This window comes from Macaca fascicularis, chromosome 8 (assembly GCF_037993035.2).
Source record: "Macaca fascicularis isolate 582-1 chromosome 8, T2T-MFA8v1.1".
Classification (NCBI taxonomy): domain Eukaryota; kingdom Metazoa; phylum Chordata; class Mammalia; order Primates; family Cercopithecidae; genus Macaca; species Macaca fascicularis.
In genome coordinates, this window is record NC_088382.1 from 123,723,240 (window position 1) to 123,795,328 (window position 72,089).

Genomic DNA, 72,089 nt, shown 5'->3' on the forward strand with positions numbered 1-72,089 from the left:
TGTTTCCTCTTATAATTACGGCTTAAATAAATAAAAGAGTTGGGGTGGGCACAGAGTCATTCATCATGTGGCAGTTTACACTGGTGTCTACTCTAAGCTACCATCATAATATGATAACCTATGCAGATAATGATAATAATATGTAGTGTTTTAATGCAGATAAAAGAAAATAAAACAAGAATAGTGTGTTCATAAAGTGGTTAAAGAACATTTTAATTACAACCCCTACCATCAGCTCCTAGTTGTGTTTGTGAATAACTTTATAGTCTCAGACACTTTCGATTAAAATCACTTTATTCCAGGATGCAAATAGAAAAGTCAAGGTGGATTTCTACTAAAATTATTCCAAAAAATGTAAAAGGAGGGACTCTTCCCTAGCTCATTTCATTAGGCCAGCATCATGCTGATACCAAAACCTGGCAGAAATAAAACAACAACAAAAACACAAGCTTCAGGCCAATGAACATCAATGCAAAAATTCTCAATGAAATACTGCCCAACCGAATCCAGCAGCATATCAAAATCTTATCCACAATGATCAAGTCGGTTTCATTTCTGGGATGTAAGTTGGTTCAATATATGCAAATCAATAAATGTAATTCATCACATAAACAGAACTAAAGACAAAAACCACATGATTATCTCAATAGACAAAGAAACAGCTTTCAATAAAATCCAACATCTCTTAATGTTAAAAAGTCTCAATGAACTAAGTATTGAAGGAACATACCTTAAAATAATAAGAGCCATATATGACAAACACAGTCAATATCATAATGAATGGACTACATTTGAAAGCATTCCCCTTGAAAATCAGCACAAGACAAGTATGCCTTCTCTCACCACTCCTATTCAACATAGTATTGGAAGTTTTGGCCAAGGCAATCAGGCAAGAGAAAGAAATAAAGGATATTCAGATAGGAAGAAAGGAAGTAAAATTATCTTTGTTTGAAGATGATATGATCCTATATCTAGAAAACCCCATTGTCTCAGCCCCAAAGCTTCTTACACTGATGAGCAACTTCAGCAAAGTCTCAGGATACAAAATCAATGTGCAAGAATCACTAGCATTCCTATACACCAATAACAGTCATGCAGAGAGCCAAATCATGAATGAACTCCCATTCATAATTGCTACAAGGAGAATAAAATGCCTAGGAATACAGCTAACAAGGGAAGTGAAAAACCTCTTCAAGGATAACTATAAATCACTGCTCAAGGAAATCAGAGAGGACACAAAGAAATAGAAAACATTCCATGCTCATGGATAGGAAGAATCAATAGCATGAAAATGGCCACTCTGCCCAAAGTAATTTATAGATTCAATGCTATTCCCATTAAACTACCATTGACTTTCTTCATAAAATTAAAAGAAAACAGCTATTTTAAAATCCATATGGAACCAAAAAAGAGCTTATATAGCCAAGACAATCCTAAGCAAAAAGAACAAAGCTGGAGTTGTTATGCTACCTGACTTCAAAATATACTAGAAGTCTACAGTAACCAAAACAGCATGGTACTGGTACAAAAACAGCTAATGGGTGCTAGGCTTAATACTTAGGTGATGGGTTGATCTGTGCAGCAAATTATCATGGCACATGTTTACCTCTGTAACGAACCTGCACATCCTACATATGTACCCTGGAACTTAATCTAAATTTGATGGAAAAAAAAATAAAATCAAGTTGGAAGAAAATTTGCTGATATTTTTCAAAAGGATGCTTTAAAATATAAGCTCCTTTGGCGATATCTCTCTAACGTGCTTTACTTCCAGACCTTCAAGCTTTTAGAGGTTGCTGTTAACACAGGTAAATCAACCTATATTAGACTCTTTTACAGATGAAACATTTGTACAACATATTTAATAATGTAGATACTTTTAACTTTTTCATAATAATGTTGATGACTAAAACTATATTGATGAAAAATTAATGGCAAAACATAATTCAGTTTCTGGCTGATAAAATGAAACTGCCCAAACCTCAAAAATGGCTACTTGAAAAGTGAAGTTTTCAGTAATATATACTTACTCTTGATATAATCAAAGTTGCTTCCGTAATTCAGTTATTTTAAAATATCTTGAAACTTAATTCATTCAAACTTAATGTATTTCTTTCTCACCTAAGGGATTTTACTCCTCAGAGGAAATAAAAATTAATAAAAGAAATACCTAAATCAAGTTTTCTCTAATTGATAACGCTGAAATTGGAAAATAATAAAAGTAGTGCTCTAGTTTTTATTATTGGCCTTCCTATAAATTTTAGAAATCACAATGGCTTATCTTAAAATATGAGTAAAAAACATAACAAAAAGATGAGTGAAGATAATTCCCTTTTATACTGAAGTGAAGCCTAGAAAGGACTTTAATTGCTTTGTAAATGAGTACAACGTGATTGCATCAGAAACAAAATTTTCTATCAAACGTTTATACAGAAAATGTTTTATTTTCAATAAATCAAAATTCAATGCCCATTTGGTCTAAGACATTTTAAAGCATTATTCTGTGTCTTCCTTCAACTCTATGATTTATATAAAAATATCTCACAAACTGGGACTAAATTCTAAGGGACTCAAAAAAATGGAGAACATTACCAAATAATTATGCTTATCTATTAATTTTCATTATTACTTCTTTGCTTTTTTTTTAACCTGGAATCATTTAGCATTAGGCCTATAAATATTCTGTTCTAATATATTTTTGAGAGAGTTTACCCAAATTTGAATGTAATTCAAAAGCTGATTATCAACATTTCTTATTTTCAGTTTTTTAAGACATAGAAAACCTAAAATGAAACATTATTACCAGTTTTATTTGTCTATGAGCTAAAGTACTTTCAGTTCAAGATAAATAAATGAGACACTTTCTTTTAATGCATATTATTAGAGATAAGACAGTATATATTTCTGATTCAGGTAAATCTCATAGGATATGAATTATCCCAAATTTATTTTTAGATAAAATCTGATATTCTCAAGTTTCCTGCTTTCCAAGTAGCTCCAGATTAGCAGAACAAAAATGCTTTTATATTGGTCCACTTCAAATGTTCAAACCTTCAAAATTGTTCTATGACAATAGCCCCAGAAATCTGCATATTTTTTGTCATCTTGTACACTTATCTCTTGACCATATCACTTTTCCCTCCCACATTTGACAACAAATTATTTTTGTGTTGCTCTAAGTTACTCCAAAACGTGTTCTTTTGAATATTTTATTTTTTGTGTTTGTATGAAATATTCTTCCATTTCAGATAGTCACGTGTATGTCTTGCAATGCAGTTTTCAGAAAATACTCCCTGGGGAATTTGAGAAGTGCTTACTCCCACTCACTGTGTGGTCCTATGCTGCAGGCCAAACATAATTAAAATTATTGTAGTCATCTGAATACTAGACTCTATTCTAACAAATTAGCATTAAAATGCCAGAAAAAAAAATGAGCCAAGCTGACACCAGTAGACAAAAACCATTAGTAAGCTTTATTTCTGCCTTAGCAAGACCATTTCAATTCAGAACTCCCAACAGTTCATCAGAGTCTGTGGAGAATCAAAGACAGATTAGATGGAAGTAAAATATTTGAATTTTTTTCGTTTAATTCTTCTAGCTAATTTATGCACTTGTACCACTGGATAAGCTCAGTATCCTGTGTCCTCAGTATCTTTATGGCACATGTAATTTTTTGCTTTGCAATATCATACTTCTTCTACTTTCACAGATTAATTCCATCACATGGCATTTTACTTCTGTAGTACTTTGACTTACCTAATCTTTCGGCATATTTTAAGTTCAGACTACATGTGAGTTGTAGTACAAAATGCTAAGAATATAAAACCATAAAAACATAACCCTGCATGGCAAGAAGCTCACAATCTAATAGGACAGAAGACGAAGAAGTAAATAGATAAGAGTACAATTCTATACTCAAATAACTAATTAAAAATCATGCAATATAATTGCTCTTCTCTTTATCTTTCCTCTCTTTAATGCTTAACATAATTTTGACTTCTTAAACCTTTTCTCATGATTATGGACATCTTCTAGCTTAAAGAAAAAAAAAATGAAGTAAAAATCACACAGGAACATCGACATATGGATTTTCATGGAATAATGAGATCCAAGTGAGATCTCCATCAACCCACGATTTCGAAAATCTAAAATAACATCAGCCCGTATTGTTTACTTATGTCCTCAACAGTGCTTTATGAATAGAGCTTCTGACTAAGGGCAGATGTTGTCAATGTATAGTTCAATTCTGTTCATTCACCACTGGGCCATATTCTAACCTTCACTTCTTCCTCCACGTATAATCCTACTGAAAATAATAAGCTTCATTGAAAAGAATGTCAGCATTGGAACCAAATGAGCCTGCGTTTTAGTCTTTCCTTAAGAACTTGATTGAGGAAAATTATTAAAACTCCTTGAGAGCTTGTGTGATCATTTAGTTTATAATGGTAGTTCTCAACCAGGGGCAATGTAACATCTCAGGGATATTTGGTAATATCTACAGATATTTTTGATTATCACAACTGATTGGTTGCTACCAGTAGAGGATACGTATGCTGTTAAACATTCTATAATAAACATAGTAGCCTCCCATAAAGAATTTTCTGACTCCAGATGTCAATAGGGCCTCTGTTGAGAAAAATATGTGTATTAGTTTTCCAAAGCTGCTACAACAAAATACCATAGACTAGGTGGATTAAATAACAGAAATTTATATTTGCATAGTTCTGGAGGCTGAAAGTTGTATAATATATATTAATAAAATATAAAATTAGGTGTATGTTATTAAACCTTTAACATTAATACTTAAATTATTAAGTATAATTATATATTCAATATGTTAGTATATACTAAAAAGTCTCTCTCATCTCACAAACATTTTTTTCTGCTCAATTTTGATGATATATTCAGAATCTGACCGTAGATTTTCACTTCCATTGTCGTGATACTCATCTTTGCCACTATATTGTTTAGCTATTGTTAGTAAACCACCTGCCACAAAACCTCAGCAACATATGACAACAAACATGTATTCTTGTAAATATGCTGTTTAGTTGTTGTGATTCTGCTGACTTGGCATAGGTGTTCAGGTAGGGCTCAGCTCAGTGGTTCTACGTCATGTGTCCCTCATCCTTCTCCTGGGATCTTTGTGCTAACAGATGCATGCTATATTAATGGAGATTGTGGAAGCATAAAAGAACAAAGAGGATACTGTAAGGCTTAGAATGAGAACTCACTGAGTCCCACTTCAAGAAGTGATAACACATACCTGGAGGGGAAGGAAGATTTTTGGCCAAACATTTAATCTATCCAAGCAGTGGGAGTAGAGTCATGACCTTGAAATTATTAACCTTGGGCTGGAGTACAGTGGCTCAATCTCGGCTCACTGCAACCTCCATTTCCTGGGTTCAAGCAATTCTCATGTCTGAGCCTCCCAAGTTGCTGAGATTGGAATTACAGGTGTGTGCAACCACATCCGGCTAATTATTGTATTTTTAGTAGAGATGGGATTTTGCCATGTTGGCCAGGCTGGTCTCAAACTCCTTACCTCAGATGATCCACCTACCTTGGCCTCTCAAAGTGCGGGAATTATGGGTGTGAGCCACCGCACCTGGCCTGTATAGAAGAGTTCTTATCCAAGTTTGAAATAATTAATATGACTGGCAGGATTGGGTAAATCTATTTGGACCTCCTTTGGCCACAGACTCAATGCAATGTTTAGGAAAGGGTAGGGTCAGCCACAAAGTCCCAAATTAAAATATGCTGCCTAGGGAAAGGAACATTTCTTGTACTACAAAGTAAAAAGACCCTTGGTCTTCCTTAGTAACCTTCTGAGTATATGAAAATGAGATGAGCATAATTCAAATGTAGAAATATACTGATAAAAATGTTAACAGTTCCCTATTTTAAAATTCATTTGGAAACAAGAAAGAGCTCAAATAGCCAAGACAATCCTAAGCAAAAAATAACAAAGCTGGAGTCATCGTACTACCTGAGTTCAAAATATACTACTGGGCCACAGTAACAAAACAGCATGGTACTGGTACAGAAACAGACATGTAGGCCATGGAACAGAAGAGAGAGCCCAGAAATAAGACCATACACCTACAACTATCTGATCTTCAGCAAAACTGACAAATACAAGCATGCGGAAAAGATTCCTTATTCAATAAATGGTGCTGTGTTAACTTGCTAGCCATATGCAGGAGATTAAAACTGAACTCTCTCCTTACACCATGTACAAAAATTAACTCAAGATGGATTAAAGACTTCAATGCAAAACCTAAAGTAAAAAAAAAAAAAAAAAAAACCTGGGTTTCATGATGAAGATACCAAAAACCATTGCAACAAAAACAAAATTGACAAATGGGATCCAATCAAACTAAGGAGCTTCTGTGCAGCAAAAGAAATTATCAATAGAGTAAACAGCCTACACAGTGGAAGAAAATATGTGCAAACTATAAATCCTAAAAGGTCTAATATCCAGCATCTATAAGGAATTTAAACAAATTTACAATTAAAAAAAAACATACAAAACTGGGCAAAGAACAAGAACAGATGCTTTTCTAAAGAGGACTTGAATGTGGCCAACAAGCATATGAAAACACGCTCAGCATCACTGATTATTTGAGAAGTGCAAATTAAAGCCACGATGAGATATCATCTCACACCTGTCAGAATGGCTATTAGTAAAAATCAAAAAACAAATGCTGGCCAGGTTGTGGAGAAAAAGGAGCAATTATATACTGTTGGTTGGAGGGTAAATCAGTTCAACAATTGTAGAAGACAGTGAGACCATCCCTCAAAGACCTAAAGACAGAAATACTATTCAACCCAGCAATCCCATTACTGGGTATATACTGAAAGGAATATAAATTGTTCTATTATAAAGACACATGCCCACATACATTCATTACAACACTATTCACAATAACAAAGACATGGAAACAACCTAAATGCCTATCAATAATAGACTGGATAAATGAAATATGGTACATATACACTATAGAACACTATGAAACCCAAAACAGAACAAGATCGTGTCCTTTGTAGAGACATGGATGAAGCTGGAGGCCATTGTCTTTAGCAAACTAACACAGGAACAGAAAACCAAAAAACACATGTTCTCACTTATAAGTGGGAACTAAATGATGAAAACATGTATACACATGTATACATAGAGGGAACAACACACAATGGGGCCTATCAGAGGGCAGAGGGTGGGAGGAAGGAGAGAATCAGGAAAAATAATGAATGGGTCCTCAGCTTAATACCTCAGTGATGAAATAATCTGTACAATAAACACCTATGACACAAGTTTACCTTGTGTAACAAACCTGCACATGTACCCTTGAACTTATAATAAAAGTGAAAATAAATCATAACATAATAATATTAAAGAAAATGTTAACAATTCCTTTGTTGTGTTCTCCTAACAATTCTATAAAAAAGAAGCTTATAATACACACACATATAGATGCATATTTATAATAATATAGTTTCAATCATACATATATTAATGTATGATTTCTTTCATTTAATTTCTATATTAGAAAATAATACAATCAAGTATAAATACAAATTTTGGTTTAACATATTTTTAAAAATATATTCTTATTTTCTTCTGTATTAAAATAGTGCCTAGCATATTTACCTTTAAATTATTGTCACTTATTTTAAGTACTTATTAAACCTCAACTGAAAAATAAAATAATATGCTTCTAGTGGTTGAAACTAGTTCTAGGAATATTTTCTAGAGATTTAAATAGCAACCTTCTGAAAGAAGAAAAGGATTGTTATATTATTGTTTCATATTCAAATGGCTTGTATGCCATTTTAGAGAGCACACTGCTGACAGTCTTAATTTTCAACTCATTATCAGTTTTACACAGCCCAGCGTGTCAGAGTCTGGTGACTATTTTATAAAGATGTGACTCTATTCTTAAGAAGAAATTATAATTATAAATTCTTACAAAGTGAAGGGCCCCATAATAACTTTATCCCCCATGTAACATTAATAGAGTTGGTTTAATAAATCAGGTTGATTGCCCATAATAAATCTACAATCCTGGGTTGCATTACAGTTGCAGTCATATCTGCATGATGCAGTTTTAACCCTTGATGGCTGCCAGTTGCAAAGACATAAATAAAGATTAGGTAATGATGAAGACTGAAGCGCATGCCAGTGCTTTACAATGGTAATTTTATTGCCTTTAAATCAGCACATTTTGGCATGGAAATTTTGTGGCAAGGAAAACTCAACTGTTTCCAAAATATAAAACTTATATTTATGATTATAGTTGCTTTTAGAGAGATAGTTTGCATTAAAAAGATACAATATTACTCAGTTATAGTCATTATGAGAATTATTAGAAAACAAGCATTTTACTGAGTGTGGCATGGCTCCAGAAGCCTCTGAAGTACATGTTTTCTCTTCGCCAGCAGTGAGGTATCCCAAAGAGGATTTCAGTAAAGATGGTCTGAATCCATCTTAAGTCAGATTTGGGTTAGAATAGCTTATTAGCATTTATCTGTTATGTTCGCTCTGGAGAAAATACCACCTTCCGTTGCAACTCTTCCTTCTCCCTTGGGCCTAGAAATGCTTAGCATTGTCAGGATGTATAGTTACCAATGGCCTTTCAAAATTCAAAAACATTTTTTCCCTGTCTTTACTGAAATAGATGAGAGGCTGGAAAATGCAGAGACATCCTACTTTGTCTTCTCTAAATTAAATAAAATGACAAACACACACACACGTGCACACATACAGCAAGGCAGAAAAAGATCCTTCTTTTATGTCTACTACATTTCCACGAAAATGATGTTAACCAAGAAACATTTGACATGGATGATGTTACAAATACACTATGCTTCATACCCTCAGCCTCATTATTCTGTAACTCATATAGTATTTATCTAGCACCAATTCAGTAACAGCCACGTCAATCTGATTGAGCCCCTGTCACTCTCAGTTGGTTCCTTTTAGATACTTGTTAGAGAAACAGGAGGGGATGCTGACATTTACAGTTCCTGTCTCACGACATTGCAATGCACAGACAGCACTGACTGTGAAATCAAAAAAGTTAGTATTAATAGTGCTTGAGGAATTATCAGTCCATCCACAGTGTAATACTAAAGAGCATATCAAAATATACTCTGTAAAGTCATTCTTCTTCAAGCCTGATTTTGATATTGAAATATTAGCATTCATTTATACTTGCTTTCTGGCTTTAACTCTGCTTTCTGATACCTAAAACAATCTTAGTTCACTTAGTTATGGTAGCCTGTCTAGGGAACCTCCCCGTTAGACGAGTTATACAATGGAAGAGATTTAATGAGAGGAAAAGAGGAGGGAGAATAATGGAAGAATAACAGAGATCCTTCAGCACTATCTGTGTGCCAGGCACTTTGTTAACTTACTTTAAAAGCATCATCTCGGGCTGGGTGTGGTGACTCACACCTGTAATCCCAGCACTTTGGGAGGCCGAGGCGATGGATCACCTGAAGTCAGGAGTTCGAAACCAGCCCTGACCAACACAGTGAAATGCTGTCCCTACTAAAAATACAAAAAATTAGCCAGGCGTGGTGGCACATGCCTATAATCCTAGCTACTAGGGGAACTGAGGCAGGAGAATGGTGGAAGCTTGGAAGTGGAAGTTACAGTGAGCCGAGATCACGCCATTGCACTCCAGACTGGGCAACAAGAGTGAAACTCTGTCTCAAAACAAAACAAAACAGGATCATCTCATTTCATAATCATTTCAAACCTATAACAAAAATGTATCCTATTTTATTCATAAAGAAACCAAGAGAGTTCAATTAACTTATTTCGAGTCATACATGTTGTAAAAGTTAAATCTAAGTCAAATAAATTAGGTCAGATTCTAAAAACAGGTCTCTTAGGAAAAGGTAAGTACGAATTTTAATTGCCTTGAGAGTCATGGGAAACTTCCCTGATGTGGTTTGGCTGTGTCCCCACCCACAATCTCTGCTTGAATTGTAATCTCCATAATCCCCACGGGTCAAGGGAGAGACTAAGGGAAGGAAGTTAACTCATGGGGGCAGTTTCACCCATGCTGTTCTCGTGACAGTGAGTGACTCTCATGAGGTCTGATGGTTTTATAAGGGGCTTTCCCACTTCGCTCTGCTACTCTTCCCCCTACCGCCTTGTGAAGAAGGTACCTTGCTTCCTTCTGCCATGATTTTAAGTTACCTGAGGCCTCCCCCACCATTGACTGTGAGTCAATTAAACCTCCTTCCTTTATAAATTACCCTGTCCCTGGGAGTTCCTTACAGCAGCATGATAATGGACTAATGCATTCCCCCAAAGATATTTGCCCCATCCCCCACACAAAAAGAGAGAGAGTTCTGCTTTCTGGTCTTAGCCTGAAGTTCCACAGGCAGAACCTTTATAACGGATAAAAGCCAGAAGGAGTAAGAGACATGAGAACTAATATTTGATTTTAAGGCAGATCTGTAGAATTAATGCATTTTGAGTTTTAAAAATACTCATTGCATTTAATAGATTAACAAGTAAATTATATGATATATTATAGACGTAGCTTGAAACTATTGTGGGTATGTTCCACTCCCTAAGGAGCTAACAGTCTAGTTTGCTCTAAATAATATAAAACACTCTATCTTTAACAATACAGACCAGATATCCAACCATATGACATTTTTATTACTTTTCTATTGTTGCTGTAACAAACTATTATGAATGTAGTAAATTAAAGTAACACAAATTTATGATGTTACTGTCTGTATGCTGGAAGTCCAAAATCTCTCACTCACCTTCCACCATGATTTTAAGTTTCCTGAGGTCTTAAAATCCCAGGAAGAAATAAAAAGCATTTTGACGGCCTGGCACGGTGGTTCAAGCCTGTAATCCCAGCACTTTGGGAGGCCAAGGCAGGCGGATCACCTAAAGTCAGGAGTTCAAGACCAGACTGGGCAAGATGATGAAACCTCGTCTCTACTAAAATTACAAAAATTAGCTGGGCATGGTGGCGGGTGCCTGTAATCCCAGGTAGTCTTGATGTCCAAAGTCATTTTTTCCCATCTTTAGGAAACTACATGGGAACAAACAGATTGAGCAGGTCTGAAGCTACTGTGTGTGTGAATGAACACTCTTTTGCTTTATTCCAGAATGCTGTAGATCTATTTTGGATTGTATATTGTGTTTGTGTATTTATGCTTTGATTCATAGTAACTTCTTATGTTATGGAATTGATTTGCATTGAACACAAACTGTAAATAAAAAGAAAGAAATGGGAAAAAAAAAAAATCCAGGAAGAAAGGGCCCTTGGTAGGGCTTGTGCTTTATGGAGGTTCCAGATATGTTTTTTTGACTTATTAAGGATCTAGAAGATGTTGCATTGCCTGGCTCATGTTCTGTCCTTCCAGTTTCAAAGAATATCACTTCAGCTTCTGTTTCCTTTGACCTATGTCCTCTCTCTCTAGTTTTGACCCCTTTTGCCTTTCTCTTATAAGAACATTTGTGATAATATTGAGTCCATCTGGATAATGCAGGGTAGTTTCACCACATCAAGATATTGAGCTTTATCACATCCCCAAGCCCCTTTTGTCATGTAAGGAAACATATTTATAGAATCTGAAGATTAGGACAAGAACATCTTTGGGGCCCATTATTTTGTCTATCATGATTTCCAATGCTAAATAAATTAGGAGAGAAAAATCAGAAAATTCAAATAATGTGCACTCCTATAACTTCACATAATCCTACAATTTTCAAGTTATGTCTTATTCCTCCATGCATAAAAGCCTTTTACATATACTGTCTGCAGCTTTCTGCATTTTGACCAAATTTGTTTCAGTTCTTCAAATACACTTAAAGATCAAAAAATGATCTTTCCTGTCTCAAAGGTTTTGAAATAGCAATTCTTAGAGCTTGAAATATTCTTAGTCTTATCTGGTACTTCCTTTGTGTAACACACATCAAAAATTTAATTATAATTTTATTTGTGTAATTAGTTCAACATTAAGCTATACAATTGAAGCATAAACTCTGTGAGTGCAGAGATCATGTATACGCTGTATTAGAAAGTGAGCAAGAGCGTATTTGTTCAATAAATGAAGAACTCAATAAAATAAACAATCAATAAAAATAAAACTCTTCTTCATTTAGTTATAAGAATGACAGGAATGCACTCAACTTTTTAAGAGATTATTTAAAATGTATTTCTCTTTTGCTACTATTAAAAGATAGTCTCTTCTTTTTTTAAAAAAAAAAAAAAGGAGACAGTGTAGAGGTTATAATAAGAAAATGCTGTGGCACACTCAGCAAACATGAATGATCTGCATGTCCCTAAGCAAAGACCTTCAGATTATCTCCGAAAAACCTCAGAAGGTGGTATTCATTACCTTGGTGGATTTGCCAGGCCCTGGATCTTGCCCTGTGTTTTAGAAAATTGATTTTGTCAGCACGAGAGAAAAAATTCATCTCTTAGGAGTGGAATTACATTAAATAAGCATACAAGCCTGATGCCAATATATTAATTTACAATGAGATATATAAGTGTTGCAGATATTGGAATATTTAATTACACATAAACAGTTCATTTACTCCCTCAAAATGATCCAATATGGAAGGAAGATAATCCAAATTTTGCTCGGTTAGCACAGATTTAAGGTAAGAACAATTATTTAGTATTAATGAAATTGTTATGAATGAAAAATAGATATATACAACATTTCAAAGATTCTTTAGAAAAAGTATTGAACCCAACGTGATTGCAGATCTACTACATCAGAATATACTCTTGTTGGAGCTTGGATAGGCACTGCTAAGATTTGTTTTACAATTTTGCTTTCTTATACGTATCTGACCAAGTGATATTTCTCTATGTCCATTCTTATATATGTTGAAAAATTCCTCCACTAATATTTAATTCTTCTTTTTTAGACAGAATCTCGCTCTGTCGCCCAGGCTGGAGTGCAGTGGTGCCATCTAGGCTCACTGCAAAGCTCTGCCTCCAGGTTCATACCATTCTCCTGCCTCAGCCTCCTGAGTAGCTGGGACTACAGGCGCCTCCCACCACGCCTACCTAATTGTTTGTATTTTTAGTAGAGACGGGGTTTCACCATGTTAGCCAGGATGGTCTCGATCTTCTGAGCTTGTGATCTGCCAGCCTTGGCCTCCCAAAGTCCTGGGATTACAGGCATGAGCCACCGTGCCTAGCCATTTAATTCCTTTTAAGTTTACTGATTATTTTGTTTTTTTAAGGTTATTTGCATAACCTTACTTTAAATAATGATGGGTTTTTTGGTGCGTGTTTGTGTTGTTTTTTTTTTTTCTCTCTAAAGTTTATCTTCTTTATGTCATCTCTAAATGCTTTAGGAGAGACTCCCTGAAAATTGCACATACTATCCTTACGACTACTCAATACTTGTGAATACACTAAAAATAATGTCTAGAGTACTATAGGGATCCTCATTCTGAGGTGATAATTTATCAAGAGAATCAGACAAATTATGTTTTAATTTTTTAAAAAATTCTGGAAAATAGACCAATTTGATAGGTATTTTATGACAACTACTATCATTTTCTAATAACCTGTGGACTTCATATGCAAATCTGCTCTAGATGTCATTTACACAGTGGAGAACAAGATAAACTCTTTTTTTTTTTTTTTTTTTTTTTTTAATGAAGCTTGCATTCCACTGGAAAAAGGCAGAAAATAAAACTATTATATATGCTCACTTTATTATATATGCTCACTTAGCAAAGGATTCTCTAAAGAAGTGATGCTTCAGACAAAACAGAAATGATGAGAAGTTAGCATCCATGAAGCCTCAGGGCTCAGATAAGAGAACAACAAAAGCCCCAAATATAACAAATCTGGGAATTTTAAGTTGTTGGGAAGATTACTGAGCAAGAGAAATGAGTTTAAGATACGAGATCTAAAAGGTAGGCAGGAAACATATCCCATCTGGCATTGCAGTTCACGGTCTTGATTTTGATGTTTAACCTTGCTGTCCTGGAAAATCACCGGAAGCCATCAAACTAAAGACTGAAATTATCTAATATATATTTTAAAAGATAGCTTTGCCTGTTATCTGGAGAGTAGGTTGTGTGGAGGTAAGAGCTATACTAATAAGTTCTGTTTGGAGGTTACTGTCACAGTGCAGATGACACAAGATGATGGCTAGGTTTATGCATGTTGTAGTAGAAGTGGTGAGAAGTGGTAAGGTTGGAAATATATTTTGGAGCTAGAATAGATAGGACCATTGGTGAGCTTGCTGTAGAGCCTGAGAGCAAGAGAGGAAACAGTAATAGTTTGGCAATAGTATCATTACAGCATTGTCTTCTTTATGCCCCCAAGTTGTGAGTACAGAGACAGGCTGACATCTGAAATACTGAACAATCTAATTTTCTAAAAATTGAACACTATGTGTGTTCACAGGCTTAATGTTTCATCAATTTGAGATAATCATTGTTTCCAAAAAAAGCTTTGCACTTTGGCATTTCCAGTTCTTTGTAATGCACTTCACTCTGCCTGGAATGATGTAGATGGTTCACCTCTGCCTCTCAAAACTTTATTCATTTTTTAAGAATTAAAACAAATGCTAACTCTTAACAAAACTTTTCTGAATCCTGTAAAAGGATCCTTTTCTCTTTAGTAGATGTTTAGAAAAAGTAGAATAATTTAAGAAGTCCACAATTAGTTCAAAAGTAGACCTACCAATTATCATTTAAATTTGCTTTATAGTGCATTTTAATTCATTATTTTAAATTATAAGATGAAATACAAAAATTTTATTTTGTCATACTTTTGCTTTGTTTTTGTTTTTTAAGTTAGTTATAATTGAGTAGCCATCAGAAGAATTTGATAATCAGAGGCAGCCCACATCCAATTAATGAGTAGGAACAGGGTAGGGCACAGTAGGATAAGAATTCCTGGCCCACTGAATTTGAGACAACTTCGAAAGACTATCCCAGCTCCAGAACTTTCTGTGGGGTTGGCTGAGTCTTTTTGCAACTGTACCAGTGTTCAATTTCTCTGTCTGCCTCACTCTGTTTCCCATACTATTTTCCAGATTTTGTTATCAAGCATTTTCCAGTAAACCTCATGTACATGAATCTATGTTTCAGAATCTTCTCTAGGGCACATGATTTCAGAATCAAATCTGATACAAATAATAGCAAAATTATTTAGGCAATACATTTATCACAAAATTAAAGCATGCAGTTTCATGAACTTCACATAAAGTTTAATGAACGTTAAGGAAAAAAAACCTTTTTAAATATTCATTCAGTGAAAATGGCTTTAGATGAGTGTTCTGATCAACTTTTTGTGCTTTTAAAAATATGTAACAGTTTACAAAAGTTATATATACATATTTTGTCTTATTGTCTTTCATACTGAGTTAGAAAAGTCTAGCATTTATGTGGCATTATAAATGGTAGCAAGGAAACATATAATAATACTGTTATTCAGATAAAATAGAGATATTATTAAGTTTGTGTTTAAGTAAACAAACAAACCTTAAAAATTATACACTTAATCTTAGTGAAAAAATATCACTAATTCAATTTTGGTTATTTAAAGCCATGAAGTGAAATGGTAAAGATATTTAAGATACTGAACATTTTCAGTTTACTATCTCAAGTGCTAAATTCACTTGAGCAAGACTACAGAAATAGTCTTGAGTCTCCTTTGAATCACAAATAAATTAATTTTTAAAACTCCATTTCTATTTTCAGAATTTTGTATGAGTATATTCTCACTTTGCAGAGGACAAATAATATCAGTACATCAGATTCTCCAGTTCTGTACCCATGAATTTTTTTTTCTCATGAACCAAAGAGGATTTGCCATTAGTCTTAATGCTTTAATCATATTCACAGTTTTCACTATATACTTCAAAAATTTGACCGCCTTCTCTTCTCTCTAAATAAAGTGGCCTTTGGATTCATTTTCAAGAAAATTCCATTTCATCTCTAGTAAGACCTTTGTAATGGAGTACCTATAGTAGTACTGTAAACTCCTTAGTGAGTTAGTCAGCTGAAAGCAACACCACAGTCTTCGTCTGCAGTGTTTAAGACTATGCTAATCATTATATAGAGTGATTTCTCTAAAAATAATATTAAATGTAATATGTTCAACATATAAATGAAAAATATATTCCATTGTTTTCTTCTGCTGAAAATTTCAAAATACTTGCAGACTACTTTCCATACTCCAAGGAAACCAGTGATGTATGATGTATAGCACACATTTTAAAATGATGTAGATTTAGTGATATTAAAATAAGTTTCAGTAGGATTATTTTAATTAAATAAAGTGATATTAATATTCTGTGAGAAATTTGATAATTAGGAGTATTATTATAAAATGTAAAATCCTCTGTGGTATACACACTATGTAGTATAGTATACACTATAAGTTGACAATTATACTTTACATCTATAATCATTAAAATGTTAGTAGTGCAAGAAATGACAGATAAATGGAACAGAAATAAAGAAGTTATAACACCCAAAAGAGGCAGAAAGTAGTGACTAGGTTATTAATAGCAGAATAAATGTAAATACTAATAACTATGAAAAATTATTATCAGCATTAGTAATAAATTATATTCAAATAAATATCATATCTCTCTTGTAAAATTGACAAAGCTGCTCCTAATACTTCATGCCTGTGAGAATCATACAAGCAAAATGATATATTATTTTTAAAAATTCAAAGCTTAGTCTTTTTAGAAACGTTAACTTAGAAGTATTTTAAAACGTTAAAAGTATTTATTATGGTTCACTAAGAATTTTATCTAGTAATTCAATCAAAGACACTATCAGACATGGAAAGATTCATGATCAAGTACTGATTTAATAATAACATGGATTGAATCAAGTACAATGTGACAATGTGATAAAATATTCAACCATTATAAATTGTATAGGAATAAGTTATAACGACATGAAAGAAAGTTGCAAAACACAGTTAAGAAGAAAACTAAGATACAATATTATGCATACTTATATGCAATATGATTGAAATTGATAGATGCATATTTGTGGGTTTTGTGTGTATGCATCTGGGTGTATATATAGTTGCTATATTTTCTCCTTACATTATTACATAATATTTCACAATGAATATGTTTTACATTTATTATATATAAAGGTAACACTGCAAGCTCTGCTTTTTTAAGAGAAAGACTTGCTGGCTCCAGAACATATTGCAGATTAGAAGAAAATAAATGAAGCTGAAGAGTATATGTTTTAGGAATAAACTAGGAATAGAAGAAGAAAACATTCCAAGAAACAGATAAACTTAAAGCAATGATAGTTACAGAAATAAACTAACAAAAAAGGTTATAATTTTTTGCTTGCTCTTCATTTTTTCTAAAGGCCTATATATAACAAAGAAATTCAAAAATATTGTAATTTAGGGGTTGTTTCTTGTAAACAGAAATTCAAGTTACCTAAGTGATTTCAAAGTTAGATAAATAATCATTTGAAGAATAAAACTGAAGTTTAAATAAACAATGGACAAAAGTTTGAGAGTAAATTATTATTGTTGATACATCAAATAGAATGCAATGAAGGCTTATTTTACTCACCAAGGGAGGAAGGAAAAATAATGTGGTCATAGGTACTATTTGGGGGTAGAAGGGTATGAAGGAGCCATTCTTTGGAACAAGATTAGAGTCAGGTCATCAATTTTCAGACAGGCATTCAGTATAAAAATCGAATGTGCTTGATTTTCTATTTCTTCAGACTTTGACAAAATACAGACAAAACCCAACAGCACTCAGAGACTATCAATCAAGGTTCAATCAGGTATGTATTTGTAAAATCATAATATACATGGTGGAGATACAGGTATATATACACATATATGGAGATATATATATGGATATATATGGAGATATATATATATGTATCTCCACCCTGTGTGTGTATATATATATCTCCACATATATAAATATATCCCCACATATATATATATATATATATATATATATATCTCCCCCCTACATACATAATTATATAAGGTATTGGCTTAAGCAACTGTGGGGGCTAGTTCTGTAAATATGATATCCATAAGGCAGACTGTCAGGAAGGGAAAGCTGGAAATTTTCAGGCAGGAGAAGTTTCAGTCCATAGGCAAGATGTATTCTTAATTAAGAAAATAGCTCAGTTCTTAAGGCCTTTCAGTTCTTTAGATCAAGCATGCCCACCTAAATAATTGAGAACTTCAAGTCCATTGATTGTAGATGTTTAGTCATGTGTTCAAAATACCATCACGGGAACACCTAGATTAGTGTTTGATTGAAAAACTGAGAACTATCATCTAGCCAAGTTGACACACCAAATTGACCATCCATGAGCCCTGTGCAACATGAAATAGTGCACCATGAACAACAAGATGAGGAGTAGAAAATGTTACCTACTGATCCCCTGGCTAGATATAAATATATATACTAAATCATTTTGAGTCCATCCAAACATGGTAGAAAATTTACATTTTCTATATGGTATTTTATGATTACAAACTAGTATATCTAATAAATTGGTGAATCTTTGTCCAAAGCCATAACTTCAAAATATCACTTCTTATATTATAATTATTTAGTTTGTTTCTAGGTAGCTAGGTAATTATATGTGACACAAAAGTCAACAGCAACAAAAATTTTAGTCAATTGAAAAGTATAATAATTAAAGTCATGAATTAAATAGCCGTTAGGTGTGGTAAATCTATATATTTACTTATTTCTGAATTTTGAGAAAACTCATGAAGTGTTTTATGTTATTAACCCAAATACAGATTCCTGGAAGACCAACTGACTTGTTCATTTTCCCAAATCACAGTATGTAACAGTGGATTTCTGGTGCACTTTAATATAGCTTTAATTGTATTCTGTTCTAAGTAATTAGTAATTTGAACTCAACTGGCACTAATTTGGGAGTACATAAGCCTCTTGTGGTTTTGTTTTGATTTTCATAGTGGAATATTTTAAAGCATATATCATATACACAAAATCACTGCAATTAACATAACTAATACATCTTTTTAAATTTCATAAGAAAAAATTACTAAAAATTGATGTTTTTACAAGGTTACTGTTGCTAGCAATGCACTCCACTGGGATCTGTATACTCCACACATATGTCTGTCTCATTTTGTTAAAACTCGTGGAGGTAACATCATGGTGTAACATTGGCATGAATATAATTCACTGATTTTTAACTATTTCAGGAGCAGCATCTTGAAATATTTATATATGTATATATATAGTTAAATGTATATACATGCTTTATATATATATAGAATAGGTTTTTTGTGGATTTGAGTGGCCTATGTGTTACAAATTCGAAATAGGATGCCAGATATATTCAGAAATAAACATTCATTAATGTCTCAGGACTCCAAAAGTAAACTCTAAGATCATTGACCTGTAATTTCTGAAGTGTACTAATAAGGCTGTGGGGGCAGGCACATACAAAGACACATACAGATGTCTGTCATATTTACATAACATTTTACTCTTTGGGTGATACTGAAGATAAACTTTTGCATTAATCAAACTGATTAAGTTTTAAAATGTAATCTATTTTGTAATTTTATTTTATCTTAGGCTATAGAAGACACCAGGTCAGATAAATATGGCAAAAAAAAAGCGCATAGTGTCTGTTAGCTGAAATTCTGCAAAGGAGATTGCAGCTATAAAGTGTAGTATACATGTAGCAGAGTAACTAATTAGGCAGCCATCTGGCTCCATGTAGATCAGGGCAAGAAGGCCTCCACCTCTTAATAGTCCTTTAAGGCACTGCTGTCTTACTGCAGTGTGCTAATTGATAGTCTCATGAAGGCCTCAAGTTAGAGGAGAAAAGTCAAAGGATACTCTGCACAGTCTGATTAAGATGATTAGCGAAATACATCATAGGAAGATGTCAAACACAATGGTAAATGTTAGAAAAACATTCAATAATTATAAAAGCAAGAATACAAGAAAATGTTTTCATTTCAAGTAGTTTATTTGTCTGACATGCCGATTAGATGAATAGAGAAATTTTGTGCAAAAATGCTCTTTAAAACATATTTCAGCAAAAATATTATCACCCATAGAACCCTCCTCCATTCCATGTCTTTATTTGTCTTGAAAAGTTCAAGAACTTAAGAAATGTCATGCCATATCACTCTGTATTATAGAAGGGAAATGTGGAAGACACATTATTTTTCCTTTTGAATGCCTAGAGTTGTGGATGCGTCATCAAGGTAAAAGAAAAGTGATAATGTGACTGACAGTGCTCTTCATATCTTGAACTAACTTTACAATTTTGTCACTACCTGCCAAAAATTATGTATTATCCTTATTCTGTGAGACCTACCTTTTTTCTGGAACACGTGATTGACCAGAAATCCCAGGTATTTAATGGATTTTTCTATTTTCTGCTCCATTCATCTGTCAGTCATTGTTTCATTACTGATTTTTCCAGCTTCTCTGCCTTTTGCTGAAGTTGATTCCATAAGCAGGAGAGACATGGTACTTTAAAAATTTTTTATTTTAAGGAGTCACTAGAAGCCATTAAAATGGGAGGAATATTCAGGAAGTAAAAAATGATTTTTATAACACAAAAAATTATTAAGAAAATTATTTATCTAACTAAATAAATGGAAAACTTTAAAATATCTAAACTATCATTAGTCATGGCAAGGAAAAATGTACTTATCTCTGTGAGATACAGACTGACTTTCCTTTTCCTCACAGTCCTTCAGGAACTATTTATCTATGGCACTTGTCTGGCAGGCAGTTCTTTAGCTAGGCTATGTGACTAACTTCCACCTTCTCCCCTGAGGATTACACAGACACGACATTCCTATCAGATTGGCTTTCAATGGATTTAGTTGCTTTAAAAATGACTTGTGACCAGAAAAGTGTGGAGGTGGTCACTCCACAGGCTCTAAATCTTTGGAAGATTATTTTTAAAGCAAATCCTTTAAAACTACTTTAGAATGAGCTTTTTTTATTTAGAATGATGTGGGAGATTACTGAGAAAACCAGAAGGATCACCTTTCCAACAAATTAATGGAATATGGTTTATTCTTGAGCTGTAGATAATGCATCAATTTTGTTAAGGATAGAATTTTAATCTAAGAAATAAAATACTAAATGTATTCATCCTATCCAACTGAAAACCACAACAAGAATTCAATGACTACCACATGCATTATTTAGATATAATGTACCAAGTACTACACAATGTGCAAAGTACTATGTCTGCATTACACCTCTTAACCCATTTATGCCTAGTATTCTATTATTGGAACGCTAACCATGTGGGAGTTATTTATATCCTACTGCTCAAGGTCAGCGCCAAAGTCTGATTGCAAAAATTCAAACAATTGCAACCTCAGATATAAATGGGTTAATTCTTAAGCTATATCTTGAACATCATATATACCTTGTACATGTTCTTTACAGTACAGAAAAATGACTATAATTAGTACAATTCGCTCTTCATTCTTATGTCAAAATCTAATTTATTTCTTACAATTATAAAAATAGACTATTTCAGCTCAAGTATTTTCATTTAAGAAAAGGTGATGTACTTTTTCTAACCAGTTATATAGGAGATATTGCTTATATCTTCTTCAATTCTGCAGATAACAGACTATAAGAAAACCGTAAAAATCCTCTCTCCATTTGCAAATTAGACAATTTTAATTTTGTGTTGCTTTCCCATTTCCATTTTTTTGTCTAATAAAAATGTTATTACATGCTTAATGGCACATAGAGTTAGAGTTTTTAACCCAAGCTGCATCAACTCATTTTAAGGTATATATGCCTTTTAAAAAGTATAGAATATTTATTGTGTGTGTCTTTTATTTCTGGGATGGCCTGTAGTTTGAATAAAATTATTCATGTCTTAAAACGCATACAGACCTTGTCCTGTATAGTCACTCATTATATATTCACCAGCCTTCAGTTATATGTATGATCTCCTTATGTAGCAGAAACTAATTACCGGTAGAATTATCTATCCTAAGAATTCTAGAACAAAAAGACAAGACAGTTTGAAATATTTTAGTATTTTTGTTGACATCTCTTTATCTCCATTAACATTGCTGATAAATAACAAGTAGAAGAAACTTTTTTATACAGCCTGTGTTACGAGCTGAATTCGGACTCTCCCAAATGTATATGTTAAAGTCCTCATCCCTAGTACCTCAGAATGTGACAGATTTTAAAGGTAATTAAGTTAAAATGCAGCCCTTAGGATAGACTCTTTTTTTTTTTTTTTTTTTTTTTTTTTTTTTTGAGACAGCATTTTGCACTGTTGCCCAAGCTGACGTGCAGTGGCAGGATCTCGGCTCACTGCAGCTTTGACTTGGTGGGCTCAAGTGATCCTCCCACCTGAGTCTCCTGAGTAGCTGGTACTACAGGTGCAAGTGAGTGCCACCACACCCGGCTAACATTTTTGTATTTTTAGTAAAGTCGGGGTTTCTCCATTTTGCCCCAGCTGGTCCTGAGCTCAAGTGATCCACTTGCCTCAGCCTCCCAAAGTGCTGGGATTACAGATGTGAGCCACCAAGCCCAGTCAACTCTATTCTAATCAGATTAGCATCCTTTTAAGGACAGAAGGTTAGAACACAGACACACACAGGCTGGGGGTATGTGAAGACATGAAAGGAAGACAGTTATTGTATTAATCCATTTTCATGCTGCTAATAAAGACATACATGAGACTGAGAAGAAAAATCACTTTAATGGACTCAATGGTTCTACGTGGCTGGGGAAGCCTCACAATCATGATGGAAGGTGAAAGGCACTTCTTTCATGGCACAGCAAGAGAGAATGAGAGAGAAACAGAAAGCAGAAACCCCTTATGAATCCATCTAATCTCCTGAGACTTATTCACTATCACAAGAACAGTATAGGGGAAACCGCCCCCACAATTCGATTATTTCCCACTGAGTACCTCCCACAACACTTGGGAATTATGGGAGTACAATTCAAGATGAGATTTGGATGGGGACACAGAGCCAAACCATATTAGCCATCGACAAGACAAAGGAAAAGGCCTTAAAAGAAACCAATCCTGACAATATCTTGAACTTAGGCTTCTAGCCTCAAAAATGAGGAAATAATAAAAGTATTTTGGCAGGCCTGGGACATTAAGTCAGCTAGCATTTATAAGTAGTTTCCTAATGTATGTTGTAGAGAATAGTCCATCAACACTCAGAACGTGCGTTTTACCCGTCTACTAAATGGCGACCACGGTGAAAAAGAATGCTGACAAAGCTAGAAAAATGGTGCTGGCCGGGCGCGGTGGCTCAAGCCTGTAATCCCAGCACTTTGGGAGGCCGAGACGGGCGGATCACGAGGTCAGGAGATCGAGACCATCCTGGCTAACACAATGAAACCCCGTCTCCACTAAAAATACAAAAAAATTAGCCGGGCGTGGTGGCGGCGCCTGTAGTCCCAGCTACTCGGGAGGCTGAGGCAGGAGAATGGCGGGAACCCGGGAGGCGGAGCTTGCAGTGAGCCAAGATCGCGCCACTGCACTCCAGCCTGGGCGACAGAGCGAGACTCCGCCTCAAAAAAAAAAAAAAGAAAAAAAAAAAAAAAAAGAAAAATGGTGCTTTCATTCAATAGGGACGGATTACATGAAGTGATCTTTCTGCTTCTGCAACTTGGAATTGACAGAATTAACCTTCATATAGAAAATAGTCACATTGACAACAAAATGAATATACAAATAACATATCAAGTAAGAAAGTGGAGATTATTAGCCACAGTGAGTTCATAGTAGCCCTAAACATTTAGAAAGGGTTGAAAAGGTACGTGACTACAGAACTACATGTCTCACAATTTGCGGATCAGTGGAAAAGAGGAGAGGACATTCTAAATAGAAACAGCCAATAATCAGATATAGAGAAAGGAATGAAGTCAAGAAAAAATTTGAAAGAAGAGCATAAGAATAAATTATACACTACTTAGAGTAGCTTTTAGGAGTTTCAAAACAGCGTAACTTTTCTTATGTTTTTCAGATTTTTTATTGATACATAATATGTGTACAGATTTATAGAATGCATGTGATATTTTAATACATGCAAACAATGGGTAATGATTATATCAGGGTATTTAGAATATCTGTAACCTGAAAACATTTATCATTTCTTTGTGTTGTGAACATTTCAAATCTTCTCTATCTTCTCTACTAGGTATTTTGAAAACTAGATTGTTAATGATGGTTACCCTACTGTGCTATCGATCCCTAGAACATAATCCACCTAACAGTATCTTTATACATATTAACAAACCTCTTTTCTTCAACCACCTTCCTCAACACACAACCTCTTCAGCCTCTGATAACTATCATTCTACTTTCTACCTCCACAAGATCAACTTTTTTGGCTTCCACATATGAGTTTGAAAATGCTGTTTTCCTGTTTAACTTTCTGTTTCTGGCTTATTTCACTGAATATTATGTTCTTCAGTTCAATCCGTATTGCCGGAAAAAGCAGGTTTTGATCTCTTTTTGATGGCTCAGTGATATTTTTTCTTCATCCATTCATCTGTTGACAATCCCTTGGCATTTCATCATTTCATATCGTGGCTCATGTGAATAGTGCCACAATTGCTTTAATACACTTATTTCCTTTCCTTTGGATAAATATGGAGTACTGGGATTGATGGGTCTTAAGGTAGTTCTACTTTGAGTTTTTTGAAAAAAAAACTCATGCGTTTAAAACTAATGGCTGTACTACTTTACATTCCTACCAAGTGTATAAAAGTTCCCTTTGCTCCACATCCTCACTAGCATTTCTTAGTTTTTGTCTTTTTAATAATAGTCATTCTAATTGGACAAGATGATACCTCATTGTGGTTATGATATATCTCTCTGACCATTAGTGATATTGAGCATTTTTCCGTATACCTGTATGCCAGTTGTATGTATGTGTTCTTTTTAGGAATGTCTATTCAAAAAGCATTACCCACTTTTTCATGGAATTTTATTTATTTATTTATTTATTTATTTATTTATGCTCTAAGTTGTTTGAGTTATGCGTATATTCAAGATATTCATTCCTTGTGGTATGAATAGTTCTCACATATTTTTTTCTCATTCAATAGATTGTCTCCCCATTCTGTTGGTTTTTTCACTGCTGTACCGAAACTTTTTAACTTGATATAGTTCTAATTGCATATTTTTTGCTTCTGTTGCCTGTGCTTTTGAGACTTTAGCAATGAAATCATTACATTGACAAATGTCGTGAAGCATTTCCCAAATGTTTACTTCTATTTATTTTATAGTTTCAGGTCTTGAATTTAAGCCTTTAATTCATTTTTATAAATGGTGAAAGATAGGGGTGCAGTTTCATTCTTTTGCTTATGGATATCCAGTTTTCCTAGCCCCGTTAATTGAAGATAATGTCTTTCCCCATTGTGTGCTATTGGAGACTTTGTGTATGATTAGTTGGCTGTATATAAGTGGGTTTACTTCTTGATTCTCTATTCTGTTCCATTGGTCTGTGTGTCTATTTTTATACTAATACTTTGCTGTTTTGATTACTATAGTGCTGTAATATATTTTGAAGTCAAGTAGTGTTATGCCTCCCAGCTGTGTTCTTTTTCCTCACAGAATCTTTTATTTCATACAAATTTTATAATTTGTATTATATTTCTGTGAAAAAATGTATTGGCATTTTGATAGGGATTGCATTGAATTTATAAATTTCTTTGCATAATATACTCATTCTACCAATACGAACTCATCTAATACGTGAGTATGGGATATCCTTCTATTTGTTTGTCCTCTTTAATTTCTTTCATCAATGTTTTGTAATTTTCCTCGTAGACATCGTTCACCTCCCTGGTTAAATTTATTCCTGGGTATTTTATTTATTTTGTAGCTATTGTAAGTGTGATTTCCTTTCTGATTTCATTTTCAGCTAGTTCACTATCAGTGTAGACAAATGCTACTAATGTTTAGTATCCTGCAATTGTAGTGAATTAATTTGTCTGTTGTAATAGTTTCTTTGAGTAGAGTTTTTAGCTTTTTCTAGACAATAAGATCATGTCTGCAAAGAAGGACAATTTGACTTCCCCTTTTCCAGCCTGGATATCTTTTATTTCTTTATCTTACCTGATTGCTCTGGGTAGGACTTTCAGTACTAGGTTGAATAGGAGTGGTGAAAGTAGGTATTCTTGTCTTCTTCCAGTTCTTAGAGGAAAGGCTTTCAAATGATCCCTATTCAGTATGATGTTAGCTGTGAGTTTGCAATATATGACCTTTAGTATGTTGAGGTATGTCCCTTCTATGCCTAATTTACTAAGAGATTTTATCATGAAAGGGCATTGAATTTCATCAAATGATTTTTCTGACTCTTTTGGGATAAATATTTGGTTTGTGTTCTTCATTCTGTTGATGTGATATTTCACATTTATTGATATGTTTATGGTGAACCATCTCTGCATCCCTGGGATAAATCCCACTTGATCATGGTGTATTTTTTTAATGTGCCACCAAATTCTGACTTTTAGCATTTCATTGAGGATTTTTCATCTGGGATATAGGCCTGTAGTTTTCTTTTTGTTGTGTCCTTGTCTGGGTTTGGTATTAGGGTAATGCTGGCCTCACGTAATGAATTAGGAAAAATTCTCTCCTTTTCAATTTTTTAGAATAGTTTGAGAATTTCTATTAGTTTTTTTTTTTTCTGTTTTTAATAAGTTTGGTGGAATTCAACAGTAAAGCACTGCAGTCTTGGGCATTTGTTTGTCAGAAATTTTTTAAAAATCAATCAGTGTTGTTATTTATTATTGGTCGTTTGGGTTTTCTATTTCTTCTTGGTTCAGTCTTAAAAGGTTGTAGGTTTGCAAAAAATTGTGTATTTCCTCCAGGTTTTATAATTTGTTGGCATGTAGTTCTTCATAATTGTCTGTGATTATCCTTTTTATTTCTGTGGTATCAGTTGTACCTTCTTGTTTCAGTTTTTTTTTTTTTTAATTTGAGTCTCCTCTTTCATTCTTTGTTAGTCTAGCTATGAGTTTATTATTTTGTTCATTTTCTCGAAAAAACTTCGTTATGTTGATTCTTTGTTTTTGACTCTATTTCATTTCTTCTGTTCTGATACTTATTATTTCTTTCTTTCTACAGATGTTCAATTTTTTTTGTTCTTACTTCCAAGTTCCTTGGGATATATCTTGGGATTGTTTACTTAAAATCTTTCTATGTTTTAATGTAGGCATTTATTGATATAAAATTCCCTTTCAGCACTGTTTTTCCTGTATCACACAAGTTTTGGTATGTTGTGTTTCCATTTTCATTTGTTTCATTATTTTTAAAATTTTCTTATTAATTTCTTCATTTATCCAATGGTTATTCAAGAGCATGTTGTTTAATTTCCATGTATTTGTACAGTTCCTAAAGTTCTTCTTGGTACTAATTTCTAGCTTTATTCCATATGGCTTCAGAAAATATTTGGTAAGATTTTCATTTTTAAAAATTTGTTGGCACTTGCTTTGTGTCCCAACATATATTCCATTCTGGAGACTGTTCCTTGTGCTATTGAAAAGAATGCATATTCTATAGCTGTTAAATAAAATGTTCTGTAAATGTCTATTAAGTTCATTTGCTCTAAGATGCAGCTTGAATTTAATGTTTCTTTGTTGATTTTCTGCCTAATCTTTCCAATGCTGAGAATGGAGTGTTAAAGTTTCTTATTATTATTTTATTGGAGTCTATTTCTCCTTTTATATCAAATAATAATTGCTTTCTTTATCTGGATACTCCAGCTTTGAATATGTATGTATTTATAATTATTATATTATCTTTCTTAATTTATTTCTTTATCATTATATAATGAACTTCTTTGTCTCCCTTAACTGTTGTTTACTTAAAGTACGTTTTATATGATGATGTAAGTATACTTAACTCCTTCTTACATTTGGTTTCCATTTGGATGGAATATCTTTTTCTATCCTTCATTTCTAATCTATGTTTCCTAAGAGTTAAATGAGTTTTATGTAGGCAGCATGTAGTTGAATCTTTTTTTATCTATTAAATCAGTCTTTATCTTTTAACAGCATGATTTAATCCATTTACACTTAAGGTTAATATTGATAGGTGAGGACATATTCCTGTAATTTTGCTAATGGTTTTCTGTTTGCTTTGTATATCCTTTCTTCTTTGCTTTCTTATTGTTTATAGTGGTAACATCTGAGTTATTTCTCTTTCTGACTTGTCTGTCTGCTCTACCAGTGAATTTTATACTTTTGTTTGATTTCATGATGGTAGATGTCGTCATCCAGCTTCCAGATGTAGGACTGCTTTAAGCATGTTTTACGGGACTAGCCTACTGGTGATGAATTCCCTCAGGTTTTGCTTGTCTGGAAAAGGTGTTATTTCCTTGTTTTTGAAGAGTAGCTTTCCTGGATATATTATTCTTGACTAGTAGTGGTTTTTTTTTGCTTGTTTCTAACAGAGTTTTGAATAATGATCTCATTCTCTCCTAGCCTGTAAGGTTTCTGCCAGGAAATCCTGAGAAATGCACTTTTAGTCTGATGGGCTGTATTAATCTGTTCTCATGCTGTTCATAAAGACATACCCGAGACTGGGTAATTTATAAAGAAAAAGAAGGTTAATTGACTCCCATTCCACATGGCTGGGGATGCCTCACAATCATGACAGAAGGTGAAGGAGGGGCAAAGGCACATCTTACATGGTGACAGGCAATAGAGATTGTGCAGGAGAACTTCTATCAGAGCTCATGAGACTTATTCACTACCCTGAGAATAGTATGGGGGAAAATCCTGCCCCAATGATTCAATGACCTGCCATCCGGTCCCTCCTGTAACACATGGGAATTATGGGAGGACAATTCAAGATGATATTTGGGTGAGGACACAGCCAAACCATATCATGGGTGTTCCCTTATATGTGACTTAATGATTTTTCTCTTGCGGTTATTAGCGTTCTCTCAGTCTTTGGCTTTTGACAGTTTGACTATTATGTGCCTTGGAGAAGTTTTTTGGGTTAAATATATTTGAAATTGAGATTCCTGTATCTTGATGTTTCTATTTTTGAGAGATTTGGCAAATTTTCAGATATTATTTTATTAAATAGATTCTCTATGCCTTTGTGCATTACTCTCCTTCTGCAAAACAGAAAGTTAAAATATTTGCTGACTTCATTGTGGTATGTCCCATGGACTTTATTTAATCCTTTTATTCTCTTCTTCTTTTGTATACTGGATTATTTCAAAAGGCCCAACTTTAAATTCAGAAATTGTCTCTTCTGCTTGATCCAGTCTACTGTTGAAGCTCTCGATTTTATTTTTTATTTCATTTATTGACTTATTCAGATCCAGAATTTCTGTTTGGTTCTTTTTAATGATATTTAACATTTTGTTAAATTTCTCATTCAGATCATTAATTGTTTTTCTGATTTCTTCATACTGTTTATGTTCTCTTGTATCTCACTGAGCTTATTTAATATCATTGTTTTCAATTATCTTTTAGGCAGTTTTTAATTTTTTTATTGGAATTTACTGATGAAGAATTATTTTGTTCCTTTGGAAGTGTCATGTTTCCTTGTTTTTATATTTTATTTTATTTTTTTTAATAATGTTTGTTGTGCCCTTACCTTGATTTCTGTGCATCTGGTGTAACAGTCACTTCTTTCCATTTTTATGGATTGGTTTTTGTAGGGAAAGTTTTTTTTCCTATAAAGGCATCTATAGTGTAAATTGGATAGCATGTTTTTGCTTTGATTCTGGGTAACTGCTGTAGTGTATTCTTTATATGATTTGTTCAGCTATAATCAGCATCAGTGGTGTTTTGTGTTCCTCAGTGTCTAAGGATAAGGATGTTCTTGCTAGTGGAGGCTGTGGTTAGGCTTTGCTGGGTATGAGGACAAAAAGTGGGTTCGTTCTTAGGCCCTAGTCACAGAGGTGGTGGAGCCTACCTTTGGTCACTTGGTGGTATACAGTGGCACCAGTGTTAGAAAGTCTAGGCAGACTGATTCTTGGGCTTCCAGGCAGCTTGTGCTCAGGTGCTGGCTCTGGCAATGATGGACTGAATGAGCAGGTGGGTCCTAAGGACCCTAGGCAGTATGTGTGGGATCAGTGATGACTTTAAGGGTCCTGGGTCAGTCTCCAGGTATTCAGGTGGCACATACAAGTGGGTGGCACTGGCAGTCTTGTTAGCAGGCTGGGTAGAACCTCAGACCCCCACGGGAATTGAATGGGTGCCATTGGTAGTAAGTGGGATGGGGAATTCCCAGACCTTTCCAGATGACGTGTGCAGGCACTGGTAGGGGTGGCACCAGTTTTGGTTAGCCTGTCCTCAGGCCCCTAATTATACCTGTGATATGGGCTGTGCTGAGTAACATTTTGATTCCCAGACCTCTGGTCTATGTTCACAGGTACCAGCAAACTGGACAGGTCCATACTCAGATCCCTGGAAGGCAAGTAAAGATACAAGTTGCAGCAACTGGGATGAACATACCTCTAGATCCCTGGAGTAGGGTGACCCCTGATGGAACAGGCCTGTTCTCAGGATCCCTGAATGTATACATGGCACAGACTATGGTGGGTGGGGCAGATCTATCCCCAGGTCCCCAGATGGCTTGAAAAGGCAGTCAGGGCTTGTTGCCCAGCCTCCTGATGATGTTCACATATGTCAGTGGTGGCAAGCAGTGAAGACTGACCTGTAGCTCCCTGAACAATGTGCCCAGGAATTGGCAAGTCTGTCCTCAGGCTCCTGATGTTTCATGCAGTCAATGAGTACAGAGGTGACAGGTTAGGCAGGTCTGTCCTCAGGCCCCTGGAATGTGTTTGTGGGCACCAGCGGCAGCAGGTGGAGCAAGTTGATCTCCAGACCCCTGGACAATGCACATGAGCATTGGCAGGGGTGGTGTCAGGCTGGTCAGGCTTGTCCTCAGGCCACCCATTGGTGTGGCAAACCCCAGCTGTGGCTTGCCAGGTGGGTCGATCCCCAGGCCCCCAAATGCCAGCTTCAGGAAAGCTGAGCCTGTTAGGTTCTCAGCTGGTGTGCATGCATGCCAGTGGTTGCAGACAGGGCAGGTCAATCCCCAGGCTCCACCATGACACATATGGGCAATGGCTAGGGCAGCACCCCTCAGGGGATCCCTAGGCCTCTAATTGTGTATGCTGTCACAAGCTGTGGCAGACGGGGCTGGTCAACCCTACTTCACCAGTCAGTGTTTGCAAATGGCAGCAAAATGGGCAGTCCTGTCTTTAGGCCCTACAAAGTGCCTGCAGGTGCCAGTGGCAGAGGTGGTGGGGGTGTTTTGACTCTCAAGAACCAAGACAACACATGTGGCCATTGGCAGGGGTATCCCAAGGAGAAGTAGCCTGTCCTAAGTTTTTCGGACTGTGTTCACGAGCACCAGCTGTGGTGCCCCGACAGTAAGGGCAGTAAGGGCAGGCTGTTTCCCAGATTCTCTGGAAGTACAGGAAGGTGCACAATGTTCCTGCTGCTGGGGGCTGGGGTTGTTGTCAATGACAGTGGCCTCAAGCAGGTGGCTTTCAGGTCTGGAGAGCATGTACTTTGGCCATCTTTGTCCTGGGGCAGCTTTCCCCATGCACTGCACTGACCATTCCCCAAGGTATAGGACACTGCATGCACTAGAGTGCTCGGGACCTGGTTGTACCATTGGGTCCGGCTGGTGTTATCTTGTGCGAATGTCGGGGGAGGGTGTGAGCTGGGATCCTTGGATCTGGAGATGCAGAGACTCTTAGGCCCCATGGCAATCTGGTGGGGACTGGGCTTTCCTAATGGCACTGTTCTGCAACTGCTTGGTTTTCAGGAGGTGCATAGGATACAGCACAAACTTCCTCTCTGGAACCATGCCATCACATGGGCCAGCTATCTACACTAGACTCAGGGTCCATGATGACCAAGGAGCTCTTCTATTGCTAGGATTGTAGGAGTCCATGGTTGGCATCTGGACAGCTGAGAATCCTTCACTTACCTCCCCACTATCCATTTGCACTGTGGAGTTCCTCCTGGATGCCAGCTAACTGTATCTAGGACAGTTGCTTTGTTTCCTCTCCTTCTGGGCTTCAAAGATTCTTTTTTTTTTTTTTTTTTTTTTTTTTTTTTATGATTTCCAGTGTTCTCTCTTAGAGTCTCTATTTAATATATAATTATCTACTGCTGTTCTGGTCTTTTTTTGTGTGGAGGAGGTGAGTGCTGGCTGCTTCTAGTAAGTATATCTTGAAGCCCACCTCTTTATATTTTTAACTGACTAATCTCCCAGAGGAATACTGTATTTGAGGCAATTCAAAATACTGGCTGTTAGAGAACATAATCTGAACTCCATCTTTGCCCTTGTTTATTTTCTCCACATCTCCAAAGCTACCAGTTGTTAAGGGTTCAGCTCATATTCTAAATATTGCCACTATATTTTATGTTGATATGATCACTCTTTGAGAGAGATAAAAGTGAAACAAATATCAAGTTCAGTTCTGAAAATTACTTTGGTAAGAAAGCAAAAGTAAATGAATTATGTAGTGAGTGCAGAATGTTTCAATATTGAAAATATTTTGTCTTTTAAGTGGGTGAACGAAAAATAATTTGATCGGCCGGGCGCGGTCGCTCAAGCCTGTAATCCCAGCACTTTGGGAGGCCGAGACGGGCGGATCACAAGGTCAGGAGATCGAGACCATTCTGGCTAACCCTGTGAAACCTCGTCTCTATTAAAAAATACAAAAAACTAGCCGGGCGAGGTGGCGGGCGCCTGTAGTCCCAGCTACTCGGGAGACTGAGGCAGGAGAATGGCGTAAACCCGGGAGGCGGAGCTTGAGTGCAGGCGGCCACTGCACTCCAGCCTGGGCGACAGAGCAAGACTCCGTTTCAAAAAAAGAAAAGAAAAATAATTTGACCTATGCTTCTAGAATATCAGTTTAGAGCAAGTAGGAGGCCAGGAAAATTGTCCCTACTTCTGATTTAATCCTGGACCTAGCATTATGACTTCAAGCCATAGTTAACTAATGGATTTTTTTGGAACATACTTGTTTTAATTCAGATTCTTCGAGTACCAAGTAACAGAAAACAATAAAATCTTGAGTAGTATGATAAATAGTCTTTGTCATATTGCCTAGGTGTGAAATTGGCTCTATCATCTTAGTTTATGTAAGTACACTCTATGATGTTTGCACAATGACAAAATCACCCAACAATGCATTTATCGGAAAGTATTCCTCTCATTAAATGATGCATGACTATATTTCTACATTTAAAAATCATATTCATGTGTTTTCGTTCCTTGATGCATTGTTATTGTAGATTCCACATGACAGCTCAATTTTAAAGGCCGTTGTACTCCTGTAAGCCTCATTATCAACCCAAATATCTGGGTGAATTATCTATTGAATGACTTAATGTTACCTTAATTTCTCTGAATGGAGGCAATTATTGTAATTTATAAGCTTTGTGCATAAATATAAAAATACATATAAAAACTCAATCTTCCTTGTGGGAAAATAACTTTTCCTTTTAAGAAAATGTTGCCTGTTAATGACTTTCTGAGAGCACTTTGTGTTAATAAAGTCACTCATAAGACACTCATTAAGCAAGCATCACTGCCAGAAAGCAGGATATCTGCCAGATAGGCCCAAAGAGGTCCATTAAAAACAATTATAGAACTAGTTAATCAATCAATGAACAAACAAATATATTAGATTTAATTAAAACCTAAACAGAAATAATACATATTAAACACAAGAGGGAAATTATTTTATAATGTTCCAAGAGTTTATACAAAACATATGTAAAACACAAAGCTGCAAAGAAAATCATAGTAAATATTAAAAGTTAGAGTTCTCATAAATCCTATTTTCTAACCATACTTTAAGAATTATAAATGAACTGATAATACTTGTTTATTTCTGAGTGTTTAGTATGCGCAAGCATCTAAACCAAGAACTGTAGAGATGTCTATCTATCTTTTTATTTTTTCTTGCTTTATTTATGGAAAATTTTAAACTTATTTTATATTAGAGAAAATAGTATAACTTATTTGTAAGTGCCCATCAACTTATGGCAAATCTTTCCCACCAAAGACATGCTCAATTGTCTTCACTGTCTTGGAGTAAATTCCAGATGTTATGTTATTTGCTGCGTAAATGTTCAAATAAGTATATATCTAAATAAAAATCTTTTCATAAACATAGTGACAATATTATGCTTTTAAAGTCAACTATAATATTTTAATAAGATGTAATATGTAATATGATTATCAATTATATTATTTACCAAGTATCAAGTGGTAGACGCCCATAAACCTCTCATGCTTCCTTCTAACTTTGAATCAAGATCCAAATTGCATGGTATATATGTTGAGCCTCTTTTAATCTATAATTCTTCTATTTTCTTTTTAAATATTTTTGGTTTTCTTTTAATTCTTGAAATGTATTTGTTGAAGAAATCAGCTCATTTTCCTATAGAAAGTCACATAATCTAGAATCAGTTTATTGTATTCATTTTCTTTTAAAAAGTTATTTTCCCTTGTATTACCTATATTTGGAAAGTATCTTCAAAATCATATTTACTGCTTGCAAGAATAATTCATAGATGGTGATGTGTATGTTTATCCAAAGCCATACAGTGTTTGTAAGTATCTTTGAAAGGACAGAAGACATTGACAATACTTGCCTAGATGCATTGATCAAAAGGATTACAAATTGAGGATTTATTAATTCAATTTTTAGTCTTTTTATTTTATTCTTTGGAATAATATAATGAGAAACTTTCTTTGGTTATTTGATTAATGAGGCAATCATTAATCAAATAACCTCGGAAATGATACTATTTCGAAATGTAACAGATGTAACCTCGAAATGATAATATTCCGTTTTTATTTTCCCTAACTTGTAACATACTCAACTTTAGAAACCTACTCTATGCTACATCTTGCCCCAGAATCCAAATTTATGTCCCTGAGAGCTACTCACAACCTCGGTATAGGATCTGATTTAACTTTAAAAACCTATCAAAAATTTTCACATACAAATGAGGGAAAAAATGTATTTAACTGTAATTTGTTACTAAGAGTATATTAGGAAATCACTTAGAAATGCATTTTTTCTATACATAATAGTTTGAAATTGAAAGTGATAAACAAGATTAATTGGAAAGTTAAACAATGGAAATTGAAGAAAGCACACAAAAGTAGTTTCAAATTAGTATGACTTTGGAAATTAATTTAATTTTCTATTTTATAAAATAACAAATTTTATTTTATAACATTTGTAAGATTTTATAAAATAAAATTTTCTACTATTAGGTCCAGTATTATTTGACCTAATATTACATTTGCAATGTTATATATTATATTTCTATGTTTATTTCATGGAACTCAATTATAATTTCTGTATTTGAAAATAAATTTCATTACAATTATTTTCCCATACATTTGCAAAAGAAAAATATGTGTAAATATGTTTTCAAACATTTTTAAAACATAGCATATTATAGTTTGCTTTATGATCTCACAATTAGAGTCTAGTAAAATAATATTTTCTTGCATATACTTCCAAATACATGTTCTTTTGTATTTAATATAAGAGCTTTTAAATGAGTTGATTACTGTTCTTTAAGTTTTAACTGACAATTAAATTTAAGCTTAAATAATTTAAAAACTCTGATCTTAAAGATTTGTTAACTGAATCTAAGAAAGATTGAGGTATAATTAAAAAATAAATAAAAATTCACTATACCTTGATATGAACAAAGAAAATTAATTGTTTATTAGAGACCTAAAAGAATTAATGTTCATTCCTAAGTGACTAAATTACTCTTGAAATTAGACAGTAGATTTTGAGTGGATTTGTAGTTACTTGGTAAAAATAAATAAATTTAAAAAAACGTGTCACCATAAGAATAGGTAAGCTTTACAAATGTGTTACAATCTTAGGAGTGCTCATTCTCATGACTGCTCCGATGTGAGTGTTTATTCCTGACTTTTTTTCAGTCAATGATAAAACAAGATGATTAATGGTGAACTAAAGGCTTAACATGCAGTATTCGGTATAATGCATCCTTCTATCAAAAAGTACTATATTCTCATGCTGTGAACTTTACCATATTCATCAAATGCCAAACTTGATTTCTAACATATAAACCTTTAGCACCTATTTACTTAGGTACTTTTTAAAAATTAACATAAAATCTATTTACTGTGAATGCGTAGATTCATTTTGCAACATAAGCACTTATAATTTCTGCTTGGGGAAAATTTGAGACAGAGCACATTTACATAGTTTAAGTGGAGTTTGCCTCTATTAGAAGGTCATACATTGAGTTATGTACTGCTGCACTATGTAGTTTAAAGGGAATTTTTTTTCAGAAGCTTAAGTATATGCACAATGCTAATGAGTAGAGGGATAAAATGAGTACTAATGATCAGATATATGGAAAAGTAAATTAGCCAGTTCCTAGAGGGAGTGAGCTCTTTCACTTCAAGTTTCGAAGCCATGCTTGAATTACCATCTGTCAGGTTTTATGGACTGAATATGTAGCCCTGTTATCAGTGGAAAAGCCCTGCCTCTCTCTCTTTTTTTTTATTTTTTTAATTATTAGAGTTTATTTCTTATAGCAATTTAGATTTATTTAAAAAAATGAACAGAAAGTACAACACGTTCTTAAATACCACCATTACCACTCTCCTTACAGTTTTTTTTGTTTTAACACCATGCATTGGTGTGGTTCATTTGTTACGCTTGTTGAACCAATGTTGATAAAGCTATTCATAAATAAAATCCATAGTTTACGTACGGCTTCACTTGTTGTGTTGTTAGGTTTTACAAGTTTTACCAACTGGTTAAAGCCACATATCTGACATTATAGTATTATACAAAATGCTTTCACTGCTCTAAAAATCTGTGCTCCACCTATACATTCCTTCCTCCTTTGTTTGGTACCAACCCCAGCTCCCAACAACCATTAATCTTTTCTTTCTTCTCCTTTTTTTTTTTTTTTTTTTTCTGTGAAGCTACTCTTTTAGCTTTTATTTGAGGTTTAGAGACACATGTGAAGGTTTCTTACATAGGTAAACACGTGTCACAGGGCCTCCTTGTACATATTATATCATCACCCAGAAATTAAGCCCAGTACCCAATAGTTATCTTTTCTGCTTCTCTCCCTACTCCCACTCGGCTACTCAAGTAGACCCCAGTGTCTACTGTTTCCTTCTTTGTGTTCATAAGGTATTATCATTTAAGCTCCCACTTATAAGTGAGAACGTGTGGTATTTGGTTTTCTGTTCCTGCATTAGTTTGCTAAGGAAAATAGCCTCCTGCTCCATCCATGTTCTTGTTCTTTGTTATGGCTGCATAGTATTACATGGTGTATGTGTACCCCATTCTCTTTCTTTCTTTTTTTTTTGTTTGAGACGGAGTCTCGCTCTGTAGCCCAGGCTGGAGTGCAGTGGCGCCATCCGGGCTCATTGCAAGCTCCGCCTCCCGGGTTCACGCCATTCTCCTGCCTCAGCCTTCCCTGTAGCTGGAACTACAGGCTCCCGCCACCACGCCTGGCTAATTTTTTTGTACTTTTTGTAGAGAAAAGGTTTCACGGTGTTAACCAAGATGGTCTCGATCTCCTGACCTCGTGATCTGCCCGCCTCAGCTTCCCAAAGTGCTGGAATTACAGGCGTGAGCCACCGCGCCCGGCCGTGTACCCCATTTTCTTTAACCAATCTGTCGTTGATGGGCATTTATGTGGATCCCGTGTCTTTGCTATTGTGAAGAGTGCTGCAATGAACATTCACATGCCTGTGCCTTTATGGGTAGAATGATTTATATTCCTCTGGGTATATACTCAGTAGATTGCTGGGTCAAATGATATTTCTGCTTTTAGTTCTTTGAAGAATCGCAGTACTGTTTTCCACAGTGATTGAGCTAATTTACACTTCCACCAACAATGTGTAAATGTTCCCTTTTCTCCACAACCTTGCCAGCATCTGTTATTTTTTGACTTTTTTTATAACAACCATTCTGACGAGTGTTAGATGGTATCTCACAGTGGTTTTGATTTGCATTTCTCTAACGATCAGTGATACTGAGCTTTTTTTCATATGATTTTTGGCCACATCGTGTATATCTTCTTTTGAGAAGTGTCTTTTCAGGTCCTTTGCCCACTTTTTAATGGAATTGTTTTTCTCTTGTAAGTGTGTTTAAGTTCCTTACAGATGCTGGATATTAGACCTTTATCAGATGCATAGTTTGCAAATATTTTCTCCCATTCTGTAGGTTGTCTCTTTACTCTGCTGATAGTTTATTTTGCTCCGCGGCAGTTCTTATGTTTAAACAGATCCCATTTGTCAATTTTTGCTTTTATTGCAATTTTTTTTGGTGTATTTGTCATGAAATCTTTGCCTATTTCTACATCCAAGATGGTATTGCCTAGGTTTCTTCAGGGATTTTCTAATTCTGGGCTTTACATCTAAGTCTTTAATCAGTCTTGAGTTGATTTTTGTATGTGGTATGAGGAAGTGGTCCAGCTTCAGTCTTCTGCATATGGTTAGTCCATTATCAAGTACCACTTATTGAATAGGTAGTCTTTTCCACATTGCTCTTTTTGTCAGCTTTATCAAAGATCAGATGGTCATAGTTGTGTGACCTTATTTCTGGGCTCTCTATTCTGTTCCATTGGTTTAAGTTGCTCTTTTTGTGCCAACACCATGCTGCTTTTTGGTTACTGTAGCCTTTTAGTATAGTTTGAAGTTGGATAATGAGATGCTTCCAGTTTTGTTCATTTTGCTTAGGAGTGCCTTGGCTATTTGGGCTCTTTTTTGTTCCATATGGATTTTAAATTAGTTTTTTTTCTTGTTCTTAATGAATGCCATTGGTGGTTTGATAGAAATAGCATTGAATATTTAAATTGCTTTTGGCAATGTAGTCATTTTAATGATATTGATTCTCCTATGCACGAGCATGGGATATTTTTTTTTCCATTTGTTTGTGTCTTTGATTTATTTGAGTAGTGATTTGTAATTTTCTTTGTAGAGATTTTTCACCTTCCTAGTTTGCTGTATTCCTAGGTATTTTACTCTTTTTATGTCAATTGTGAATGGGATTGCCTTTGTGATTTGGCTGTCTGTTTGGCTCTTGTTGATGTGTGGAAATGCTATTGATTTGCAGACGTTAATTTTATATCAGGCAATTTTGCTGAAGTTGTTCATCATCTGGAAGAGCTTTTACTTTAAGGCTATGGGGTCTTCTAGATATAGAGTCATGTCATCTGTAAACACAGATAGTTTGACTTTCTCTCTCCCTATTTGGATGCCTTTATTTCTTTCTCTTGCCTAATTTATCTGTCTAAGACTTCCAATACTATGTTACATAGAGGTGGTGAGAGAGGGCATTCTCATCTTGCACCAGTTTTCAAGGGGGAATGCTTCCAGCTTTTGCCATTTCAGTTTGATGTTGGCTATGGGTTTGGCATAGATGGCTCTTATTGTTTTGAAGTATATTTATTTAATACCTAGTTTATTGAGAGTTTGTAACTAAAGGGGTGTTGACTTTTGAATTGAAAGCCTTTTTTGGATCTATTGAGAGAAAAGTATTTCTGCTGTAATTTTAAGCAAAAAAAAAATGTATATATATATATATTTCTGTTGCATTTTCACAGCAATAGCTATGAAATAAAAATTTCCATAGTTGGGCAATGTTGAGGTATTCAGAAATGAAGACAAAGAGGGATTTTCTATAGCTGCATTAAATTGTTAAACCTTTAGCGGGTAATAAAGAAAAAGAAATCCTGTTAAAATAACGTTCTGAGTTGTGGAGGGAGGTCTCTAGGGCTTAACATGTTCCTTTGCTCTAGACACCACAGTCTACATCATCAGATATTTACTTACAAAAAGTATGAATTAAATTGTAATGTTATGATGACAAAGAAATTTCTTGAAAATGATTAAAGCTATAGTAGTAAATAAAAACTCTAAGCATTTACCTATATGGTTAATTTAATCATAATGTGCACACTGACATATTTTATAAGTAATGGATTTCTGGCATATTTACAGTTCTATTCCCACTAGGATAATATCAAAAAATTTTAAATAGATAAAGTCTAAGAGAAGAGTTGCTCTACTGTTTAGGATTAATTCCATTTTTTATACTTTTCAAATTCTCAGATCCTTTCTGCATTTTTTCTTTCAGATTTTCCCCCCGTTTCTTGGTCAGAACTGGGTTGTTGCTTTCTTGTACCAGGAACTTTGTTTTTACCAGCACATATATCATTTACAACAGTGGATGTGTTTTTGGAAGAAGCAGCTCATGTTAACTCTGAGGGTCATCATGACCTAGTCCCCATGGAGATGAACCGGATTTTCCTCGTCTCTTCAATATTTCTAAAGGCACAGTGAACTTTCAGCAATTGTTTCTTCTGACTACTGACTATACACATTTTCATCATTACAAGCTACTTTGGTGTTTATTATGATCTTTGTGTTTCCAGGGGATTTCCATCCATTAATCTGCAATCATCCACTGATAGAGGTGTTTAACCTCTTAGTGCTCAATGTGTTTCCCTATAGGTGTCTTGACCAACTAGAAAACTGGCACTTTAACAGCGTGATACTTTTTCTTGTCTCTATATGGAAGGTCCAGTGGTATAGAATTTGGCCTTATTTGGCATTGTGGTTCATACTATGTCCTAGAGCACAAGTTATACTAGTGACAAGCTATATTAAACAATATACAATCAACTTGAAACACAGCACTTGCTGGGAGCAACTGCATATGTTACAGTCATGCTCACAAGCTTGCCATGTCAGCCGTTGTACATTCTGACATGCTAAGTGTAATTATCTCTGAGGAATATAATAACGGAAAATGTAAACAAAACGTGAATACTAATATACTGTAGTTATTTTTAGGAAAATATGTTGGAAGAGTGACCCTTAGTATACTACCGTGCTGTGTTGTGCAGCATTAAGTGGGGTATATGTAAATATCTTTTTGATTTTGCTCTAAAAATTTGAAGTGTCAAAATTTCATGAGTCGAAGTGTTAAATTTCTTTCCCTCCAAAATATCCAGCAAATGGCCTGTCACTTATTGCACTGCAATGAGGCCTCTTAATTTTCATGTGGTGTTATGAATAACTGCCAATTCTTCTTGCTGTAGCATTCAGCAACTTCCAGTTCAACTGCAATGCATTTAATGAATGTACTGCTTTGAGTTTATTCTTGATTAGGAGAATGAGAGTTCTTATCTTTGGTAGGTTTTATCATTAATATAATTTATCAAGTTGGATAATCAGGGAAAAATGAGTTAACAGATATCCTCATTCTTCTGAAAGCCAATAGTAATTATAATAATGGCAGTTATAATAAAAACAATAGCAACAAAAACATATTATAATTGCACGTAATAAAAATACACCAACTTTTAATGAGTGCCAGGCTCTACTTTTTAACTCCATGTAGCGTTCATATTATTCTTTTAAAGCGTGACATTTTTATCCCGATAATAAAGCAGAGGATCCTGAGATTTTGAGATGTTAAATCTTTTGTCCAAAATTTAAAAAACTGACTCCAAAATGGAAGAACCAACCCTGAACCTCAGTCCATGTCACTCCAGATTCCATGCTGTGTTTTAAACCAGAAGCTCTTTATTTCTTAAACTAGATATAATTATATTATTTTCAAATGCCAAATTTATAGATGGAATATATATGGATGACTTCGGATAGTCATTTAACAAAATATATGCTTTATATGATTTCATTTCTCTTAAAGATATAAAAATATATATAATATATAACCTATTATATATAACTAATGTTATTCTATAGTATTTTAGACATATGTAGTATATCTCTTCTAAACATGAGTATGAGAAGAAAAAGAAAATAATGACTTCTATTTTTGTTATAAAATCATACATAGACATTTCAAAAGATGTAAAATAAAGGCACTGAGAAGAATATTTTATTAATTTAATCATTACTAATTCAACTTTCTAGTAATATTTTGCTAATTTTCTTTCCAAGTTTTACACAAATACTTTATCATTTCTTATAACATATTTTACAGAATTTGTATCATACCTAAATTTTTCATTTAATAAGATGTATACAGCATTAAAAAATAAATGAAAATTGTGATTATTATTTATGTCATAATCTACTAAATATTTTCTGCTCTGTTAGTTTATGTTTCCAGACATGACATACTTAGTCATGAAATATTAGAAAAATCTGTTCTAAAATCAAAAGCAAGGTTAGAACCTCTCACTGATAATATACAATGTATTTTCAAAAGGAGTAAATCAAACTACTAATAATAAATTATTAGTAGTTAACATGACACTCTACCCAGAATATCCAAGAGAAAATACTGGAAAGATACTACAATTCATGCACTGTATATTATATTAAAATATTAAATAAACTGTTTAATGCAAAAAAAGCAAATACACTGGCACAACTTTCTTGTAAATACTATACATCCTGCAAAATGCCAAAGTGTAAACCTGAGAAGGACTGCATTGGGCCTCTAAAATAATATACTTCAGTAGAGGACAACAAAGATTAACTAAAAAAATTAAAAATAAAAAATTGCAGGCACAATTTCATGTTTATGAATGGAGAATCAACATTGTAAAAAGTCAATTCTAACCAATATAATCTCTACATATTACACAAGTGCAATCAAAATGCAAAATAACTCTTTAAAGAATTTGAAAAATGAAAATATAAATTCAGTGTAAGAGAAATTATAATTTTTTCAATAAACTATGGTGGCAAAATTGTTATATATTTGAAACCATGTTATTTGTTAACATTATTTTTTCTAACACTAATTAAATTATGATTATCTTTATTGTTTACTTTTTATTTTAGTTTCAGTGGTACGTGTGCAAGTTTGTTTTGTTGGTAAACTGCATGTCACAGGGATTTGGTGTACAGATAATTTTGTCACCCGGGTAATAAGCATAGTACCTGATGGTTATTTTTCTGATTCTCTTCCTCCTTGCACCCTCCACCCTCATGTAGACCCAGTGTCTGCTGCTCCCCTCCTACTATCCAGGTGTTCTAATGTTTAGCTCATACTTATAAGTGACAACATATAGCATTTGATTTTCTGGTCCTGTGTTAGTTTGATTTAGATAGTGGCCTCTAGCTCCATCCATGTTGTTGCAAAGGACATGATCTCATTCTTTTACATGGCAGCATAGTATTCCATGGTGTATATGTACCATATTTTCTTTATTCAGTCTACCACTGATGGGCATTTAGGTTGATTCTATGTCTTTGCTATTGTAGATAGTGCTGCAATGAACATAGGGATGAATGTGTCTCTATGGTAGAACAGTTTATATTTTGGGGGGCATATACCCAATAATGGGATTGCTAGGTGAAATGGTAATCCTATTTTAAGTTCTGTGAGGAATTGCCACACAGCTCTCCACAGTGGCTTAACTAATTTACACTCCTACCAGCACTGTATGTTTCCTTTGCTGCACAACCTCACCAGCATCTGTTATTTTTTGACTTTTTTCTAAAAGTCGTTTTGATTGGTGTGAGATAGTAACTCATTGTAGTTTTGATTTGCATTTCTCTAATTAGTGATGTTGAGCATTTTTATATGCTTATTGGCTGCATGCATGTCTTCTTTTGAAAAGTGTCTGTTTATGTTCTTTGCCCGATGAAAAAGTGTATTTCTACTTCACCTTACATTAAGCAAGAATTTGAGATAGAAAATATTTTGTATAATATTAAGAAAAGAATAATTAGTTTTCATAATCTTGAGGTGGGCAGGATCAAATACACATGAGGCAAACAGAAATTGGCTGATGTATTTTACTCCCCCAAAATATTCTACGTTACAAAATCAACTAAAAACATATTTATAAAGCAAATGTTAGACCCAGGAATATATATGTAGCATATGTATAAGGCAAAGATGATGTATCCAGTGCCAAGAACAGTGGCTCATGTCTGTAATCTAAGCATATTGGAAGGCCTAGGTGGGAGGATGGCTTCAACCCAGGAGTTCGAGACCAATGTGAGTGACATAGTGGGAACCCATCTCTAAAAAAGCAATAATAAAAAATTAGTGAGGGAATTGGGGCATGCACCTGCAGTTCCAGCTACGTGGAAGTCTGAGGTGGGAAGATCACTTGAGCTCATGAGGTCGAAGCTGCAGGGAGCCATGATGGTGCCACTGAACTCCTGCCTGGGTGATAGAGTCAGACACTATCTCAAAAAAATAAAAATAAATTAAGGGTTTGTATCCAGAAAAAAGAACTCAAACCTGTAAGAAGACAAACTATGAAATAGAGTAATAGACAAATGATATAAATTGAAAATTCATAAAATTTTAAAAATGCTTAACCTTACTACTAATCACATAAACTGAAAACATGAATATGGAATTTTGCCCGATTAAGAACTATTAAAATGGTTAATAACATCATATATTGGTGAGAACATATAATAAAATACACATACACAATTTTGTAGAAGTTTAAATTTGTTAAACCTTTTGGGAAAGCAGTGTGTTATTAAACATTAACACTATATGTATATACCCTTTCACTCATAATTTCTATTTCTCAGTATCTGTTTTGCAGAAATACGCCAAGTGGACACAAAAAATGCCTGAAGCAGTTGGATATTGTTTCATTCTTTTAAAAAATAAAGAAATAAACAGCCATCAATGAGGAAGCATGAAGCAAATTTTATATGACTATACTTATGCAATGGTATGCAGCTGTTAATAAAATGTAAAATCAAACCAAATTTATTGACATTGAAGATATGTTGTTAAATTTTTATACTTAATACAGGACAATACTATAGGTAATATGGTGCTATTAATTTTCAAAAGCCTTATATGTTTATCTGTTTCTAATTTCATATGAAAGAGAAATGTAAAGACATACCATATGGTGTGTTATAGAGCATTAATCCTAATTTACCAGTCACATATTTTGTTTTTGTTTTTTTTTTTCATTTCAAGGGTAGGTATTTTATGATTTAGGCAAAGGTGCCCATGTAATTTATGATCCAAATCTGGATATGTTTGACCGTAAGAGGGGGCACAATTAATAATTATGCATATTGAAAGGAACAAACCATATCTCTCCTACAAACCTACCACTGTCCCTGAAAATCCTGATACATAGTTTCTGTATTTATTCCAGTCAGTGAATTCTGTTCCATCCCTACTGTTTGTGGTATGTGCAATTAATGTGAAGATAGTCAATTAGAGAAACATCTTTTGCAGACACTACTACTGTTACCAAAACACCAGGGGTTTTCTCTGGGTCCTGCTGCTCACCCCAAAGAAAGCCAATCACTGAGACAGTGAGTATTACCAGGGAAAAAGGCTTTAATCATGTGCTGCAGCCAAGGATATGGGAGATCAAACTCAAATCCATTTCTGTGATCAATTAGAATAAGGAGTTTATATAGTAGGGAAGAAATGTAAGAATGTGTAAGAAAACAGGAACTAGGGAGGGGCAAGGAAACAATCATGAGGAATGAAGAGTCCTAGGCATGTCATTGTCTGGTTGTGGTGATCTGGTGAGTTTCAGTTAGTCGATATCTTTTATTTTATTTTATTTTACTTTAAGTTCTGGGATACATGCACAGAATGTGCTGGTTTGTTTCATAGGTATATGTGTGCCATGGTGGTTTTCTGCCCCTATCAACCTGTCCTCTAAGTTCCCTCCCCTCACCCTACACCCCTCCACACAGGCCCTGGTGTGTGTTGTTTCCCTCCCTGTGTCCAAGTGTTCTCATTGTTCAGCTCCCACTTATGAGTGTGAACATGTGGTGTTTGGATTTCTATTCCTGTGTTAGTTTGCTGAAGATGATGGCTTCCATTTTATTTTCTTTTATTTTATTTTTGTTTTCTTTTCTTTTTTTTTTTAGATGGAGTTTTGCTCTTGTTGCCCAGGCTGGAATGCAATTGCAAGATCTTGGCTCACTGCAATCTCTGCCTCCTGGGTTCAAGCGATTATCCTGCCTCATCCTCCCAAGTAGCTGGGATTACAGGCATGCACCACCATGCCCAGGTAACTTTGTCTTTTTAGTAGAGATGGGGTTTCTCCATGTTGGTTAGGCTGGTCTCAAACCCCCGACCTCAGGTGATCCACCTGCCATGGTCTCCCAAAGTGCTTGGATTATAGGCATGAGCCACCTTGCCTAGCCTAATGGCTTCCATTTTCATCCATATCTCTACAAAAGACATAATCTCTTTCCTTTTTATGGCTGCATAGTATTCCATGGTGTATATGTGCTACATTTTTTTTATCCAGTCTATCATTGATGGACATTTTGTTTTTTTCCATGTCTTTGCTATTGTAAGTAGAACTGCAATAAACATATGTCTGTATGTGTGTTTACAGTAGAATGAATTATATTTTTTTGGATATATACCCGATAATGAGATTGCTGGGTCAAATGGTATTTCTGGTTATAGATCCTTGAGGAATAGCCATATGGTCTTCCATAATGATTGAACCAATTTACATTCCCAATAACACTGTAAAAAGTTCCTATTTCTTCACAGCCTCACCAGCATCTATTGTTTCTTGACTTTTTAATATTTGCCATTCTCACTAGCATGAGATGGTATCTCATTGTGGTTTTGATTGGCATTTCTCTGATGATCACTGATGTTGAACCCAGCTGATACTTTTTTGAGAGGTCCAAATGTCATTTCCTAAGGAAGAAACTCAGATAAAACAAATGTAAGTTTCAAGCTTTATGACTAGATGTCAAACATAGAAAACATTTCTATGTTTATTCATAAAAATGATCTGTGGCACCATTGGGTTGATGTGATGGTTAATATTGGGCATCAACTTGATTGCACTGAAGGATACAAAGTATTGGTCCTGGTTGTGTCTGTAAGCTTGTGGCCAAAGGAGATTAACATTTGAGTCAGTGGACTGGGAGAGACAGACTCACCTTCAATCTGGGTGGACACCATCTAATCAGCTGCAAGCATAAAAGCAGGCATGGAAAGAGGAGACTTGCTGAGTCTTCTGGCCTCCCTCTTTCTCCAGTGTTGGATGCTTCCTGCCCTTGAGCATCAGACTCCAAGTTCTTCAGCTTTTGGACTCTTAGACTTATATCATTGGTTTTCCAGGGGTTCTCAGGCCTTTGGCCACAGACTGAAGGCTGTACTATTGGTTTCCTTAATTTTGAGGTTTTGGGACTTGGACTGGCTTCCTGGCTCCTCGGCTTTCAGACAGCCTATTGTGGGACTTCACCTTGTGATCATGTGAGTCAAATCCCTGCATATATATTCATCTATTAGTCCATACGTTTAGAGAACCCTGACTAATACAGATTTTGGTGCCAGGAGTATTAGTTTGTTCTAATGAAGCTAATAAAGACATACCCAAGACTGGGTAATTTATAAAGGAAAGAGATTTAATTGACTTACCATTCCACATGGCTAGGGAGGCCTCAAAATCAGGGAAGAAGGCAAAGGAGGAGAAAAGGCACATCTTACATGGTGGCAGGCAAGGAAATCCCCCTTTACAAAACCATCAGGTCTTGTGAGACCTATTCACTATCATGAGAACAGCACAAGAAAGACCCAGTGCCATGATTCATTTACATCCTGCCAGGTCCCTCCTACCATACATGAAAATTATGGAAGCTACAACTCAAGATGAGATTTGGGTGGAGACACAGTCAAACAATATCATTCTGCCCCCAGAACTCCCCCAAATCTCATGTCCTCACATATCAAAAGCAATCATGCCTTCCCAACAGTCCAACAAAAGTCTTAACTTATTTCTGCATTAACTCAAAAGTCCACAGTCCAAAGTCTAATCTGAGAAAAGGCAAGTCCCTTCTGCCCCTGAGCCTATAAAATCAAAAGCAAGTTACTTACTTTCTAGTTTCAATGTGGATACAGGCATTGGGTAAAAACACTTGTTCCAAATGGGATAAATTGGCCAAAACAAAGGACCTACAGACCCCATGGAAGTCCAAAATCCAGTGGGGCAGTCAAATCTTAAAGCTCCAGAATGATCTAATTTGACTTCATGTCTCACATCCAGATCATGTTGATGAAGGAAGTGGGTTTCCATGGTCTTGGGTAGCTCTGCCCCTGTAGCTTGCAGGGTACAGCTCCTCCAACCTTGGCTGCTTTCAAAGGCTAACATTGAATATCTGTGGCTTTTTCGGGTACATGATGCAAGCTGTCAGTGAATCTACCATTCTGGGGTCTGGAGGATGGTGGCTTTCTTCTTACAGCTCCGCTAGGCAGTGCCACAGTGAGGACTCTGTGTGGGGGCTTCCCACCCTACATTTTCCTTCTGCACTGCCCTAGCAGAGGTTCTTTATGAGTGTTCCACCCCTGCAGCACAACTCTGCCTGGACATCCAGGCATTTCCATACATCATCAGAAATCTAGGTGGAGGGTCCCAAACCTCAATTCTTTACTTCTGTGTACCCACAGGCCCAACATCATGTGTAAATCACCAAGGCTTGGGGCTTAGACCCTCTGAAGCAAGAGCCTGAGATGTACATTGGCCCCTTGTAGCCAATTTAGATGTACATTGACTGGGATGCAGGGCACCAAGTCCTGAGGCTGCACAAACAGCAAGGCACCACTCCGCCGGGCCCATAAAACCATTTTTTTTCCCTCCTAGGCCTTGAGGCCTATGGTGGGAGGGTCTGCTGTGAGGTTTTCTGGCATGCCCTGGAGACATTTACCCTATTGTCTTGGCAATTAACATTTTGCTCCTCATTACTTATACAAATTTCTGCAGCTGACTTGAATTTCTCCTTAGAAAACCTGTGATTTTTTTTTTTTTCCACATCTTCAGGCTGCAAATTTTTCAAATTTATGCTCTGTTTCCCCCTTGAATGTTTTGCTACTTAGAAATTTATTCCACCAGATAACCTAAGTCATCACTCTCAAAAAGTTACGCAGACCTCTAGGCAAAATGCCACTAGTTTCTTAGCATAGCGAGAGTAACCTTTGCTCCAGTTCCCAACAAGTTCCTCATCTTCAACTGAGACCGCCTCAGGCTGGACTTTATTGTCCATGTCACTATCAGCATTTTGGTCAAAGTCATTTAAGTAATCTCTATCCTGAGATTTTGCTGAAGTTGCTTATCAGCTTGAGTTTTTGGGCTGAGATGATGGGTTTTCTAAATATACAAACAATCATGTCATCTGCAAACAGAGATAATTTGACTTCCTCTCTTTCTATTGAATGCCCTTTATTTTTTTTCTCTTCACTGGTTGCCCTGGCCAGAACTTGCAATACTATGTTGAATAGGAGTGGTGAGAGAGAGCATCCTTGTCCTGTGGTGGTTTTCAAAGGGAATGCTTTTAGCTTTTGCCCATTCAGTGTGATATGATATTGGCTATAGGTTTGTCATAAATAGTTCTTATTATTTTGAGATACGTCCCATCAATACCTAGTTTATTGAGAGTTTTTAGCGTGAAGGGCTGTTGAATTTTGTCAAAGGTCTTTTCTGTATCTATTGAGATAATCTTGTGGTTTTTGTCATTGGTTCTGTTTATGTGATAGATTATGTTTACTGATTTGTGTATGTTGAACCAGCCTTGCATCCCAGGGATGAAGCCAGCTTGATCGTGGTGGATAAGCTTTTTGATGTGCTGCTGGATTTGGTTGGCCAGTATTTTATTGAGGATTTTCACATCGATCTTCATCAGGGATATTGGCCTGAAATTTTCTTTTATTGTTGTGTCTCTGCCAGGCTTTGGTATCAGGATGATGCTGACCCCATAAAATGAATTAGGGTGGAGTCCCACTTTTTTTATTGTTTGGAAGAGTTTCAGAAGGAAAGATACCAGCTCCTGTTTGTACCTCTGGTAGAATTCAGCTGTGACGCCATCGGGTCCTGGGCTTTTTTTGGTTGGTAGGCTATTAATTATTGCCTTAATTTCAGAACTTGTTATTGGCCTATCCAGGGATTCAACTTCTCCTGGTTTAGTCTTGGGAGGGTGTATGTGTCCAAGATTTTATCCATTTCTTCTAGATTTTCTAGTTTATTTGCGTAAAGGTGTTTATAGTATTCTCTGATGGTAGTTTGCATTTCTGTGGGATCATTGGTGATATCCCCTTTATCATTTTTATTGTGCCCATTTTATTCTTCTCTCTTTTCTTCTTTATTACTCTGGTTATCAGTGTATTTTGTTAATCTTTTCAAAAACCCAGCTCCTGAATTCATTATTTGAGGAATTTTTTTGTGTCTCTCTCCTTCAGTTCTGCTCTGATCTTAGTTATTTCTTGTCTTCTGCTAGTTTTTTGAATTTGTTTGCTCTTGCTTCTCTAGTTCTTTTAATTGTGATGTTAGGGTGTCAATTTTAGATCTTTCCCACTTTCTCATGCAGGCGTTTAGTGCTATAAATATCCCTACAGATGGTGGAGAGGATGTGAAGAAGTAGGAACACTTTTACACTGTTGGTGGGAGTGTAAATTAGTTCAACCATTGTGGAAGACAGTGTGGCTATTCCTCAAGGATCTAGAACCAAAAATACCATTTGATCCAGCAATCCCCTTACTGGGTATATACCCAAAGAATTATAAATCATTCTGCTATAAAAACACATGCACACGTATGTTTATTGTAGCACTGTTTACAATAGCAAAGACTTGGAACCAACCCAAATGCCCATCAATGATAGAATGGATAAAGAAAATGTGGTACATATACTCCATGGAATACTATGCAGCCATTAAAAAAGTGAGTTCATGTCCTTTGCAGAGACATGGATGAAGCTGGAAACCATCATCCTCAGCAAACTAACACAGGAACAGAAAAACAAGCACCACATCTTCTCCCTTATAAGTGAGAATTCAACAATGAGAACACATGGGCATAGGGAGGGGAACATCACACACCAGGGCCTTTCAGGAGTGGTGAGCAAGGGGAGGGAGAGCATTAGGAGAAATACCTAATGCATGCAGGGCTTAAAACCTAGATGATGGGTTAACCACCAAGGCACATGTATACCTATGTTACAAACCTGCACATTCTGGATATGTATCCCAGAACTAAAAGTATAATTTGTTTTTTAAAAAAGAAATCTCTAGGAAGTTCCAAACTTTCCCACATTTTCCTGTCTTTTTATGAGCCCTCCAAACTGTTCCAACCTCTGCCTGTTATCCAGTTCCAAAGTTGCCTCCACATTTTCAGGTATCTTTACAGCAGTGTACCACTAACCAGTACCAATTTACTTTATTAGTCTGTTCTCACACTGTAAGAAACACATATCAGAGGCTGGATAATTTATAAAGGAAAGAGGTTTAATGGACTCACAGTTCCACATGGCTGGGGAGGGCTCACAATCGTGGTGGAAGGCAAAGGAGGAGCAAATGCATGTCTTACATGGTGGCAAGCAAGACAGCCTGTGCAGGGGAACTCCCCTTTATATAACCATCAGATCTTGCGAGACTAATTCACTATCATGAGAGCAGCACAGGAAAGACACACCCTCATGATACAATTACCTCCCACCATCTCCCTCCCATGATACATGGAAATTATGGGAGTTACAATTCAATGAGATTTGGGTGGGGACACAACCAAACCATATCAATTGGTTTCACTACATTAAATAATATGGTAACAAATAAGCTTCAATTTTCTCCTCCCAACATCTAGAAGACTCTTTTATATAGGAAAGCTTTGTGTTGTAAGGTGGAGTCTACAATTTCAACAGTTATATTAAGAATATTAGGAAGAAAATCTAGATCTGCTCATGGACCCTGTGTAGTCTTTCAATTTTGCCAATATTGTGAAAGATCATAGAGAGAAGGAAAAATTAAGTGGTAGTGAAATTTTTAAAGCACCTAATGAAACCTCAGTGAAGTTCCAGAGTATCATCTGGACTTTTCAGTTATATGAGCCAAAAAGTTTTATCATTTTTAGGTCAATAAAAGTTAGATATTCTGTCTTTTCTACCAGAGAGTAGTGAAGAAGACAATTCAGGATTATCATTAACAAAGGTTAACTCTAATAAGGTGTCTGGAAGTAGCAATTACATGGAGCCAAGAATAAAAAATTAACATTTTGCCTCTGGTCCTTCTAATTTTTTTACATTTTTTAGAGATGTGCAATATATTAAATGTAAAAGAAAATTAAAACAATAACCTTTATATTGTATTTGAACTTAAGACTAAATTTTATATTTTGATATTATCTTTTGGATATTTAAGAAAAAATGTACACTCTTATTCCTCACTGGAAAACGCTTCCTCTAATAGAATCTGCTTGGTTTTGTTTTGTTTTGTTTTTTTCCATTGCTTATTGTTATTGAATTGTTTCAGGCTTTCTTATTATTTAATAAACATTTGTAACTTTCCATTTACTTTTGTAGCCAATTATGTTCAAATTTAATAATGTTTAATTGATGTTAATGCTATCTTTTTTTAATTGTATTTTATATTGTAAAGTGTGATTCATTTCTCATTGGCGCAGTTCATCTGCAAATATTTTTTCAAAAGTTGTTCATCTATTCTCTTGAAGCATACCATATTTAAATATCTTATGTTTTCATCAAATAGGAAACTTGAATAAGTATAGCTATTTTAGCCAATTTTTATTAGATGTTATTTATTGTTGAAGAAGTCAGATAATGGATAATCTTCTCAATGTTTATTGGAACTTAATCTGTTTCTGATTCTGTATATGTAAATTATATTTTATCTTTAAATTTATAATTAAAATTTATAGAAAAATGCTTCCTGTTGTTTACTATATCCTGGTAAAAGACTATTCAAATTAGAGTCATTACAAATCACATGAGCATCATTTACATTAAATATTTTGTTTAAATATCCTTAATGTATTTCATTCACACTATAGTAACCCTTTAAATGTAAATACTCATATTTAAAGTTCAAACAGTATTTCTGGTCATTGTTTTGAGCATAGTTAATATCTCAATTAATATTGCCAGGCTAGATATTCAATCTGTCTTTTATATCTCAAATCTTTTATCACATCTATTGTGACTCCTGTTCTTCTACTCTATATTTTAAAACATCTAATTACCTTTGATCTATACATCACTGATTGGATTTTCTACAAAACAGAATTCTCCTTTATTTTCTTTATTATGTATTTAGTGTTTCTGTTTCCTAAGTTGCTTTTCTATCTTTCTTTTTCACATTTATCTCTCATTTTATTTTATCCTGTTATTTTTAATTTACCTTCTCCCTTTTTTATTCTATTCTGTTACAGTTTTATAAAAACATTTATTCCCATTAAAAATAAGAAATTGTTCTTACTTAACTTTATTTAACTTTAGATGGGCATGTCTTCCACCAGTATCAGTAGAGTCTAGTGTTTGAAAAATATTAGGAATTGCAATTCCCAGTTTCTTTATCATCAAAACTCTTTCCACAGCTTTATGCTTGTTCTTTAGTTGTGGTAATTTTACCGCCAATATGAAATAATTTATTACTAGTTGCCACCTCCACTTTTCTTCTAAACCTCAGATTAATTTTATACAGGCATTATCTAGCTGTTCCATTCTCTAACCTGTTACATTCAAAGAAGTCCTGATGGCAAAGAAGGTGTACATTGCTGTGGCTACATAAAAACGCAGCACCCATCCTGCAAAAAAACATCTGTAAGGTTTTTCCCATAGGGCTATAGAAAAGGAAGATGGAAAAATGGTTTTCTTAATCTACTTCTATGCCATACCACAAAGAACAAGAAGCTATCAATCACTTCTCTCAATGAAATTCCACTGTCCTTGGGTTAGGTACATTTCTTTTTTGATCGATGCAAAGATCTAAACCAAAGATTGTGTTATCTGTTTTTTCATTTTCCTCTGACTTCATAGATTCTGCTGAAAGTTAGAGAGGCTGTGTCAGATGCTATTTTTAAAGCAAACTTTTAATTTTAACATTATTGAAAATGCTTGTTCTTTGAGAAAATATTTGTAAGAAATATATGTTGTAAATCTACTTTTAAACTATGAGATTATGATAGACACACTTTTCAAATGTCACAATTCTTTCTGGGGATGTAAAAGTAAAGTGAGTTGTGGTCTTCCTATTTTGTGTAATTTGTATGTCTATTTTAAAGAAAAGCATACTGAAATCATCTTTGCAAAAATTATGACAGTGAGAGAAATCTGATATAGAAATCTGATGTAGAAAAATTATGGCATTCAAAAAATCTGACCTAGTCGACTCTGTCTTGCTTCTAACCTCCAAGCTGATCTGGTTCATTTCTGGCCATAGGCAAAGTGAACTATGGGAGGAATTTAGTTTATAGTTTAAAACAAAAGTGATATGTGATAATTATGGTTTAGGAGTCATGTATCCAGAAGTGGCAAGATTCGTAACTTTTCCAATTGCTTCTATAGATAATATCACTATTATGAAACCTAAGATGGGTGTTTGAGGTATATTGCAGACTCTGCACTTCTGATGGACTAGCTGGCACCATCTGGATTGGTAACCCATACTAAGAAACTGGCTCATAAAATCTTGTGACTCCCCCATGCAGGATGAATCACGATTTTGGCCTCCTATCATCTCATCCTCAATGCCAACAATCAGCATTCCCCATTCCCTAAAACCTGCCCACCAAACTATCCTTAAAAACTCTAGCCTCTGAGTTTTCAGGGAGGCTGATTTGAGTAATAACTCTTGTCCTTCTGCTAGGCAAGCCCTGTGATTATTGAACTCTTTCTCTACTGAAATACTGCTGTCTCTGTGAATTGGTTTTATCTGTGCAGTAGGCAAGAAGAACCCATAAGGCAATTATAACTGTTTATAATATGAATATAAATTTAGCTTTGCAAATGACATCTATGAAAGTTGGAGCAAGCAATGCTATATACCTGATGTTTACTTTGTATAATGGTAATTGACAGAGAAAGGATTCTGCACTTACAGAAGAGAAAGATATGCACCTAAAGAATTTGAAAATAATTTGGATTTATTTAGTAGCAACTCCAAATGCATAATTTGTTGTATACTTCAGTCTTGACTTTCAGGATTATGATATCTGATATGGAGGATGATGCTCATCATTGCTGCTGCTATGGGGCAATATATAAAACTTTTTAAGTGCTTAAAGTGAAGAGAGTTTAAATCAAAGTATCTCTTGTAATGATCTAAGGAACACAGCCAAGTGGAATTGGAATGCCATGTGAATTTGAAGTGACTAATAACTGCAATAGTGCGTATATACAAGAGGATAAAATCAACTTTCATTTTGTAAATATTGCAGGAATATAAGGCTGTTTAACAGTGGAATATTATTCTATAGTATTATTGGAGAAGTTTCATTTTCAATTAATTCCAACCATTTTGTAATCCTAAATCATTTCACTTAGGTCCACTTCAGACCATATTTATGTGATTTTTTTAAAATTGGAAAATAAAACTTGTATATATTTATGGTGTACATGTTGTTTTGAAATATGAATGGCTAAATTGGATTAATTAACATATGCAAGACCTTACATACTTAATATTTTTGTGGTGAGAACACTTACAATTTACTCTGTTAGCAATTTTCAAGAAACACATTTGTCCTTTTAATACCAGCAAGCTGAAGCTATTATTTGCACAAGCTGATTTATTTAAAGCTGTTTACATAATAGAACCAGAAAAGTCTGTGCAGTTTACATCTTCCATCTTCCATCTATGAATATCACAAATTATCCATTTTTATCCATTGTAAGAATATTGACATTTCTCTCACAGTCTGACTTTTCCACTTTTAATGTAGGAAGGAGCCAAGCTTCTGAATCAAGCCAATACCTTAGCTTGAGCTTCTAATTCATTAATAGAGACCAAAAATATTTGACCACTAATCTAAGGAAGGACTAAAACGATTCTGTTTGCTTTTGGTTGAGAGAAGCAGAGAACATATCAATTTGATAAAATACCTGTAAGGTACATTTTCTGACACCTTGATGTAACACTTGCTTCTGAGTTGAGAATACTGGGTGGTTTTGTTGATTTTATGTGAAACCACCTTTTAAGGATGAGTAAGTATAGGGAGAAGCAGCCTGTGGAATATAAATATACAGAAATTTGTGAAGGTGAAATTTGTAAAAGTGATAAAGAAGTGTCTATTTAGAACTTTGTACCCTTTGACTGTTATCTTTCCTTTCTCCATTTTATCCCAACCAGCCTCTGGTAACCTCCATTCTACTCTCTACTTCTATCAGTTCCACATGTTTAGATTCTACGTATAAGTGAAGAATATGGCATTTCGCTTTCTGTGCCTGGTTTATTGACATAGCATAATGTCCTCTTGACATAAAGTTTTCTTTGTTAAGGCTGAATAGCATTCTATTATTTATTTTGTATCTGTTGAAAAGGGGATTGCAGTTTTGCTTTTTTTTTATTCAGTTAGTTTGTTGTTCCTGCATAGAAATGCTCCTAATTTTTTATATTTATATTGTATCCTGCAATTTTTTGAATTTGTTTATCAGCTCTAAGAGTTTTTGGTAGAGCTTTTAGGTTATTCTCTATATGACAACTTGTAATCTGCAAGCAGGAATAATTTGACTTCCTCTTTTCCAATTTGGATATTTTTTCTTTCTTCCTCTTGCTTATTTTTTTTTCCGGCTAGGAGGCCAGTATCTCTGATAAAAATAGATGCAAAAATTCTCAACAAAATAATAGCAAACCAAATCCAACAAGTTGTCAAAAAGATACTACACTATGATCAAATGAGATTTCCCAGAAATGCAAGGATGTTTCAACATAAATAAATCACTAACCATGACACATCCCACCAATAAAATGAAGGAAAAATAATGTAATTATCTCAATAAATTCAGAAAAAGTATTTGATAAAATTCAATATGTCTTTATGACAAAAATTCTCAATAAGTCAGGTATAGAAAGTAAGTACCTCTGCCTAATAAAGTCCGTAAATGACAAATTGACAGCTAACATCATAGTGAAGGGAGAAAACTGAAACAAGACAAGGCAAGGATGCCCACTTTCACTACTCTTGTACTGTAAGTTCCAGCTAAGAGACTGGATTTTAATATTCTAATCACAATGAAATAACTGATTTGTGAGGTAACTGATATGTAAATGAGCCCGATGTGATCATTCCACAATGTGTATTCATATCAAAGCATCATATTTTAACCCGTAAATAGAGACAATTATTATTTGTCAATTAAAAATACTTTTTAATGAAGAAGGAACTCTTAAAGAGAAAGGAACAATTGGAGACTGGTTATGAGAAGTTAAGATGAATACAATAAAGAGAAAAATATGTATTTTGGATTATTACTTGGAGGTCATCAATAATCATGGAGTAGAACCTTTACTGAAATCAAGTTAAGAAATCAGGAAAATATTAAAGAGATTCAGAGACAGCTATTGTTATGTTCTGAAATGAGAAATATAAGAACGTTTAAAGGCATTAAATGATAAAATTATAGATGAGTACATGCATACGGTTATAAGAGCCATCATTTTGAGCATAGTTTTGGGGATAAGAGTGATAAAGACAAATTTATTCAATAAAACTTTCTAAAGCATGGTAAGGAAGACTATTCAGTACCATTACAGTGGGTATGTGGACCACGGCAAAGGGATTTTGCATTGGGAGAGTGATATTGGGCTCAGCTCCAAATATAGCGTGAGCAAGTGTGAGTTTATAGCCAAGGATCAGTGCAGGGCTCTGTGGATGGAAAATTATAAAGAAAAATAATCACGGGTAAGGGGGATTCTGGCTAAAACAACCTGACATGATTATTGATGAAACAAGTGAGGGTGAACAGACTTCACCTGGGAATGAGAAAGGATGAGGAACCCGATCAAAAATAGAGGATGATAGGAAATCAAGGTTGGGAAAGGGTTCTTGCTAAACTGACTTAACAGGGTTGTATGATGAAACTGAATTTAATTAAGAAGTATATAGTTGGGCTTAGGAAAAGGTTCAGGAGCCTGACTAGTTTGGTCAGCCAAAAATCTTTATATTTCCCCACTTCTTAATCAAGAACAAAAGATACATTCTTCATTCCTGTAAGTAACAGAAGTCCAGTTTTCTTGTTTGACTGCCTTTTGTTCCTTAAGGACTTGCTGAATCATATGTTAGGACTTGGTAGTAGAGAATATTTGATGGACGGTGCTAGCAGTCAGGTGTTTAATGAGGGGAATTTTTATGAAATGCAAAACAAACAAACAAGCCAATAAAAACAAAAAAAACAAAGATTAATCATTAGAAATACAGTTTCTGAGTCCACAGGGCTGCCAGTTGAGATTTCTAGAAGTGGAGTTCAATGCATCCATAGAAGGTAAAGTGAGAATGGCAGTAGCCCAGTGGCCACTTTTAAATTTTTTTGTGGGTAGTTTAAATGTCTCTGTGTCTTTCGTAATGGCATTGAATCTTGCAGCGAATTTTCTCAGTAGCCCTTGCAACATTCGGCATCAATATTATCTATACATTATCTGTTTTTGTAATTTATCTGAACCTTATATGATGTAATCCAGCATCAGCATGCTAGTCTTGGGGAAAAAGGCAGTTTTAATTTTTAATAATTCCAAACTAGAAGGGTAGGATAAAAAAATGGAAATGTTAATTTGGAAAGTTGTAGCCAGATGTTTGAAGAAATTAGAATAATTTAGGGTCTGTTCTAGTTTTAAGATCATAACAAAACCTTAAATACAATGAGCAGGACTAGCATTTAATGCCCACAAAAGTGTGCCATAGCTTTTCATGGAAACTTAATTTTTCTTTCTACAGTTACCCACATTTCTTTCAAAGATAAAGTAAATCTGTTTGCCAAATGAGAGCAGTCTTATTAAACTTGGCCTGGTAATTTATATAAGTGCAGCATGAATAGTGGCTGATCACATAACCTTTTTAAGTTTGCCTTGATGGAACTTTTCATAAGGAATCTCAGATTAGACTTTTAAAATCCTCCTGTGGCTAAGAAGCCAACACAAGGACTTGCCATCAGATGTTGCAATATTTACAGATTTGGGAAAATTCCCCTTTTCTTGATATCCTCAAAATATCCTGAAGTTCCTAGGCATTTCAAGAAGTGACCTTTTTTACTTACCTCTAAAACAACATTTAAAGCCAGGTACAAATCCAGTTTTCCAAGGGAAGCTTTATAAGCAATGACATCTTAAAGTCAACCTTAGTGCCTTAAAGCTGTCTGATCATATCTGATTTTATGTATTATTCTTACTAATCTATGAAGTAATTTTAGCCCCAGGATATAGGTTTTTTTAAATTATTTTTAATAGCAACCAGTTAACAATTATTGCATCGTGACAGATGAGTTTGTCAGGCAAAGAGCCAAAGAGAATCCTGGTGAAAACCACTGCCACCTTGGGGTGACTGTGAGTGTACCCAGCCAGTACGGTAATCCCTGGGGAACAATCTAAGAGACTTGACACTCTAAGGAGAAAATAGACTTCCCCAAAGTAAAGCAGCCATTCATTAATCAAGTAATCAAGCAAATAACAACAACAAGCCCAGAAAATGGGGGAAGGAGGGAGAAGGTCACTACAGCATACTATATAAAATATCCAGTTTCAAATAGAAACATGAAATATGCAGAGAAATAGGAAATTATTGCCTATATATTGGAAAAAAGGAAGTGACAGAAACTGCTTATGAATGTGCCAGAAGTTGAATTTAACAGACTTCAAAACAGACATTATACATACATTCAGAGAACTAAAGGATACCATGATTAAATAATTGAAAGTATGAACATAATGTCATATCAAATAGATAATTCCAACAGGACATATAAATTATAAAAAAGAAATAAATAGGTATTCTACTATGATATAGATATGAAAGGTACAATATTTAAAATTATTATTATTGAAAACAGGCCAATCCATCAGAGCCCCAAGATATATGAAGCAAAAACTGACAGAAATGAAGTGACAAATGGACAATATAATTATTAAAGTCTTCTAATGATGAAAACTTTAATACCTCACTTTCAATAACAGAACAGTTAAGCAGAAGAACAGTAAAGAAATACTATAAATAACTTGAACAATATTATAAACCAGCTAGACCTAACAGATATTTATTATACACTCCACCCCAAAAAGTGGAATATATATTCTTCTGAAATGCATGTGGGACATTCTCTAGGACAGAATATAAGCTTGGTAGTAAAACAAACCTCAACACATTTTAAATAATAGAAATAAAGTATTTTTCCTCGTCACAATGGAATGAATTTAGAAATCAATAACAAAAATGGAAGCTTAAATACACATAAACAACACATTCTTACATAATCAATAGTAAAAATAACCAATCAAAAGGAAAATTAGGAAATATTGAGATAAATGAAAACAAAAACACAACCTACCAAACTTAAAGGATACAGCTGAAACAGTGCTTAGAGAAAAATTTATACACATAAATATCTATATTAACAAAGGTAAAAGATTGCTGATCAATAACCTAACATTTGGCCTTAAAACATAGGGTAAGGAAAAGTAAATGTAACCTAAAAAAGCAGGAGAAATAAAATAATAGATATTGGGGTGGAAATTAAAAAGATAGAGGATAGAAAAATAATAGGGAGAATCAATGGAACTCAAAGGTTGTTCTTTAAAAAGATTTTAAAAATTGGCAAACCTTTAGTTACATTGTATAGCAAAAGATATAAATTCCAGCAGACATGTACAGAAGAGTATATACCAATTCTTCACACAGCTTTTCCAACAATAAAAGACGGGAATACTGCTAAACTTACCCTATGAGCCTTAGTATTACTTTGTCACCAAAACAAGGCAAGTTGTCATAAAGAAGGAAAACTACATATCAATATCTTTTACAAATATGAATATAAGAATCCTCAAAATGCTAGAAATGTATAAAAATAATATGTAAAAAAGAATTATATATTATGACTAAGAGGGAAATACTACAGAAATGCAAGGTTAGTTTAACATCCAAAAACATTGTTAGTACACTATATCAATAGAACAAAAAACAAAAACAATATGATTCTCTCAACTGATGCAGAAAAAGCTTTTTACAAAATTTAAGCACAGTTTATAATAAAAGCCCTTACCAAATAGAAATAGAAAGGGACTTCCTCAACTTGATAAAGGAAATCTACTAAAAACTCACACCTAATAAATTTAATAGTGAGAATATTGTATAAGTTCCCTCTAAGTCAGAAAAAGGCAACAAAATATGTTCTTGCTACATTGCTTCAGCAGTGTACTGGAGATGCTAGCCAGAAAAAATAGGCAAGAAAAGAAGTAAAAAACATCTAGTTTGGAAAGGAAAAGTAAACTTATTTGTAATTTTAGATGACATAACAATATATATAGAAAAATGAGGTTTTACTAAAAACTTTTATAACTAGTAAACAAACTCATCAAAATTTCAGGGTACAAAATCAATATTTAAAAACCAATTATAGGCCGGGCGTGGTGGCTTACTCCTGTAATCCCAGCACTTTGGGAGGCCAAAGCAGGCAGATTAAGGTCAAGAGATTGAGACCATCCTAGCCAGCATGGTAAAACCCCATCTCTACTAAAAATACGTAAATTAACTGGGTGTGGTGGCACATGCTTGTAGTCCCAGCTACTCAGGAGACTGAGGCAGGAGAATCGCTTGAACCTGGGAGGCGGAGGTTGCAGTGAGCTGAGATCATGTGACTGCACTCCAGCCTGGAAATGGGGCGAGATTCTGTCTCAAAGAACAACAACAACAACAATATTATATTTCTTTATCCTTGCAATGAACAATTCCAAAATAAAATTAATGGTTATATTTATAATAGCATCAAAAATAAAATACTTAGGAATAAATACTTTTTTAAAAAAGTACAATACTTATTCTCTAAAAACTATGAAACATTGTTGAAAAAGTAAAGATCTCAATAAAGTATTTTCCCCTTATCTGTGGTTTTGGTTTCCATGGTTTCTGTTACTCATGGTCAACTGCGTTCTGAAAATTGGTGAGTACAATACTTGAGAGAGAAAGAGTAACAGATCACATTCACTTTTATTACAGTATATAGTTATCAGTGTTCTATTTTACCATTAATTATTGTTAATTTTTTTACCATGTCTAATTAATAAATTAAACTTTATAATAGCTAGGCATAAATAGAAAAAATAGTACATACAGGGGTTTGTATCATCTCTTGTTTTAGGCATCTGCTGGGAAAAGGGAGGGCTACTAAAAATGAAAAAAAAAAAAGTGTATTTTGTTCATGGATTGGAACACATTGTATTATAAAGGTAGAAATACTCCCTGTATTCATCAGTCGATTCAACACAAAGCTATCACAATTCCGTATAGTTTATTTTTTGCATGCTTGGACAAGCTGGTTTTAAATTAAACTGGAATTACAAGGGACACCGAATAATCTAATATATCTGAAAAAGGAATAAGGTTGGAGCATTCAAATTTCCTGATTTCAAAACTCACTCCAATGCAACAGTAATCAAGAGAGGGTGGTATTATCACAAGGGTAGATATAGAGATCAATGAAATAGACTTAAGAATACAGAAGTAAATCTCTGTGCCTTTGGTCAACTGATCATTGACAAGGGTACCAAGAGCATTCAAAGGAGAAAGGATAACATTTCAACAATAGTGCTTGGATAACTAGATAGCTACATTCAAAAGAATGCAATTAGCCCATTACCTGGAACCACATATATAAAAAATTCATTGAAAATGGAAATGTAAGAGCTAAAACTACAAAATTCTTAGAAGACGACATGGGGTAAATATGCATGATCTTGGATATGTCAATGGAGTCTTATATATGAGATGCCAAAAGCACATAAAACAATGACAACAATAAAAATTAATAGATAAATTGGACTTTAGCAAACTTGAAAACATCTATTTTTCAAATGACACCATCCAGTGAAAAGACTACACACAAAATAGGAGAAAGTATTTGTGACTCATACATCTGTTAATGTACTTGTATCTATAATATATTTTTTTAAATTCCTACAACTCAGTTATAAAAAGACAAATGTTTTTTCCAAGACAGCATTATTGGTGTCAGGCATTTCCACTTCATTTCATATCTGTGGTATGTGGAACAGATTGTCTTCAAAATCATGATGATGGAGAATAAAGAAGTAGAGAGTGGCACATGAGTTTTGTTGTTGTTGTTGCTGTTGCTGTTTTGAGATGGAGTTTCACTCTTGTTGCCCAGGCTGGAGTGCATTGGCAGGATCTCAGCTCACCGCAACCTCCGCCTCCCAGGTTCAAGCAATTCTTCTGTCTCAGACTCCCAAGCAGCTGGGATTACAGGCATATGCCACCACGCCCAGCTAATTTTGTATTTTCAGTAAAGACGGGGTTTTTTCATGCCGGTCACCTGGTGTCGAACTCCCAACTCAGCTGATCCACCACCTGGCCTCCCAAAGTGCTGGGATTACAGAGGTGAGCCACTGCACCTGGCCTCACATGAGTTTTTAAGGGTCATGCCTATACACAGCTTCATCACTTCCTCTAATGTCCCATTCAGCAGGAATTACTCGCATGGCCTCAATAAACTTAAAAGGTAGCCTGGAGAATGTTGAAGAGTGTATGTGTGTTCGTGTGTATATATCTATATATTTTACTTTTATTTATTTATTTATTTTTATTGTGCCCGTCTCCCCAACCCCCAACACCAGGGCTGGGAAGGAGCTAATGCAATGACTTTTATCACCAGTTTAGTCTAATGTTTCCTGGATTAATCATCAATATGTAAAATAATTTGAAATAATGGAGAAATTAATACAAAATACAAAAATCCATGGTCATCAGGATATGAAATGATACAAGGCTCCTAGTAGGGATCCAAACAAGATTCCTGATTGGCAAAGAAAAGCCTGTAATATTCTAAAGTGGTTTAAGAATTGTTTCTGCATCCCAACAGGGAAAATGTTTTAAAATCTTGAGTCCCCAATTTGAGAAGTTACTAGACAACAGAGGAGTTACTAGACAAAGATACATTATTTTTACTTAAAAATTAAAGTTATAATCAATTGAAGTATCTAATTTTTCTATTCCAGGTTTCCCATTTTACTTTATCAGAAAGGGAAAGCAATGTTTACATACATGATTAGAATTCAGTGTTCTTTTTTCAGCAATTGGAAGCTGTGCCATATTTCATTAAGAAAGGTATAGCTATCTTATCAACTTAAAATTAAATAAATTCAGAATCCTCTATGCCATTCTGCTTTTTTAAAGCATCAATTGGATGCAGTGATATCACAAACTCTGTGATACACACAAAAAGACATTCAACCCATCCTGCCTGCTCTAGTGATACAATTTTCCAAACATATGAGATACTTTCAATGAGCTACCATATTGCTGTTGCTAACAATCAACCAACAGAAAATTGAGCTATGACAATAGTAAATATTCTATACTTGAAATATCCTGTACACTGTGCTAGGAAAATATATGTAGGTATGTCATATTTATATTCATGTAAAAGAAGTGAGCGTGATAATTCATTTATTTCTTACAAGATGATAAGGAATGTACTATTTTAGATGAGAAAATTGAGGCATGTAGAGGTTAACCATATTATTCAGCTTCATATTTTTAGCAAGTAATATACTTTAAACTCAATCAGTGTAACTACAGAAATCTCCTTTAGAAAACTGTAAAAGTTTATTGTAGCTGATAGAACTATAGCATCATTGTTAAGAGCTATTATTTGAAGGACAATATATAGCATAAAATTATTCTGGATTACAAATGGATGTAAGCACAAGTGTGAAAACAGGTAAAGAAATCCACTTACATTCATCTTTAAGTTAATAAATGTGTACGTGCATCTCCAACTGATTATTTCCTATGTCACTAAAATGCAAAATGTCCAAACTAAGATAATTATGAATAATTTCACCTCTGATCATGGCTTTCATGTTCTTTTCTTTCTGTGAATAGCATTGTCATCTAACCATATAGCTGGCTGCCCAAGACAAAATCTTTAGTGTCATCTCATCTATACTTCCCGAGAAACAGCCATCAGTCAAAGAGTCCTGCCACTAAAGTTTCTCATACGCGGCCCTTCTTTCTAAATCCATTGCCAATTTCAGATAATCTTTTTTTTCAATCTGGGAAATTACAAATCTCTTTTACCCATTGCTCTTATGCTTCTATAATTCATCCTTCAACCTGCTTCCAAAATCTGCTTAAAATTCAATTATGTTTAGGCTATTCTATTATCAGTAGACAGAACACATTAAACATAACATATGCATACAGCATAATTCTGTTAATAATTCTAAACTATACAAATACTGAATCATTAAGTCAGTCTAACACAAATACAATATCTTGGTATTAACTTTTACTAATGATTTTACCAAAACAAGAATTCCAAGGATTTCCCAGAAATGTTCTTCCAGTATAGGAAGGAAAGAGATTAAAGTCTAGCTACTGAATCTTTTCCTTCTCAGCTTCCAACCTACCTTTCTAGCCTCATCACACTCCTCACAAATATATACACTCCAGCCTATACTTTATAAATTCCTGCAACATGATATGTTCTTTTTTATGAGTTACTACCTGAATTTCTCTCAATTTGAAATAGTCTTTCCATTTACTTAACGTATTCCTAAGTTGAATACCAAATTCAAAGTTCATCTTATTTTCTAAACATGTCCCAATGCTCTTTCAAAATGAAGTATTCTCGCTCATTTTACCCTCATTTTCAAAATTTGCGAGTGATATTGTCCTGTCCCACCCTCTAGATCTTAATTTCTTCATATGCATGCAACATTTTATATCATTTTCTGTTTTCTAACTTTTATTTCAGGTTTCGGGGGTACATGTGGAGGACTGTTGTATAGGTAAACTCATGTCACAAAGGTTTGTGGGACTGATTATTTCATCACCCAGGTACTAAGCCTAATACCCGATAGTAATTTTTTCCAATACTTTAAGCCAACCCACAGATATGACCCATAATAGAGCCTGTTTTTATAAATGAATGCATCCATTAGAAATTTTCAATAGCATCAATAGTTTCTATACGTTCTTACAGAGTCTGATAATTGTTTTTCCTTGTTCGAGAGTAATTAGTTCACAAGGAAGTTTGGTTCTTCAGACAGTTAGACACACTTCATTCTAAATTAAAAACTGCATAAATAAGCTAGCATTAGAAATTATGCCATCCTTGAGTTCGAGGTTAGTGTGCAATTGCTCTTGATGTTCATTTCTTTGTCCTTGACTTATGGTGCTTTCTTTGAATTTTCCTAGAAAGTCACGAAATATTATTTGGACAAATTCATGTATTTCCTATTTCCATGACTGGTGGGCTTTTAAAAAATGTCTCAGCTGAAATGAGTATGTATTAGTGCTAACAATATATAATACAATTTTCTCCATTCTGGGCCAGGTGCCAGCACCTGCAGTTTTATAAAGTTCTATAAAAGGTGCCTCACAGCTGAAGGCTTAACTACCATTTTTCTCCACGGTGTCATCATTAAAATTAATTGATATTGGCAGTGATGGCCTTTCAGTTCTTTCTGTAGGAAAAAATAAATTATTCTGTCACAAATGTCCAAAGTATTTATCTGTGTCTTGTATCACAGAAAAAATGATATAATAATACATTTCTTTATAACTACCAGAGAAATCTTAACTGAAATGAAAACTAGTCATGAATCTTAACACGTAAAGGTAATATTCTTTCAAACAAAAGATATATATGATAGATAGAAATAGGTTCCTACTACTTTGCCCTATTAATATCTCTCTCTTCATCTACTCTATAATAATATCCAAGGAGGGGTTCATATTAAAATGATCGTCTCATTCACCAAACAGCTTAACACATTGTAAATATTGTTTTCCTAATGATTACTATTGTTATTATTTTACCTATTTTTATATCAGGTATATTTTATCAAAATTACATGTTGCTCAAAAAAATCTATGAGTGCTAAGTCTGTAGATTTGTCATTTGACTTAATTTATATAACTTGTTCACATCTACTGAGTTTTTCAAAGGATAATATCAACAAAATAATTCAGAGAACACACATCATAAGTGTTGAATTTAGAATGAATTTAGCCAAGGACAAAAAAAAGATACTAATCATGGAATTTAATTTAGAATTGATGAGCTTTTTTGTTCTTGTGAGTAAGAATTGTTTTGAATAGTTTTAACTCTTTTTATATCTAATAATTTTCAAAGAAATTATAAGAAAAAATCACCAGGCGCGGTGGCACACGCCTGTAACCACAGCTCTTTGGGATGCTGAGGTGGGCAGATCACGAAGAGATCAAGACCATCCTGGGCAACATGGTAAAACCCCACCTCCACTAAAAATAGAAAAATTAGCTGGTTGTGGAGGCATGCACCTATGTCCCAGCTACTTGGGAGGCTGAGGCAGGAGAATCGCTTGAACCTGGGAGGCGGAGATTGCAGTGAGCCGAGATAGGGCCACTGTACTCCAGCCTGGTGACACAGCGAGACTTCATCTCAAAAAAAAAAAAAAAATCATTTAAGATTAACAGAAGATTTCTCAGATTGCAACAAAAGATTGTGGCAGGTAAAGTAACCGAAGTGCTATCTTAAGAGGAAAAAATGTTTTTTGTTGTTATTGTTGTTGTTGTTGTTGTTTTTTTTTTAATTTTTTTTTTTTTGAGACGGAGTCTCGCTCTGTCGCCCAGACTGGAGTGCAGTGGCGCGATCTCCACTCACTGCAAGCTCCGCCTTCCCGGGTTCCTGCCATTCTCCTGCCTCAGCCTCCCGAGTAGCTGGGACTACAGGCGCCCGCCACCGCGCCCGGCTAATTTTTGTATTTTTAGTAGAGACGGGGTTTGAAAAAATGTTTTATATTAATTTACAATTCAGATGGTCTTTGGAGAATTAACTGTAGTATAATATTTCTATTAATGTGAAACCCTTAGAAAAAAGGTAAACTGGTAAGAATTCACTTATTAAATAAAACTACCTTTGCTGCTATTTTATGTTGATGGTAAATATTTTAAAGCAATTCTTTTAATATACACATTCAACAATCATTAGACTGGGAAAATTTGATTTGTCTACATTGTTATTCCATCCTATTCATTCATTCTGTCTTCTGCTAATGCCTTTATCACAGCAATGGAAGTCAACCACAAACAAATGTAAACATCAAGTTCAATAACTATAATCCAAATTCTCTAGAACATACAGTCTCCAAATAATCTTTTGTTCTGCCAAAGTTTGAGCTGTACTCTTCACACAAAAATAAAATTTACCTTTGTTTTTTAGGTAGCCATTGCTTTTAAGCAGGAATCAGAGGCAATTAAATTTTGGATGTGGTACTAAAAAATAAAAAAATCATGCCTGGTTCCACAAAAGTATGTAAACGCAAAGAAGGGAAAGCTAGGTGAATTCACCATATGAGAAAAGAAAACATGCTCAGTCAAGACTAAACAATTAGAACTCAGATGCCCCGTAGCAACAGAAAATTACAAGGCAAAGTGAGAAATCAAGCAACAAGTACGAGTGAGAGTCGGGAGAGTGATTTTAAGTTTCCTTATGCAGAGGGTACACTTACTGATCATAGGTGGAAAAAATGATACTAAATGAATTGTGGATAAATATAAGCACTTGTATCTTAGAGGTGCCCTGCTGAATATTTTGTTGATTTTTGTCAGTATTTATTTTTTTCTATTTTCCTAAGTTATAGAAAAAGAGTTTTATATATTTAGAGTCCTTGCCTGAGAAGAATGCATAGTATTACTGAGAAGACAACTTTTTAGTACAGAAACATAGAAATATGCAAGAGAGAACGTGATCAATTTCTAAATTGTATAGCTCTTACTGTAAATACGGTTTGAGTTTAGAGAAGAACAACTTCTATACAAGAACTTAAGAGAGGCTGTGAAAGCTCCTGCAGTTTGAATGTTGGAGAGGGGGAAAAAAAAAACCCCACTAACGGTAGGTGAAATGAAAAATTGGAGGCTGGGCACAGTGGCTCACGCCTATAATCCCAAACTTTGGGAGGCCAAGTCAGGCGGATCACCTGAGGTCAGGAGTTTGAGACCAGTCTGGCCAACACGGTGAAACCCAGTCTCTACTAAAAATACAAAATCTGCCAGGTGTGGTGGTAGGCGCTAGTAATCCCAGCTACTTGGGAGGCTGAAGCAGGAGAATCTCTTGAATCCGGGAGGCAAAGGTTGCAGTGAGCTGAGATTGCGCCATTGCACTCCAGCCAAGGTGACAAGAGCGAAACTCCTTCTCAACATGAAAGAAAAGAAAAAGAAAGAAAGAAAGAAAGAAAGAAAGAAAGAAAGAAAGAAAGAAAGAAAGAAAGAAAGAAAGAAAGAAAGAAAGAAAGAAAGAAGGAAAGAAGGAAAGAAGGAAAGAAGGAAAGAAGGAAAGAAGGAAAGGAAGGAAGGAGGGAAGGAGGGAAGGAGGGAAGGAAGGGAAGGAAGGGAAGGAAGGGAAGGAAGGGAAGGAAGGGAAGGAAGGGAAGGAAGGGAAGGAAGGGAAGGAAGGGAAGGAAGGGAAGGAAGGGAAGGAAGGGAAGGAAGGGAAGGAAGGAAGGGAAAATTGGAGATGTGTTTTTGTTTTCCATGTTAAGTGTCTTACCACATCCCTTTGTATTAGTTTCATATTGCTGCTACAACAAATTATGACATAATCAGCAGTTTAGAACAACATAAATTATATAACTGTTCACCTGGAAGTCTGAGTGAGCCCAGCTTTTTCCTCTGCTTTATGTCTTTCAATGCCAAAATCAAGGCTTGCTGGGGTCTTTTCTTGAAGCTCTGAGAGAGAATTCCCTCCTTGCTCTTTCAGGTCTTTGGGTAAAACCTGTTACTTTGGTTATAGGCTGAAATCCCTTTTGCTTATTGACTGTTGTCCAGGAGCTTTTTTCAGCTTCTAAATTTCTCTGGCATTCCTTGACTTGCGGACCCACTCATCTTCAAAACCATCAATGACTTCTTCTCACACCTTATGTCTCTTACCTCCCATCTAGCCCTAGCCTAAGTACCCTCTACTTTTAATGAAGATGAATGCAGGTAATTCTATTCAACCAAACTAAATAACTCAGGATAATCTCTATTTTAATGTGCATAACCTTGATTACATCTACAAATCCCCCTTTGCCATGCAGCCTAACCTATTTATAAGCTACAAAGACATGAGCATGGGCATCTTTGTGCATTATTTGTGCATTATTACTCCTGATCATGTTGCTTTCAATATATAGCAAGATGATGTTTAAACAAGTTGAGGGCAGTTTGTTGAAGGTCTTGAATATTATCCAAGATGATTTGGAAATAATTAGTAATTAATCTTCCTATTCCATGGGAGATTTTTGGAATGTGCAATAATGAAAGTGTGATTTTATATCAAAACTTGTTTTTATTGATTTTTGCCAAAATAGTATTTTAAGAAAATTAATCTGCCAAAGGTATGCAAGATGAGGAAATTTCTTACCTGCCAAGATGATTTGGAGGAGTATGAGACTGAGGGCAGAAAAACTAAAGCTAAAGGGGAGGTTACTTTAATAATGCAGGCAACAAGTGATAAGGAATTGAAATAGAGTAGTGGCAAGGAGACTAGAAATGGATAAATATCAAGGTCAGTTATGAAAGCATTGATAGAAAGAAGAGATTGATTGCATGAAAGACATATTGTGTTATCATGACAGTACATGTCAATCTTTCCTTTTTAAAATATGGAAAACTACTGTTTGTCTATAGTGATATTTGTCTGTCTGTGTGTGTATGTACATTTTTAATATATGATACAATGTGAAAATAAAGTCTTACTCAAGGCTTTTGAGTAATGTAAATCATCCACTACCCCATTACTCAGTGATCCTCCCTCCATATATGTAATATTCAGGCCTAGGGATTTATTTGCCAAAAGGAATAGAATTAGATGAAAGTGTTTTTCAAAAGTATATGTTTGGCTATTAACACTATTAAAACACTTATGAGGGCTAGTTAAATATCAGGACTATCAAGAGAAGATCTCACATCATATGATATTACCTAATTTTCTAGTCAAGTCAGAAGACACACACAGGGCCAGATTCTTGAGTCTGAATAAAAGAAGCAAAGTTAATATCTTTCATTTTGTGTATAATATATAACTAGGCATTTTTGAATATAGTAGATAATTTTACATGTAGTTACAGAATATTTTAGTATAAATCACTACAGTTTACATAAACATTACCCTAATATTCACATAATCAAAGAAAGGAAAGAATCTGCTGGATTAACCTGAATGATATTACCATTTCTCTTCTGGATGCTTATAATGGGATTCCACAGGATATCCAAACTTCCATTTTACTTGTATCTCTTTGTCTTTTTCATAGTCCATTCTCAAATAACAGCAGATGAATAGAACTTAAAAGTAAAAGAATCTTAAATAACATCACATAATGTCTTCACTGAAAACACTTTACAGGTCTCCCTTTATAATGAAAATGAGATCCAAATTCTTCATCAGAGTGAAGAAATTCCCTGCACACTGTGATGTGTGCCCACATATCTGACTTCGTCTACCACTCTCCCTTTTATACAGTTTTAGCTTCATCGGATTTTTTTGTTGTTGTTACTTTGACACATTATATATTACTTTTAATTAGTAAATTACAATTGTATTGCATTTATGGAGTACAGTGTAATGTAAACATTCTTCTCAAGAAACTTCAGAGGGCTGCTGCTTCTCATAATTCAGATCCAAAATCCAATACTACCTCCTCAGCAAGACTATCCCTAACCACTCAATGTAGAATAGACCTTGTCATGGTCCTTACATCTATGAAAGTTAATTTTATTTTGCTGATTGTTATTTTTAGATTCTCCCTACTAGCATTTGAACTCTACCACATACAGTGATCATGATACTGCCAAACACTTAGTAAACACGCACTAACCAACTGTCAAATTAGGTGACTGCAAGGTACTAAACAATAAATGATTATATAATTTTTAACTTAAATCTTACAATAGATTTTAGGTAGATATTTCAATATCTGAATAACTGAAGTATAAATTGTTTCTAATTTGCATGTGATCTTTGATAGAAGCTGATATTCTGAAAACTACGGAATAGTTTCCTCAATATCAAACACTGTATTTTAACTATAATCATTATACTATAAACCTTGTCTAATATTATGTGACTTTCTAAT